Consider the following 72,089-nt stretch of genomic DNA (forward strand, 5'->3'; position numbering starts at 1 on the left):
AAAGTGTAAGTAGCTGCCTTTACCCAGTCTCATCGCTCGTATCTTTTTGTCCTGCTACCAGGTAACAAAAGAACCACCACATCTTAACTAAACTTAGAAAGAGGAGGGGCATATTGCATCCGCAATTGGCGCTCTTTTTGAGACCCCCGTACATCATAAGGAACGTTGCAGCGAAAGCGGTTAAGGGGAAACTAGATTGAGAGGACCAACTCTACACCAGCAACCGAGCACTATTGTCGGGGCAGCGGTGACTATGCGATAGCGATCGCTTCTGGCTACCAGTGATCGTTCACTGTTTCTTCCTTCTGTGACGAATTCATCGGCTGTTCACTCCGGATTGCGGCCAACTTCAGCGAATGCGTTCCCTTTTTACGCGCTTCATGAGTGCGCGCAACTTCTCTTCGATTGCCTGTAGGTCGGCACGAGTTCTCAGGCGCAGTCATCAATGAAGCTAGTCACAGTTTTGTTAGGGGTTTGTGTTTTGTAGTAAAGGAGGTATTCAGCCTTTTGACGTTTGTACTGTTTAGCGAAGTCACGCCTCCGTCTCGCCTTGCAAATCTGCCAAGAGGTCAACGAACCCTCACGGTTTTCCAACCAGTGCCGAGCTGTCCCTTCCAGGATAAAGAAAGGCTAAGCTGTGCTCCACGAGCATAGATTAGACCAATGCTTCATACAGCTTTTATGCATATTGCGGCCTCTGCAATTAGCACTTTGTTTCTGTTGTTATGGCCAGGAAGAAGTAACTCAGTGAAGCATCCTTCCTCTTTCGGGACATTTCACTTGCTGACGGCGAGAGGCAACATGCGGCTTCATGCCGACCGGCGCCCAGAAGACGTGAGTGCGCTATTGGCGTAAACAAAACAGCGCGAAAGTTCTGCATACGGCATGGTTGCTCTGAGCACGGATGTTTTCAAGAACTTGACGCTAGAACAGATGATTGTGTTACTTTGTGCATTATGCCCAGGACTTAAAAACTGATTGGCGGAATACATAGAGGAGCTGCGAAGGAGACAACAGCTTGTAATGCCGTACATTTTGAAGGTCAGGACGCTTATAATGGCAAATCCTTTCAATGTTTTCAACATTCGTTTTTATGCAGGCAGGAGCTGAATGATCAAGTTTGGGAAGCAAGCAATTTTCGCTTCCACATTTGCATGCCTCAAATGAAATGTCGTTTGCCAGGTAGGTGGTGCTGAATAAAACCGTCCTCCCGGGTAGTAGAATTGACGTAAAAAATGTTTTTCAATTTTTCCTAAGCAACTTTAGATGCTTCTTACAATCGGCGTGCGTAGAATTGTTCGAATACCGTAAGACCGGTGTGGTGTTTTTCAGGTTGGTTTAGAGGAGGTGTGTGACATGTCCACACGTTTAGGTAACGTTATACAGTGCATTAGAAGTGACGAGCTTGCGGCCATCTTGGAAGAGATATGCTTTATGTAAATACGATAGGTAATGTTGGCCAAAGGTACAACATAGAGCAGCAGGCAACCAGAAGATATCATATTTAATTTCAAAGCCGTGCCGCAGTACCGACACAACAAAAAAATTGGCAGAGTTCGGAGCTCTGTCTGAATAAGGGTCGCAATACCTTGAGGTGATGCTGATTCAAACTATTTGTATTGTAATTCCCCACACAGTTGGGCTTGTTTTAAACTTCAACTAAATTACTTCAAATACGCCACAGAATGTATTGTTGTACGGTGTTCAAAAAATTTAGGAAAGCCAGAAGTTTACCAACACTGTTGAATGCAAAAGTAGGATCACAAACGCGGCAGAAATTTGCTCAAATGAAGGGGTATTACAAACGTGTGGTTTTTTTTCATATTAATTAGCTGAGATTCGTGTAGATAAGAACTTTAATTTACTCAATCCCTGAGTGCTTACTAAATAAAACTAAACATAATAGCAATTGCTACTAAACATTTCTAGTTGTCAAGAACTTGTGCACGATATATGCACGTGAAAAGCCTCCGGCACAGTAGGGCTCAAAATACAGCAAGCGAAGTATATTGAAAAGCAGCAATTTTCGTTATTGGCGCCAGATCACACCTAAAACTCCTTGTGAGGTATTTTCCTAATCGGTAGCCCTTTGACGCAGGAATGCGATGATTCCCTTGGAAAGCGAATGCGGCTCTGCTGACTTCAGAACAAAAATATTACTTCGTAAGGTCGCCAAGCTTTCAAACAGAACAAATTAAAGTTGAGCTCTTTCGGCTGTCAGTGAATTGCCAAGATCATGACGCATTTCCGGCCTAGTGCGGATGAACAAAAAAATTGTGCAGAAGGAGGAGCTCAAACAGGCTTTAAATTGTTTGTTCATGAAGAAACGTTTATTTTTCAAATATCTTTTCCAGAAATATTGTACCATGCTTCCAGTGTTCTTTATCGCAGTTGCCCTCGCAGTCGCGAGGACTTACGCTGATGGCACTTCCCCTGATTCCTATGAATATGAAGATGCTCCGGTGGTAAGAACTTTATTTTTTACCTCTCGTAACCACCAGCAAAATATTCAATAAGCGAGGTCTCGGTGAATTTATTTATTTTTTGATGCTCAAATATACATGTTCTATAGAGCATATTCGCCTTCTTACTGGATGCTCGAGATACTTAATATATTGTTACGCACAAATACTCTTAATTCTTAATAAAAATTCCTTCCAAAGCGCAATTTTTCAGAGCAATAGGGGAAGACATTCCGGTAAATAACAACGTGGTACCAATATAACCTACATGTAAATGTGAAACGAAATTAATCAAAAGTTGTGGCTGAATGAGTAAAAAGAATTTTTCCTTCTCGTTAGGAGGACTCAATAAGTGGAGGAAGAAAAGTATTGATGTGAAGCACCGAAAATGTAGCAAAGATGAATTATCAGTGTCTACAATTGAGACAGGTCCAAAGCGCAAAAAAGCATCGTCTCAAACTAAGCGCTAGCGACCATTTGACTTCCTTATGTCCTCTATTCGACAACAGTCTTAATCTTTACCTTAGGGTTGAGGCGTCATCTCGGGGCTGCATGTAGATAAGCAAGGGTAGCTGTAACTGTAATTCGCCATGGCGAAGAAGTTCTGGGTCGCTCAGTGCCGTTGAAATTCTGGTACGATTTGAAGTCTAAGGTCCGCGTTTTCAGATTTTATAAAGACGTAGAACTACACAATGAATCGGTGCGCCTTATTCTGCGAGAAAATGCTGGTGCTTCAAAGTATTCCCGAGTGAGTTACTGCAGAATTTCCTTCATGCGTCCGAGCGCAGTTACGAGTATGCAACATTCCATCTCACGAAAAGAACATTTTTGGACGTTTATGCACCACGTACTATTTGAAGGAGAGAGGCAAACGAGGACTTGTCGAGCAGCACGTCCTTCTTGAAAGTGTCATTCACTAAAACCATTGACGAACAAAGACACTAAATTGCGAGAAATGCAGAGAAGCACTGACACTGAACAAGGAAATTTCGGTGTCAGTTGCAGAAAAACATTGTGGCCTCATCAGAACCGAATGTCACTCGCAAATGCTGTTCCACATAATTATGCCATCGCGGAGCCATTTTCACAAGATGAAGTGTTGTTTAAGCTGTCGACCAGCGCCAAGTGGTTACGGACGTAATAAGCTCGAGTTGTCAGATTTGGACACATGCGACTTCGGGCTTATTCCCGAGCTAGTTTTCAAGCAGGCGGTGGTGGGTAGCACGAGCATTCTTGTGTAGAATGTTTGCAGAAGAAATAAAGACGAGATTTTGAAATCTCATTCATACTAACAAAGTGAAAGTTACAAACGCTAGACAAAATACAGGCCTGAAAGAGTTTTGTCCGTACTGCAATATCTTTGCTGAGAAAAAAATGCTCTCAGTCTCCCTATTTATTTCAAATCTATACTCAATGCTTCTCGACCCAAGAACATTTAAGAGGTATTTATTTACTGCAGGCCCATACGTTTACCGACTTCTGGCAATCAGAACTCGGAAAGGTAAATTTCAGCAAATACGGATTGTCGCACTAAGACAGCCAACCTAGACATGGGATGCTACGCGCTACTACATCTCCCTTTTTTTAAGGGAACATTCGTGAATGTTTTACGTGTAGTTAGTTCTTTCATGATGGGACGAAGAGTTCCGACTATTTTCTGTTACATATATCATTTAAACAAAAATTTTGGTAACCTTTTCCATACGTCAGTGCGCACTGACGAAGAAAAATGAGCTTCGGAAACCAGATGTTTCGGTTCCTGTTGATTACCGATGTAAATCAATTGCGGGAAACTCGACGAACGGCGTTTTCAAGCGGTTGCTATTTTTATTTAGTGAGCACGTGTTCTGGGCAGTTGAAAAGGGAAAGTTTTAAAATGTGTGCGGTTTGCATATCAATGCATATTTGTAGCTGCATGATTTCCTATTTAGCGACAGAGGCAGCCTGTTCATTATTTCACAGTGCATGTCTGATTCAATCCTCCGGGGGGACCCTCGCTGCCTCCGCCTATCCTTTGTGACGTAACGGCGGTAACCGTCGTGCCTTCAAAGTCTTGAGGGTGCTGACCCAAGCCGCCTAGAGGGGAAAACATTAGGACAGGAGCGCAAGAGGTATTCCGGAGATGGCGAGCGGAGGGACCAAAACGAGCTTCGGAGGGTGCTTTCCAGGGGGCTGTTCAAGTAAGGATCAGGGGTCCGCTGAGTTCGACAGAATGTAAAAAGCACATTACAAGACGGTCTAACTTGACGTTCTTCTTCGCATTCTTACAAAGTACTAAATATGCCTTGTATTTTTTTGAACAAGAAAACTTTCCGAGAACTGAGGAATTGAATGTTCTAGCGAACGTTACACAGGGATACAGCTTCAGAAGATGTGGAACACACACTAATACTTCAACTAAATTTTTGATGATGAAAAATGCCCGAAACCATGCAATAATCAGTTTCGCTGCAACATAATTTTAAATCCATCAGCAGTTCCCTCGAAATGCAGTTAACTTTATCCCAAAACATATGGTGCCACAAAGAGTTTCCTTTATGCATAATGTTAGAGAACGGCTGAAGAGAAATATTGGCACTATGAAGGACTGACACGGAGTATTGTTGGGGGCCCTGGGCACGTCACCTTTGGTTAAACCTTTTAGGAGAGCCTAAAAAAAACGAAACATGCCCCTTTCGAGAACGATTTTTTTTTCAAATGATCATTGAATCACAAGGTGATACATCTGACGCCTGGCCCTCAGACATTTTAAATGGCACACAACTGCGTGACTGCTGGTGATTGGCCTGATATATGTTTGGCGGACACAACGAAGTAATTTTCCACCCTCCTTGCAAGCAAGGCTACTTCGGTCTACTCAATAATCTGAAAGCTGAAACCTTGTGTTGCGAAGTGCAGGCCAATGACGGGGCAAACAGCTGTTTAATTTATCCCATACCGATTTTATCAAAGGGTCGCCGTGAAGAAAACGCCTGTTGCAGCCACGTGCTCGGGGGATAACTTACTATAAATTCAAAGTGTGTAGTTAATCAGAACATATGCACAATTGGTTTTTCTAGGACGTCTGTTATGACGAGAGCTCCATGGACTTCAATACTGTGGGAAAAAAAAGTTTAGAGACTGCACGTGTCTGTCAGGCAAAAGGCAGTTCATCGTGCAGGGCATCGGTCTGTGTGCGTTTGTTTGATTGGTTGGTTGATGCGGTTTGGTTCTTCGCCCGAGGCAATGTCATGATCACTATACGCCTGGAGAACGAATGCCATCGTGTGCGGGCTACTAGAGAGCGGTCATCATCAATACCCGTGCCGTCAATATTTATCGGTCCAACCAAAATAATACGTTTTGTTACATTTATAAGATGTTTTAGAGATTCATTATAAAATAACCCGTTTTTAGGATAAATAGTATATTAGGTATATGCTAAGAGATTGAGAAACTTTTGCCGCTGTGGAACAGTGTCTGTTTCTTCTACGTTCGCACCGACATCTCTACTAACGCGCTCCGAACACTAGCGTGTCTTGATTTCTCCGCGCCTCGGTGCGGCACTTCATGTTAGCACCGCCGTGTATTATAGTTCCAAAATGGTGCTAAAGTAGAGGACCCTTCGAGAGAATTCGGCCAGTCTGCATTCGTATCTAAAAAAGAATTAAAAAGGAACAAAAATTCTGCAGAAATTCAGAGAATTCTCTACGAATGCGTAGCATTCTTATGCCACTTGTCTTGGGTGTTTTTTCCAGCGAGATTTTTGGTTTTTCTAAATCCTTTCGGACCAATTATGTCCATTTACGTTGTTATAACGATTGCATTTTGAACATTCGCGAAATCTGCATTATTGTGGAAATGCAGGACGTCATACGGTTCGCCAGTTTTCGCAGTTATTTCTTATTTTTTTATCTTTACTTTTTCAAGATTTCTTTTGATTAATTATACCCATTTACGCTATTATAACGATCACACGTGGAAGTTTCGCGAAACCTGCATTATTGTGGAAATGCCATGCGTTATACGTTTTGCTATTTTCCATAATGTTTCATTAGTTTTAAATTTAATGACCCCTATCACCCCGGCGGATAACGCGGCAACCAGGGCGGCGATCAAGGCATCTGACTCACCCTCACGTAGACTTCGACCAAGACACTGCTTACCGACCAGCGCGACAACACCATCACCCACACCCATTTGTTCAGAGAGCATGGCGACTAGGAGTCCACAGCCGCGAAGGAAGCTCGCCGCAGCAAGTGTGAACAAGATGACGATGTGGTCGTTCTAGATACCCTACATCCTGATAAATGTCGTTCCCAGCTTCTGTACCTGGACATCCTGAACTGTGTGGGCGAACTCGGGGTGCGCCACGAGATGTTCACGCGTGTTCCAGCTCCACGAGAACTTTTCTTCCCTTTGACTGTTATACTGTCATCGCCGTGATCTCTGTCCCTGAACGCCGTATGCTGCGCCGGACCGCCCGTCTAGTCTAAACTACATGAATGTACTGTGGGTGTGAAGAGTCTACTACCTGCTTCCCCCTGCTCGACCATCGCATCTTGGCGGTGGCGGGAGTGTGTTGATGATAATAAAGTGGCGGCTCGCACGGGCACGGGGGCACGGGCATGGCTCGCTCCTCGCGCTCGTGGCAGAAGCTCGTGTTCTGCCCCAGGAATCGGGCGATCGGCTGCTTGGTTCCTTTCTCCGTCGCTTTCCGCGACATACTGATCTCAGTGCGAAGCTTCTGCGACGGTATTTCGGACACTAGCTGATTCTACCACGTGTTGGCCAACTTACGTACGAAGTGATCACCGATGGTGATTCCGGCACTTCACGACGATGCACGCGATCCGAAATCGTCCCCGTTGTTCGCCTGAAACCTTACTGCGCAAGATGACGGACATATTTTAGGTTCGGAGTACCTTAGGACCTCACAATGTCCGTCTGCGTCCGTGCGCATAGCATGTACCATTGCACAAAAAAGAAACACACAGGCACCGGCAGGATTGGAACCTGTGTCTGCTATATGAGACATAGTTAGTGTCAGTCGTCTTACCCACTGGTCTACGACCATGAGTTTTTTTCTTTATAGCATGGACATGTTCGCAAACTTCAGAAGGCAATACACCTAACACACCGCATCAACACTAACAGAGAGCAAAGGGCAAGGACATCAGTCGAACAAAGATCAAAACTCATGCAAACAAATGCACGCATCCAAAAGAGGCAGCCACTCTGGTGGATCACTATGCGCAGCATAAACGCTGTGCACCAACGCCGCATGTTCCCGGAAAATGCTCTTGGTCGGCCTAGGGGGCTCTACATGCCGATCAGTTATGCGGCACTTCCACAAGCTAAAAAATCCTAGTACCCGAAAGTCAAACGGCTTGCTGCCACGCCTGCAACGGTGCCGAGTACTATAGGACCTCCCAATATCCCTCCGCGTCTATACGTGCGCAAACCACCATCGAGAAAAAATTTGTGCGGAAACTACTTAAAACTGTACAATAACACTCCAAAATACTCGAAAACAGGCACAAACGTAACCTAGAAACGAGAAAACCCGCAAAACCACCGGTGTAGTCAGGTTGTGATCAAGTTGTAAAACGCAGTGACTGTATCGAACTACGCTAGATGGTGCTACGACTAAACACGAGTTTGCCCCGCGGTGCACCACGTATATAAGCGGGTTACGGAATTCACATACCGTCTTCCCGCCATAGAAGGATACGATCGTAAGAAGCGTCACGCTGCTGCTCAACGACTACGATAATAACGAGCTTCCCCGAAAACAACTACCACGGTTCAAATCGAATGACGGTCGAGGCGCAAATCGGATGTAACTCGGGCCGCAATGTGGATGTCATTTCGACTCCCCGTACTCCGCACCCTCACCATCATCTACGGAGCGGAGATGCTGCCACTTCTTTTGCAAAGGAAATTTTGACATCCAGTCGACTGCAGCCATACGGCTACAAAGGAAGGCTATACAGCTTCATCAGAAACTTTGCAGTTGAAGAAAAATTCGTCCTGGTCTTCAACTTCGAAGTTTTTGAGGAAAATGTATAGCCTTCCTTTGTAGCCGTATGGCTGCATTAAGGCTGATGTCAAACTTTCCTTTGCAGAAACTTACTCCACCTTGGGGATGCCCCTAAATCTGGTCGAGGAAGGGTATTTTTTGTTGTTGTTGATTTGTGGTTGCTGTTTGTTCGGACTGTCGTTTTCTTTTATTATCGGGTCGATGCTCTCTAACGGGAGGGGGGGGGATGTCACGAACCATGCATTGGGTTTTTATATGCGAAGTATCTCATGGTCGGGCTATGTCCCTCTCTTGTCATTGTCGTTGTTGCGCCGTCCACACCCCCACTGCGCATGCTCGGCTTGCTGAATGCCCGGACCCTTCCATGGCTCCTGGACTGACGGTGTTGCCGATGTCTTCCTGGGCGGGCACGAGACGAGCACCATTCACGCGCCTTCGACGTTTCATCGTCGTCGGCAGCGGCGTGTGTCTGCGAGTCTCGGCGGGCCGTGATTACAAGCAGCCAAACAACCATCTGGCGAACGTGCATCGCCCGCATCTTCAGCAACTTTAGGATTCATCCACTACAACAGCCCTTGACTTTACGTTTCACAGACAATAGGGCGGTCATATTCAAAGCGAAACGCCAACCACAGCTCGACGTCCCCTCCGTTGAATATGATAATGCTAATGCTTAAATAAAGACAAACAGTTCATACCAGGCACAACATCTCTCTCTCTTTCTCTTTATTGCCTGTCCACTTTGACACCCCCCCTCCAATAAATTGACACCTTCTTCCCGTACGGGAACCCTGAGTTTTACGCGAAACAGCCATGGGGCCAACGCAATTTTCCATTTCGTAGTTCCGGTAAGTGAAAAGTGTGGTAGTTACCATAGAAACCAATCGGTAAATATAATGGTAGCTACGTACCTCAACCTCACGGAAACGACGAAGTGAAAACTAATGGGCACTTGAATCGACCCCATGCGTGCTTCGCATACTACTCAGGGTTCCCCAACGGGAAGATGGTGTAATTTTTGTTTTTAGTGCCTTCCGCACCCGGCTCTGTTATCTGCGTCCCGAGCGAAGCACGTGTTCCAATCTTTATTTTTGTGCCGCATGGGTTATCTCATTCAGATAAGGAGAGTGCTTCGCCCTAACGACACTAGCCTTGAATAATCTTCTTTGATCTACAATGTTCTGTATGTAAATCGACTGTTCGAGAATAACTCGCGCCAAAAGACAAAAAGCCTGCAAAGTAGACGCGGTGGTATTCGATTCGCCGACACCAGTCTGCCCACGTCACATGGTTGACTGCTGTTTCGCTGTCTGTGTATTCATTGGGTTGTAAGGTGACCACAAGTTCGCCGTACTAAACTTTTTTTTCCTTCAAGACAGCTGCGTCGTCTTTGGCTACGTAAAAATATGGGTTGTCTTGACACTCCCAAATTATGTCAGTGAGTACACCTAGTTGCAAAAAAAAACTTTCTAATTGACTCGTACTAGTATGTAAAGAGGGAATTCATTCCATTGGAGGTACGGAAAGAATTAGTCGGGAACAACCTTAGAGCAAATCCCTTTATATTAGTCGGCTGTCGATGAAATTCCTGGAGAAATTTCCTGCCCTTTAGTTTGTAGTGCTGCGTGATTTCGTGTCACGGAGGTATGCTCCAGTTTTAAATTGGCAAGCACATTGCCCTAAGAGCAGGAGTATGCAGAAGTCCACATGGTTTCGACATTTTGTTTGGGAGTCGGCTTTGAAGTAGGCGGACAGCCACCAGTGCCATAAACCACTCGTGGAAATTTGGCAGTCCTTTTGCAAGTTGTAACAACACTGGAGGCATTTGTGTGACTTAGTGTTAGAGCTATAGCGAACATTCCGGTCTTTTGCCTTGGTGTGCGTTATGGAGGAATGTGGTACGCGGCGCTGTCTCTGTGCGAAGAACTTCTTTCTGGGCTAGTTGGTGAATAGATGCCATAATTTGTAGCGCAACAAAAGCACACGGACGAAGAACAGAGCAGACGAGACAAGCGCTTGTCTCGTCTACTTTGCTATTCGTCCGTGGGCTTTTGTTGCGCTTCGAATCAAGGGCTCTTTCTCTGCGTGTGCTCGGTTTTGCTACTCGCAACCGCCACCCTGGTGGCTTTCTTATTCTGGTTTGTGCATTGCTGCACACGGCTGGGGTGTTCCCACCATGTTTGGCGCTTTGGATGTCCCCATCTTTGTGTTCATGGTGCTCAGAATGCATGTTCCATGGGTATGGATGAATCCGCATCTGCTTCCGCCATTTGCAGCAGCAGATACGGATGGGTGGCAATAGTCCCGTCACAGGTGCCGTGGAGGTGGGGGGCGCTACTTGGTGTGCGCCATGTAGTCCGCGAAAATCACGACGTTCGGCGCATTGGCCACCTTTGCTGGCTGGTGGCGTGTGTTTCCTGTGGCATTAATAGTTGAGTGCCTCTGTGTTCTGCTTTCTGGAGCGTCCTCTCCGTGGCATTGACTGGCGCTGTGGCCGTCGTTGTCGTGGGCGCGCCTAGGTCCCTGTCGGATATCAGGCGTCGTGGGGCCGTGTATGATCGAATGTAGTGTGTCACGTTCTACAGCTAGTTTTTTCTCTTTGCCGTGGTGCCATAATTTGCAAACGGCATCAATGGAGCGGGTTTGTTCCTTTTCAGTCAGAATGAAATCAATCATCACACTATTTTCATTTGGCGAGTAGCAATAAAAACTTCCTTCACCAGATTTGGCAATTTTATGTTCTCTAACACTTTCACTAAAAGGAGAGTGCGGTGTGGCTACAATTTCAAAACAATACTTGGGTAGGCGGTAACGGATGTCATTTTAAGGCGTGAAAAATTGTTAAATATTTAGTAAAGTAACCTTCAAAGATGTGTATATAACTGGGACGTTCAGAGATAATTTTTCACTAGACTATAAAAACTGACCATTTGCAACCACGCCCAACAACTTCAAAAAAGCTTGAAGTGCTATAGGAAGAGGTGTTATGTAAGAAAACAACGCGTGTGGTTTAAATTCCGATGCACAATATTCCCCCAAAATGCCCTCAAGCCCATATCAAATGTAGTCGAAAAATCTAGCTTCAGTTAATAGTTGTCATTTATGTATTACGGCATCTCAATACAATACTTTAACCTTTGCCTGTGTGTATCCAGTTTGTGGCACTGTCCGGTCAAAAAATATATATGTATCATAAGTGCGGAATTGATTAAAAGAGGTAAAATGGACAGAAATGAGCCTACGAAATATAAACCACTCTACGTATGCTGTATTTGGAGTGCACTTTTAGTCATAAATTTTTCCCCTAACCAGTTTTTATTGCATTATAATATGTAAGTACAACAACCCACGCCAGAGATATTCTCGTATTTTCGTTTTGGGTCCATCCGTGCTGTGAAATTTCAGAAGGGAATATAGCCAGAATAATCGGGGTAGAACCAGAACTTCTTTTCCTCTAAAGTCGCTCATTCATCACATCACTGGAAAATTTCAGCTATTTAACTGCTTTAAATTTGATTTTGCTTTTCCATTTAATATTTTGTATCGGAGTTGGACGTTTTATTTGGAAAGGTTTGTATTTTCTACGCAAACTAGTTCTCAGCCATACAAGCGAAATTAAGTTGGTTGAGCCATACAAACGAAATGAAGTTGGTTGTGGTGGTAGTGATGTTTATTGATGGGTGAACCTAGCCTTGCGTGGTATGCCGGCAATTGCTCACCCAATCAGCACCTTTTACCGCCATGCGCGGAAATTCACCATGATTCGCTGAGGCTTGTGACCCTTAAAAATTGAAGGATCAAACGAAAGATGTCGCTCCTCGTGTTCCAATGGCCTTCCGGGAAAATTAAATCGTTCAAAGAGGCGTGCGGAGTGGCTTTCCTTCGCAGTTCTTTAAACAAAGCTAACCGCTCCTCTGCATGCTCTTTGCAGTTCATAATAAAATGACCGATGTCGCCTGTAGCACCACACGTTCCGTACAGAGGTGAAGAGATAACGTGCAGCTTATGAAGCCACGCCAGTGTCCACGCTTAGTTGATCCGGATGCGGAACAGTAAGGTTGCCTCTGTCCTCTTCATTCTTTTGACAATACAAGGTCGATGTTGTGGTCGCCAAAAAGAGATGAAATGATTTTGTATTATTGTTTTTAAAATGCACCGTTCATCTGGGGCGAGTTTCAGAATACGAGTGCACGATGTCGCTTCACGAGCAAACTGGTCCGCAGCTTCGCTTCCAAGCACTCCTACGTGGGAATGGACCCACTGGAAGCGAACGCTAAATCCGTTTTTCTTTATCTGCTGAAGAAGACGCAGGGAGCGTTGGAAAGTTTTATATGCGGGAAATCCGAGCTGTAAGAGTTGTAGGGCCGACTTGGAATCCGTCAGAATTACCGCATGCTGCACCTGAAGCGATTTGATCTTTTTCAAGGCCGCCTCGATCGCTAAGCACTCTGCCGTTATTGATGACGGCAACTGGTCAATGCGAGCCGCCGAGGAAACGTTCATGCCGGGAATCACAAAGGCCGCTGCGCTGGTATCTGTTTCTGTCGACAGATTAGTCCGTAAACACATGAACACAATCTCTGTACGACCGGTCCAAGTGCTCAAGTGCTAGCATTCTCGCTTCCGCCGCTGGTGTATATCTCTTCAAGCAGATGACCGGGATGGTGAGCTGACCCTCCAAACTCTCAAAAGACCACGGTGACTCCAAGCGATGTTGGTTCTTCTGACATTGCGGGTAGAGAACGCAAGCTGCAAGAGAAACCGCTGAGACGCCATCAAGCGAAGAGGTGGAAAATGGGACTTTTCAAGGACTTTTTTGTTTGCCGCCGCCTGGGGAACATTTAGGTATAGCTTAACGCCCTGTCGGTTCAGCGCTTCCAGGCGAGCAGACTGGGACTCCGAGGAAGACAAAACAGGTAGTTAGTAAAAAACCCGATTCAAGATGAGCGCCGAGTGAAACTTAAGCATAGATGATGGGTGACTCCCTCAGTTAGATACAGCAATTCGTCGAAGCACATTTATGCGGGCAACCATGGACGTGACTAGAGAATCCACGGCCTTCCTCCAGAATAATTTATAGTCGATGATGACGCCGAGAAACTTCACACGAGTAGCTTGCCGGATTGACAAGCCACCTAAATATAACTTGAGGCGCGTCGCTTTCCGTTTCTTTCCAGAAAACAAATGAAAGCAAGACTTTTCCGCGGAGACCGTACGAATCACTCCTTGAGTGATAGTAGCCAACCGCTTGTGTTGATAACCTGAGATCGCGATGCATATGTCGTCGGCACAAATTGATATGTGCACTGACTTGTAGCCTTTTTTTACGGCTCGAGGGAGGCCGCCATAGCCACATTGAAAAGTGTAGGAGACAGAACACTTCCCTGTGGCACACCTCGCGATACATTTCTAGTTCTACTTAAAACGTCCCGTAACCGCACCTGCATGGAGCGATCAGTGATGAAAGCGTGCACGAAGCGGAGAAGATTTCCTGTCACGCCCATTTGTGACAGCTTTGTGACGATGCCGCTTTGTACGACATTGTCGTAGGCTTTGGACACGACAAAAAATAGCGCCAGTGTTGACAGTTCATAAGATCGCTGGTGTTCCACATGGCTAACAAGATTGAGGACGCTGTCTTGGGCGCAAAACCGTTGCCTGAAGCCAGTCATGCATGCCAGAAGCTTTCTCTTACTTTCAAGCCACCACATCAGCCTAGCATTCACGTGCTTTTTCGCACGTTTAGCGACACATGGCGTGAGTGAAACGGGCCGATAAGAGGCGATGTCTGCCTGGTCTCTGCTGGGCTTTTGAAGCGGTGCTACCCATGCAAGCTTCCACAAAGTGGGAATATTTCCTGTATCCCATACCTCGTTAAAGTGCAGCAGCAAGTCTTTCTTGTGCCCTAAAAACAAATTGACAAGCATTTGATCGCTTATCATATCAGGACCAGCTGCGCATCGTCGGCCAAACTCTGGCTGGCGGTCAGTAGCTTCTGGAAGGTGAAGGGAACATCCATGGCAGACGAACACAGAGAAGGTAATGGGGAGGCCGGGCTCTTTTAATCCAAAAAAACCTGTCCGCAAAATCCTCAGCCAACAGTCATGTTATTTCGTAGGGCTAGAGCAATTAACGGCTTGTGCGACCACTGGTTTCCGGAAAGGCCATTGACAACACTCGAAATGCGTGTTGCCGCGGGAAAGACGCTTAGAGATCCTCAAAAAGGTGCCCATTGCGATCTCCATAACTTCTTTGTGTACCACCTAATGGCTGCCTTAAGTGAAGCGTCTTTTTGACTCGTGTTAGCTGACGTTCAACCCTCCGCCATGTGGCAAACAAGTTCCTGAGCTTGAGATCTGGTGCTGGGAAGTGGGCAGGTAGCTTGAGCGTAGTAGTTGCTGCTGCCTTTCCAGCGAGCATGGACTGGAGGATATCGCCACCCGAAGTGCTCACTTTGTCTCTATAGCAGTTCCAGTTGACGACACTGCCGATCTTGCGCTCGTTTGGTTGAAACCCGGCCGCCCCAATAAAAATGGGGAAATGATCGCTGCCCATTCTGTCTTGAGCAGTGTTCCAGGTGATATGTATATCACTAATATGTAGTGATAAATCTATAGCTTTGGTAGAAGAGGGAGGCCGGAAGAAGGTGAGTTATCCATCGTTTGCAATGCACAACTCCGGTCGGTGTACCGCTTCAACGAGGTGCTTCCCACGAATATCTATTTTCTTGTCACCCCACAAGGAATGATGCGCATTAAAGTCCCACAGATGATCCGCGGAGCTAGACAATGGGTACACAATTTTCCAAGAAATACCGAAAATTCTCGTTCTAATCATATCGGATTGCTCTTTTGGTCTGTGGTAATTTTGCAATTATAATATTGATTATTTTAAAAGGCAATTTTCCTGGTCGGAAGTGCTGCTTTTGGTACGCGCATGCTTTTTAAGCCACTTTTGACGCTAGTGTATTTGTTAAGATCTCTGACATGGAGCACTTGCAGAACTGTAATTACTGCTGCCTGAACACAATTAAGCCTTTTCGGCTACAGCTCCACGATTAATAAATAACACTACTTTTAATAATACATTCAACTTCAGGCACCAGTAAGTGCCCATACTTAGGTGCCAGTGCTTGGGTTCCAGCGACCATTACATGTTCCCACAGAAACCCTTCTTCAGTACATGTTGCTACCTCAAGAAAATTGCTTATGATCGCAAGCGGTGTCTATAGAGCTAAAAAAAGTCTAGTGAAAGGAATTTCGGCGGTCTTTGCAAATTAGGTGTTTGTTGCATCCAATAATCGCAATTCAAAGGCCGAAGTACTAACTTCCTTTTTCGTATGGGTGCTTGTGATTATGCATTAAATTTCTGCAAGTCGATAACAAAAACGTGTAAGATTACAGAAATCACAAAACAAGAAATGAAGATTTGCAGTAGACCTACAGATGATTTCTCAAGAGCATAAAGAAGCTTTGTAAAAGAATAATAATTCAAAAAACAAAAACTGCAAACAAAAACTCAAAACTTTTTGTAAACCAAAGCAGAAGGATGTCCAAAAAACAAACAATGAAATACGGATCACAAATGTTTACATGAATACTATCTAAACGTAAACAAAGGTGATGTGCAAAATATGATAACTTAAGTACAAAGAACCGAAATCATATGTTTTCTTGGAAACAGAAACAAAACAGGAGTGGTAAAAACCCAAAAATAATAAAAACGAAAACTAGGTATTGCAGACACTTTCGTACAGTAGAGCTGCCAAAGAGCTTTCATACTGTTATACCTAAAAGGTGTCCCAGATATCATGCACCAAGGTTCTGATAGAGCAAAGGCCTTACTCCAAGAAAACCCAGTGCGCAATGTTTCCAGTACAGTGAAGTAGCCGGCAGTTCCTTTTGTTTTTAATAAGACGTAATTTTAATTAATTGTAATTATTTACTCTACAAGTGCTCTCCTTATCATTAAAGTGTCAATGAGGCACTTGGAGGTACTTCCGAGAGGCATCTAACTGCGGTATTTTCAGCGACAAACTAATTGCGTACTCATTTATTCTCACTGATAAAAATCCCCGTGAAATATCAAACATACCGGGTGATGGCGCTCCAGCCCCCATCATAAAGCAGCGTTGTCAAATAAGTAATTGAAAGCAACTGGTTCGCGTGTCACCCGCCCGAAGCGACAGCACATCAACTTGATATTCGCATGAAAGGAGCAGCAGCAGTAGTAATTTCACGGGGCGCGTGATGCCAATAAGGCACAAACTCGGTCCCAAATTCTTGTGTCTTTCATTTCTTTGTATCATTCTGGCTCTATCAGAGGTAGTTTGTTTGAGGGCGTCGCTTTCTGATTCTTGGGGGAGCACCGTCACGTGGTATTTTTCTTTTTCGCGAGGTTTCTCTATCAGTCAGAATAAATGAGTACAAAATAAGTGCTTCGCTGAAATTACCGCAGTTTCATGCCTCTCGTGGGTAGCTACAAGTTCCTCATAACACCTGATGAAAAGGAGAGCAGATCTCCAGCAAATATTTACAATTAAAAATTAGGTCTTATTAACCAAAAAAAAGGGACTGCCCGCTACTCCACTCTACTGGAAACATGCACTTCGTTTTCTTTGAGTAACGCCTTTGCTATCCTTTAAATTCTTGGTGCATGATTGCTTGGACACCCTGTATATTTTTCGATGTTTCTGGTGTTCCTCAGTAGGAAGAATGTGTCTGTTTACGAGTTAAAAATACGTTTCGTAGTAACCTCGGAACAATGAATCGGAACGTTCACGTTTTGAATTGCCCCCAGCACCAACAAAAAAGGAAAGAAGGTGCAATGAACAAAACCATTACAATAAGGATCTTGTATACACATGAAGGGTATGTCCTGGTTTTGGGAGATTACGGTAAGATACCAATTGATGAGATGACAAATACTGCGCGACTGCAATTCGACGCTGTGGTCATGTTGTCGTGTGAAAGTTGCAGGAATGAAATAAACAATCTCCTATCAAAATATTTTGCCATCTGATCAAAACGTAAAATTTTTATGTACAGGCATCAGTTGCTATTGGCCAGTTCTGCTACAACAACCCTAAATGCAAGAATGGCTGCTGCTTGTATAATAGTAGTGAGTCGGCGTACAGGTGCAGTGGCTGGAGTAAAAAAGGTCAAGACTGCTCTCTGTGGAACAGCGATGACATAAAAAATTCCTCTATTGATGTCTATAAGGATTCCTGTCCTTGCGAGGAAAATCGTAAGTCATTTGGTTCAATTTTTAGCTTAAGCTTTGGTTCAATTTTAGCTTAATTGTATGCTCGACCTTTAAAATAGTCTACAGGATAACAATATACAGTACGTAATTGCAAACTCTTCGGTGTATTTATGTTTCTGCACGTGCCCTAAACATGAAACACTGCTGACATTCATTACAGACTTCTGTACTTATTCTTTGCAATTTGGTATCTTTGCTTTCTTTTCTCCATTTTTGGCGCAAAGTACTTCGACAACCTGACTGGTAGCAGACGCCCAGCTAACATAATCGGTGTTCTGCGTGGCTGGAGGGTCTGCGTTTATTAACATGCCCTCACCTTCCTGTGTCTCGTAGTGCACACTGCGGTATTTTTTGTTGTTGTGCTTCCAATTTGTTAAAATAACGGCGTAATATTGCACTCAATTTCTACAGTGGAAGCAAGTGATTCAGGTTTTATATGAAGTCCATCCCATTTTTTTAAACTCTTTTGTTCGGCGACCGTATTATGTACGGAAAAACAACAATGACGATGACGACGGTGTTTTCGCAGACTTGGGCACTCACGGATTCCGCCTTAACATTCCCACGTAAAGAAATACTTTAGAGCAGTTTTAAGCAACTTCAGGATCTTTATGACGTTGATTGTCGTGATGGTGTTACGGTTATTAAAAAGTTATGTGTTGTAGTTCTTTCTGCTTGTTTTGTTATATTCAGGTTTCATCCCATACATGCATGTCCCACGTGGCGGCTAGAATTAAATCCGAACGCGAAATTTGAAAAGTTCGGCCATGCTTTTAGCGTGTATAAGGTCTCTCAATAAATGTTTCCTGGCACCCCTAGTGTGAACGCCCTCCATAAGAAGTGTCGGTGTGTGAACTTTGACAGTGCAGCGTGGAGAAAGTGCAAGTGAGAGGAAGATGCTAACGTCCGTGGATTACTCATTGACATTCGTGACTTTCTGCGCCGAGGATGTGTACAAATGAATAGTTAAAAATGGCACTTATGAAACCTATTTGCTTTCACTAATTTACCGTCTAACAAGCTATTTTCAATGACGGTGTCTAAGCCGTAGTAGTGACCATTTCTGCAGGATTTATTAAGTTCGGAAGGGCAATGTATGTACATGTTCCCGACGAATAAGCTGTACGAGAATCAACTCACATTTGAAGTTATCTATTATGAAATTATTGCTTATATTAAATTTTTTGTTTTCTTGGCGGAGTTATTGTTGTAACAAATATTGTAAGGCACCCCAGCTAACGCGCATGAGGATATTGGTTGCGTTGTCGAAAAGCCATATATAAAAAATAGGCTAGTTTTGGACGGAAGAAAATATTACTCCACTTATAGTTAATACGCATTCTAAGCACTACTTTGTGGCGAAAGAGGGCGAAAAGAGCCCAACTATGTGTTTTAGTGCTCAAATAAGTGAACACAAGAAAGGCGAGAGGACAAGCCTTTGTTCTGCCACCGGCAATGTATTCTTAGTCCTAAAACATGTCATGAAGTATTTACCTATTCGCCTTGCGACAAGTTCATCGCAAACAACTTGGAAAAGATTTAAAATAAAAATATGCATGTGTACCAAGTGGTTGCCACACCATCAAACTGGCAGGTATTCCCTAAATGAATTCAGATTAACCATCACTGACGTGTTCCCCGACATTGTTTAAATCAATTGCGGGTTCTATTTTTTGTAGCTTGAATGCAAAAGTTTAAATTAATCCCCACAAAGAGTTTTTGAACCATTCGCTCAGAACAGCCCGTTTTATTAAAAGATTGGAAATTGTAGGTTTGTGACTCAGCATGAACCCACCATTGCGCAAATATTAAGCTAACAAAGATTACCCCTTAGATACGCAAAACCTGTACAAAGGGATTAAATCTCACATGATAGAGGTTATAGTGAATGCGAGGAATACTTTTTACATTGCTAAATATCCTTAGTTTGTTTTCCGCTGCTATTAGTGCCTGTTTATTATACAGCTGATTATTTGAACTAGTGAAATATAAACAATAAATAGCATTTTGGGCAACAAAGAAAACAGAGAAAATGTTTACCTCAAACGTAAGACAAAATCTCGATTGATGCTGGACTCTGCGAAAACAAAACACATCAGCACTAGGTCAGTGATCACAGCCATCACGGACCGAATATAATTTCAGCATTTCTGAAGAAAAGAAATCAGCACTGATGACGCCCTGCCTTCCAATTGCCTGCCTCTTCACCTGGCGCAACGTTACTGACCCTGACTGTTACACCGGTCTTTTTCTCAATAACACATCGGTTTTGATGACCACAATTTAGGCTACGTCATCTGCAGCCATATGAAGGATAAGAACGGTGCAAGGCCACATTCGCACCACCCATCACCATTTTATTGGCGCCATATTGTCTGCCTCTCGTAACGTGAGCGCCGACTACAACGCCTGTCTTATAACACGGAAGGCCTGTTGTTATTCTAGATACCACTGTATAGCATTGCTTGAACTACTTCGCGTGATTTTGAAAGACGCACGGCTGTATGCTTGCTATACACTATGTACTGTTGCACCCGATTTCTCTTCATGTGCGAGGTAACTTTGTTCGGAGTAGTTTAGAATGTGGCCTCAGAATGGAGTGAGGACAACATCCGTGATTTTGTGCCGGGAGAAAAACGGGCAGAGTTCACATAAGTTAGCGAGATATTGAGCGACCTCTCGCGTAGTCGCTCAAACACACGGCGTGTTTCTGCTGTTTATTGCATAGATATCACTATAAAAATAATGAAACACATATTTAAGTTCACCGGATACCTTTTGCATGAATCAGGCAGAAATGACTAGGCCTCTCTTTACACGAAAGAAAAATATTGAAACTAATAAAACACTTTTTTGTTACCCTTTTACCATTGACCGACTCCATTGCAAGCTGGTGGTTTTCTCTGGGCAATTAAAAGTGCGAGAAAAGCATTTTTAGACAGATATGCTCCACTACAGCGCAGCGGCGTGGTATTGGCTCGCTCAGCAGATTACGCTACCAGCACAACGCGCACACTGTTGTCAGGATTTTTAAAGCCACTTACGGTGGATAACGTGAAAAATCAATTTTGATGGTACCCACCCGTAAGGTATCTTCTGCCTTGTTTTGTTTTGTTTTGTTCATCGAATGCTAATGATATCGTGTGCTGGTGTACAGGAAAGGAATGGGACTGGTAGAAGTATAGAACTCTACCTCACAATGAAATGGGGGTGGTTTCTCAGTCCAGGATCCTAAGTGACAATTTGAAGATCTCTCACCTGGGTACTTACAGCTGTTCGACATCGTTGTAAATGCTAGTCGTGAGGTACACCAATAGCTCGGGAAAGGGAAGAACAGAGGGAAGAGGTGGGAGGGCTGGGTTGTGCGCGCACCCGATGACGATGTGGGATAGGGTTCCTGGTTGAGAAGAAATTTACATTCCGCTGGGCATTGGAGGGGGGGGGGTAGAAACGATGTAGCAAGTGGGGGTGTGAAAAGTGTTTGTATGAATGGAGAAGAACCTTTTCGTGTTGGAGTGGATTAGGGTGGGGAGTCGGTAGAGGTTGTTTATGGGCGTGGCAATGCTCCGTGATGTCTTGTAAGGGGACCGGGATTCGAAGTAGTCGGCAGCAACTAGCCGTATACCGTCGCATGGCCAGGTCTTTTCGTACACCTGGGACATTGTGTGAATGTTCGTGATATGTAGTGCATTTTGACACAGCGAAACATCTGCATGCATTCTTTCTTATTTGAAAGTACTAAACAAGATTTTTGTACTGTCCCGTCATCTTTTCAGATGATAATCCGTTCCACATTTGAAGTTATTGTGGAACCAGTTGTGGTAATAGGTGAGAATTTGGACGGGAAAAATATTGGTTTTGTTTTCCAGGCCTCTTCTCTAATAGATCTCATCTTGCCTCCTCCTAGAATATATGTCACTTTTAAGGTCGTCAAGAGTTTGTTTTTGCCACCTAGGTGGAGGAAAACCTGGTCGTGATGCTTTAGTTTACGCAAAGACTTAAAGTTAGAGCGAGGCTTCTCTTTGAGATTTACCTCCTCTTTTTCTTCATCAGAGGCTCTGACTGTACGAACAATTGCGTACATACATTTATGTGGCCCGTGTGCATGGTGCGTCAGTAATCTTCCGTTGTAGGGAAAATTTTTTAATTTATTGATTATTGTAAGGAGTACTTTTTCCCGGGCCACAGAAAAAGGAAATGACCCTAAGACGGCCCTAACGGTGAAAAAAAACATTAAGATGACATTTGTTTATATGCCAATCTACGTATTTCCCAGAACCTTGACGTGCTAGGCGACGTGGGCAGGAGAGATGTGGGAGTGGCTAACGGGTGATTCAGGCTACATTTTATAAGACTACAATAAATGAGTCATACGTTGGCGCCAGAACGTCCTGTTAAAAATTTAACGGGTACCTCGGTCTAAGCATGGCACCGATACGCATGCAGAAACGAAGGCACAACAGTTCAAAAAGATAGAGGCGTCTGTCATACGTGCCACCCCTCAAATAGAGACCACGGTAATCAGCTGCATCAAAAGAGTCGCATCGGCTACACGCCCCTTTTTGGGCCCACGCTGATCAGATGAGACCGAAATACAATAATGTTCATGCGAAAAACTTCACTTTCGTAGAGGATACCGGTTCCGACGGGAGGGCTGAAAACGCATGACTTGAGAAGGCTCCCCAGGTTCAAAATCATGTTTAGTGACAGCTAAGCTGTTTAGAAAAGCATAATGTTTCGTTTCCGCAGGTTAAAATACCATAAAATTGCCGGGCGTGCACGTGAGTGCGGGCCTTTCGGCAACCGCCAGATAGTTATCAAAACCGAGAAAATGCCAAGCGCTCGTGTGTGCTTGCCTTGCGACCACCACCCAGCTGTTTCTGCGCACGTTTGGCAAACTAAGCAAACCCACTTAAGAAGGTTGGCCAAGATTTGCAAAAAAAAATCTCCAGCATACATCGTAGTCGTGGCAACACTTGCTCGGAACGAGAAAGACATGTCATAGCGTAGGCCTTCCAATGTGACGTCCAACAACTATCACTTCCAAAAAATGAAACAAGCTCACACTTATATCAGCAGTGATGGATTAAAGGTCATTGCGGCCGGGAAGAATATGCAAATTGGCTGAAATCGAGGTCCTAAACCTTCGTGATGATCGTGATGTGCGTACAGCATCGGTACCCTCAAGTATTAGGCGTTAGTGGGAGTGTCCTTGATGTTTGACTTGCAATTGCCAGTTATAGACGAAGCGCAGAAATAAAAATGCCACTAAAATTGCGGTCCTAATTGGAATCAGCGTCAATAGTCCGCACAAACAGAAAATGAAGGAAGCTCAAACTAACGCATAAGACTGAAAGGTAACGTAGCTCTACGCAACCTTGACGACATCACGACGGTTTAAGTCTACGATTGCAGCCGACATGCTTCTTCTTCGCCGGCATCACGACCATTAATTAATCTTAGTTGCTATGACGGTGACTAAGATGCAAAGCGAAGAAGCACAACGAACGAACAAACGGAACACGCGCACTTGTTGTATATTCAAGCAATGATTCCAGCTAGTGCGGCTACTGGAGGGGCTTGTGGAATGTATTAGGAAATAACTTGCACAAAGGGGTAATAAAGGGCTTGTTGGTAGAGTTATAGTCAAAAAGGTACATTTTAGTATCAAGAAAGAGCAATCTTCTGCGCTGTTTTTTGACACTATAGGACAACGGGATCTTGTGTTCTGGTAGTGGTGGATCTGACTATCTCCGTCGTCATGGGATGGCTCTTTCTGTTCCTGTCTCTTTTAGGACACTCCAGTTCCGATATTTGCAGCACTTACTTTGTATCTTACCAGGTAATCAACGCGTAACGCCAGCAGTTTTCTTGAAGAATTAGTATGGGGCAATCCTAGGGCACTTATATAGCATCGTCGTAGGACGATACTCAGCTTAGCGCTGCACGTAGTCTGGAAGACTAAAAATGGCGCTTTATGGGTACGGCTTCAACAATGCTTACGTGTCGGTTTTTGTATATTGAATCTTCGATGTGAAAGGCGTTGAGGACGTGCATGAGTTGAGAAAGTTTTGTTTCTAAAAGGGTGACGGTAGGAAGACCCGATCCGTTTTTAGGGAAAGTGCAACCAAGGTTGGTGACGTGAGAGATGTTTGAAACTGTTGTTCAGGCTATTGTGAGGCCCTAGTTTCGGTGTTTTAGGTCAAACAGTAACGCGGGTGTTTTTCCGGAGCGTACCAAATACACCTGGCACGAAGATGAAGGTGTGCGGCGCCAATGGCATTTTGCAATGAATATTCTTGCTTATCTATACACCTTTTGGGGTCCTAGGTCCTAACAGAAATGCCCACGTTTTCCACTGTTACGAAACCGGTGGAATACGCTGGATAGAACCAAAACAATTTCTCCCGCCTCCTCTCGCGGAAAACCCTGTGTGGATGCGACGCGTAGGGGGTTCCGTTGTTGTTTCCGTTAGGTTGATTATCACATCGCGTGAAACGTGCCGTGAATCCCCTGCCACGGCTATGACGCAACGTGGCGCGGCTATGACGCAACACAATCCAAAACAATCCACTTTAATCCAATCCAATCCAATCCAAACCATGCCAAGCCAAGCCAATCCAATCGAATTTAATCCAATGCCCCTCGCGAGAGAGTGTTCGCTATCGGAGAGGAAAGGGGGTGAGCGGCGGAGAGCGCAGCTCGCGCGGCGAGGAGAATGGGGGAGGGGTGTGGACGGGCAACAACAACGCCGTATGGAGGGACAGGGCGAGTTAATGTGATGCAGTCGCATCTAAAACACTTCGAACGGTGAGCGTGCTTAGAGCAATGCGCGGATGTTGCTGGAGAACACTGAACAACACAAGGAACAGAACCGTGGAGACTGGTCTCGTGCGAGCACACGCGTGATAGCACGCATCCTCACTGGAGTCGAGCCTCTTGGCGCCGCTGCTGTGCTGGACACAGGGTAATGACCCGAGTGGCAAGGTACACGCTCTATTTCAGCGTCGCGGTGGATCTGTGTATTGCCACGCATTGATCGACAGAGATGGTCTATGAGTTTTTGGATGCGCGCGACTCATGTAGTGCAGAGAAATTCTAAATTCAATTGTGCTCTGGGCGGAAAGACTGCAAGAAATGCTGTCTGCGTGTGAAGATGTTCTTGCTTGATTTTATTGTAAGGGTCTGCCGTAATGAACGTTTGTTGTATTCCTGCTGTGAGCAATCGAGTCACTTTGGAAAATTTCTCCCAGTGTCACTGAATAAACATTGTTAAAGCTGATGTGAAAGAGCAGTGATACAAAATTTCAAAGCTTTCATAGCAATGTAAAAGTATTTCTTTGTATATGGAGATATCGCCCAGCAAGTGTCAACAGTAACCGTTCAGTATACCATATGTTTAACTCCATTTATTTCTTTACCCGCACGAGAAACCTCAGAACGGATACTTCTTCGCAATTGGGATCTTCATGACGCCATCTGCTGTTCCTCGCCCAAACAGCCAACGTCAGGGTCCTCGTGACGTGGCCCCCGCCATGTCTGCGGTGGGCGCGCGATGCCCCGGCGTGTGTACACATCGCTGTTTTGGGATTGACGTCAGCTGCTTGGGTGCTGCCTGGGTGATGGTGAAGAGCAAAATTGACCTGGACCGCGCGATTAGATCGGCAGTACTGCGGCAAGAGCGGTGACGTCACGAATGCCTTCCTGTCATGGCGGCCGCGTCAGGGTTCTTTTCGCAAAAACAGGAACTGACGTAAATAAACGAGGCTGTAACTAATTATTTACGCTGCCATCGACCATCTGATGTGCCATTTTATGATTAGTGTGATGTTAGGCACACATAACAACGACAAAAAGGTAACATGAAAATTTCATGATCATACATCCTTATAGCCAAGCTGCTAGCGTTCTCAAATCGCAAGGCTAAGCTTCATACAGCTTCTCAAACCCTGCAGATTGATTCCCGCTCACGCCAATTAAATTTTGCCGTGCTGCACTGCCCGCGCCATTTACGTGAAGATTTTGTTACTTTCGAACTTTCCACAATACAACGACCATGCACCTCAAGGGCTTGTTGCATTTTGCGGTACAAGCCTTTTTTCAGGGCGTACTTTTTCATTTTCTGTCGCAACAATCAAGCAGCTACGTACTTTTTAGTACAAAACAATGCAAATAGCACCGACGTATTGATGTCTGAAACATGCCTAACGTTTTATTTTTCCTCAACTGTTGACAAGGGTTGACATTGCCACCACATTTATTACCTTACTAATCGTTTGCCTATTAAACGTCTCGTTCGAACATTCCTTAAGCGTGCTGCCTGTGTGGTTGGTGCTTGCATTCCTCCTCGCTAAGCTCTCTGTCCACTTCGTTGCGCCCGCGTTAACACGACTCCTCCTATGAAAACCTCGAACCAGAACAACTTGACTGTTAAAATTGTGCACAGTCAAACCCCGTTAAGGGCCCTACCACATGGTGCGTACTTCCGGCGTTTTCACGCTCCGACCTCGTCCAGCGTCGACGCACGTCAGCGCGCATCGCCAGAAATGCAAGGTGAAGCGAGCTGACACGCCTGTGACGCCGATGTCTATGCTCGCCAGGTATCGGCGTCGACGTAGCGCAAGACGGCATCGGAAAGCGGGCGGCAGCGTCCGAGTTTCCTGTCATTCTCGGGGTTTGGGGTCATTCATTTCAGCAGAAAACAATCAATTTCATTTTCAGTTGCGGTAATCGGTTGTCTTGAGGCAAATTCCAAACTATTTTTGTTCTAAAGCACTCATTCCTTCATGGCTTGTTTGGCTTTCATTGGGGATATGCGATAGTTTTGTGTGAGTTAAATGAGGTAGGTCTGGCTACATCGCTTGCAGTGTTAGCATTATGTCTTGCAAAAACACTGTGCTAATTTGAAATTACCGAGACGAAGGACGGCGGAACACACGATGCAGACTTACGAAAGCGGAACTATCAACTGGCCTTTATTTTCCGACCCTATCGGAAAACACTGGAAATATAAACATAGAAACAGAAACGTTCAGAACCCCGCACAAAACCCTATCTGTGTTATGTTATTGATAGTTGTTATCGTCACTTTTTTGCGTGGTCTCACTCACAGCTGGCCACGTGCGCTCCTCCTCCAGCTGGTCCTCGAGATAGAGCAATATGCAGAAAAAGCCAAGCAAGCAATTTTTAAGAACTTCACGAAGGAGGAGCGCAAGGACGGCAAAGCTCTGACAAAAGAGAAGACCCATGCAGCTTCATTCTGCGAAAGCGCGGGACACGAGAAGCTAGCAAGAAAAGTGAGAGAGTGTAAAGGTGTTTGCTTCAACGTCTTCTTCTCTGTGAAGACCCACAATGAGGGCAAGCCCCTAAGGACCATCGTCGAGGACAAGGGGACATGGCGGCGAAGGGTAGCGCTGTTTCTGGAGCAACACCTCGCTGCACTCAAGGTGGATGACCCGTTCCTTTTAAGCAACTCTCAGGAGCTAGTGACGTTTCTGCATCAGGCGCTGCCCTTGCACTGTTTTTCAATTGACGTGAAGGAGCTGTTTTACAGTGTACCCCAAAAAGGCGTCATCGAAGCCGTGGGGAAATGTACTGACACCTACGTAAATGTCCGCTTCCAAAACCAGTGCGGGATGGCTGCCAGTGACTTTCAAGGGCTGCTTCCACTCTACCTGAATGCTTTGAGGGTGCGCTTCGAAGAAAGTGTCTTCGCGCAGAAGGACGGCGTATGTCTAGGAGCGTGCATTGCTCCAGTACTCTGCGATATATACCTGGCAAAGGGCGACCGAATGTTGCAGCTCGTTTTGAAGCAGATGGGCGTCATGCGCTGCTTCCGATACGTGGACCACTTCCTCGTAAACTTCCCGTGGGGAGATCTGAAAGAAGACACAGTAGCGAAGGTTTTGGAAGCCTTTAGCAATGCCCATACAGGCGTTGAATTCATGCACGAGCTACCAGAAGACGGGCGCTTCCAGTTTTTGGACGTCAGCCTCACATTGCAAGGTGACCACACGTTTTGGAAGTACCTGACCAGAAGCCAGAAAAAATTGCTCCCACACGACTCTGGGCATTCAAAAGTGGTCAAACGAGGAATAGCCACAGCGTGCATAACGCAGGCTTTGGCAAAATCCTGCAACCACGCCGTAAAAAAAAGCCGGCTCAAAGAAAGCGGCTTTCCAGAACCACTTCATTTAGGAGTGGCAGAGAATTATCTGTAAAAAGTTAAACGCGGCGTTGGGCGTCAGCAAGGGAAGGATTACAGAAAACCACTGGCAGTCGTTCCGTACATCCACAACATCTCCCACGGGCTGAAAAAGGTTGCCGAAAGGTACGACGTTATAGTTGTTTTTTCCGCCCCACATAAGCTGAAGGGACAGTTCAAGCGGGTGAACGAGGAGGACGCTGAACGCCCATGCTGCGGGGTGAAACACAGAAACCCCTTTGTGGGGGGCGAGTGAGAAGTCGTCTACAAAATTCCGTTGGACTGTGGGAGGTCCTATATAGGACAAACCGGAAGGTGCCTGAATGAGCTGCTGCTGGAGCATAAGAAGGCGTACGCCAAGATACAAACGCCCGGGCATTTGGCCGATCACTGCAAAAAACGCAAATGCGAAGCCCTGTTCAATGAAACAACAGTATTGGCACGCTCCCACAGCAGGATGACCAGGGAGGTTATAGAAGCCTGTAGTATGGCATCGGAGAGTCAAGGCGCATGCGTCAGCCAGCCATCGGTGATTCTAAAAAACAAGGAAATTCACCTTCTGCGGAAAGATGTTCCCCGCGTGACAGTGAGGCAGAGAGAGGGGATGACGAGCGCACGTGGCCAGCTGTGAGTGAGACCGCGCAAAAAAGAAGTGATGATAACAATTATCAAGAACTAAACACAGAGAGGGTTTTGTGCAGGGTTCTGAACGTTTCGTTTCTATGTTTATAGTCCCAGTGTTTCCCGATAGGGTCGGAAAATAAAGGAAAGTTGATAGTTCCGCTTTCGTAAGTCTGCATCGTGTGTTCCGCCGTCCTTCGTCTTTGTAATTTCAATTTCTTGCAGTGTTTTTGCAAGAAATAGTGTACCAACTACACCAGAAGCAAGCTCTCATTAGCAGTATGTGGCTGGTCTGCGAGATCGTTGCGTGACGAGCAAGCGTTATCAACTACAGAATTCTAGGGGCGCATTCCATTCTAATCGTGGCTACCGTGGCTTGCGCAGGGGAGAACGGAGATGTGCCAGAGCTTTTCTTGACTCAAATGAGGAAGCTGTGGTTACATCGCTTGTAGCACTAGCATTATTGACCTGGGCAACAAGATCGGTGCTTAAGAAACAAGAGGTGCTAAGGAAACAATCCTCTGAAATACGACCAAAACAAAGCCCACCCGACAATATTTGTGGGCACCCACGATTAGTATACCGAATTCTCCGATGCCAGCTCGTCTCATGGCGTTGTCGAGCGGTTGTGTGTCGGACTTCTGTTTTGAAAATCCGCGGATCTAACCTTGGCAAAGCCTCGGTGTTTCCTTTTTTTTTTGCGGTGAGGGTTTGATCAGTGTTTTTACAAGGTGCAGAAAGGGTTCCAGAGTACCCTATTTTGAAACTACAAATGAAGTTCAACGGTAACCTAGTATCACGGCAGCGCTGAAATTTGTTTTGCTTACACTTGAAATTTATTAACGTGACGTCGGTACATAAAATGGAGGTTAAATCAAGTAGCAAGTAAAGCAGTTGTGCGAAGTGCGTCTTCGTTTATCATCCTATGTTATTTTGCTGAGATGTCACCATGCTGACGCATGATATATTTCGCAGCATTTCAATATTTGCCGGGCAACAATTAGCAAACAATAAATACACCAATTGATTTTTTTGGCTAAATCAACGGTCTTGATAATTGCAGTTTAAGAATCGACAATAACTTCTAATAAGCAACTTTAAAAGGATGGCATACGTGTGCAGCAACGCCCGCCGACGCAGCGACTGGCGAGCGATTTCACCTGTCTCATGTGGTTTCTCTCCCTCTCCTGCGGGTCCGCGCGTTGACGGCGAACAACGCCGAATCCCGTGTGACGCGTGATTTTGCGTCCATGGGGTTAGGGCTTAATATAGCGATGGCGTAGAGGTAGAACACCCGCCTCGCGTGCAGAAGGACCATGGTTCGAATCCCGGTGCCGGACAATTCCTACCGGATTAAAAAAAATCCGCGTATTGATGGAATTGCACAAAAGGGGCTTGGGGTGCGGCCTGTACCCCGCGACCATTGCCGGTAATGCACTCCCTCACCAGAGCAGGATTGGCCACCCTGGTGTAGTAACGGCCCCAACCTCCCATTAATACACCAATTAACCCTCGGCCCTGAGTCCCCAGCGGCTGCGAAGCAACTGACCACGGCGGTGGTCAGACCTGTGACGCAGCAGAGGGTGCTAAGAATCCCTGGATCCGGACAGGCCGCCAATGGAATCTGAACCTGGCAACGTTTAACGTGCGAACCTTATCTAGCGAAGCAAGTCTCGAGGTGTTGTTCGAGGAATTAGAGGGCATCAAATGGGATGTAATACGGCTTACCGAGGTTAGGAGGGCAGGCGAAGCCTTTACGGTGCTGAAAAATGGACACGTCCTATGTTACCGTGGTCTAGAGGACAGAAGAGAACTGGGAGTGGGATTTCTAGTCAATAAAAGCATAGCTGGCAACATAGACGAATACTATAGCATTAACGAAAGGGCACCAGGTCTTGTAATTAGGCTCAATAAGAGGTACAAGGTCAAGGTGGTGCAGGGCTACGCGCCCACATCCAGCCACGACGACCAAGTAGTGGAACGCTTCTATGAAGATGTGGAATCGGCAATGGCTAAAGTAAAGACGCAGTATACCGTAGTCATGGGGGACTTCAATGCTAAAGTAGGCAAGGTTCAGGCTGGAGACAAGGCAGTTGGGAACTATGGTCTGGGATGTGGACATAGCAGGGGGGACCTACTAGTTGAGTTTGCAGAACGGAATAACCTACGCATAATGAATACCTTTTTCTGTAAACGGGAGAGTCGGAAGTGGACCTGGAGGAGCCCGAACGGGGAGCACAAAAATGAAACAGACTTCATATTATGCGATAACCCTGGCGTCGTGCAGGATGTGGAAGTGCTCGGAAGGGCAAGGTGTAGTGACCACCGCATGGTAAGATCTCGAATTAGGCTAGATTTGAGGAGGGACCGCAACAAGCTAGTACGAAAGAAGCCGATAAATGAGCTAACAGTAAGACGTAAAGTAGAAGAATTCAGGATCGCGCTGCAGAACCGATATTACGCCCTTAACGAGGAAGCCGAGCTTACGACACAGGAAGCCAGCGACAACCTTACACGCATTCTCACGGAGTGTGCAGTAGACGTCGGGGGCACGATGGCTAGACAGGAAACTCGTAACTCTCTCAGGAGACGAAAAATCTAGTCAGGAAACGGCAAACCAGGAGAATCTCCACCCCAGCTAACAGAATAGAACTGGCAGAGCTTTCGAAGTTAATCAATAGGCGTAAGACAGCTGACATACGGAAGTGTAATATGGAGAGGATGGAATACGCTGTAAAGAACGGAGGTAGCCTGAAAGCAGTGAAGAGACGTCTTGGCGTGGGGAAAAATCAGATGTATTCACTTAAGGATAAGCAAGGCAATGTCATCACAAATAGGGATAAAATAGTCACAGTGGCCGAGGAGTTCTATAGGGATCTGTACAGCAGCCGGGACATAAAGAATAATGCCGAACGAGACAGTAGTTCAGAGGAGATAGACATCCCACCAGTAACGACCGAAGAAGTAAGGAAGGCTTTGAAAGAAATGAAAGGGGGCAAAGCACCTGGTGAGGATCAGATAACAGCAGACCTCTTGAAGAATGGCGGAGAAATTGTACTTGAAAAACTAGCAAACCTGTATACGCAATGCCTAATGACCGCAATGGTACCGGAATCTTGGAAGAACGCGAACATCATCCGAATCCATAAGAAAGGCGGCATGAAGGACTTGAAAAATTACAGGCCGATCAGCTTACTGTCAGCTCCCACAGACGCACACACACACGCGCGCACAAACACACACGTACAGACACACACGCAGACACACACACGCACACGCAGACAAACATGTACACACACGCGCACATGCACAGACGAAAGCACACACACACTCGTACACGCACGCACACGCAAGCATGCCCTAACGCACACACATACAGTCAAACACATGCACGCACCCCACGAACAAACACACCACACAAACACACGCACGGTCATGCGCACGCACGCAACATACACACACAAACAGACACACGTAGAGACACACACGCACACACACGCACACACCACACGCACACATATACACGCGCATCTGCACGCACCGCACGCACGCACCCACACAGTTACACGCACACACACACGCACACGCATACGCATGCACGCAGACACACACACATGCCCACGCACACAGACGTACGCACGCACGCACGCCCAAACACAATACCACACCCAGATACCTACGCAGATGCACACACAGACACACTTATGCACGCACGCCCTTACGCTCGCACGCAAGTACACAAACAAGCACACGCACACAATTACGCACACACGACTATACGCGCACTCACGCCCAAACGCACACACGCACACATACAAACACGCACACACACAGACACACACCCACGAACGCAAACACAGCCACAAAATACATGCACCCATACACGTATACACACACGCACACACCGGCACACACATTCACGCGCGCCCGCACGCGCGCCCACGCACACACACACGCATACACGCACAAATAACCCGCGCGCTCACACGCACACACACATACAAACACACGCACACGCAGGCACACACACACCCGTACACACACGCACAGACTCACGCTCACACACACATGGGCACACGCACATGCACACACTCACTCATACACACACATGCAAACACACACACGCATGCACGCACGTACACGCACACGGACACGCACGCGCGCACAAATGCACGCACTCACGCCCAGGCACACACATGCACGCAAGCACGCCCACACACAAAACCACACACACACCCACGTACACGAACGCCCCTATGCGTGCACGCAAGTACACACACACGCACACGCACACACATAACCCCCCACACATACGCACACACATACACATACATACCCCCACGCGCACACACGGACACACATCCACGCGTGCACACACACATGCACACGCATGCAAAAATACACGCACACAGACACATGCACCCACACACGCATGCGCACACGCACACACCGGCATATACTGGCACGCACGCCCGCACGCCCACACACACACAAACACGCACACACAAATACACGCGCACAACAACACACACCCGCGCACGCGCACCCACATACAGACACAGACGCACACACGCACGCGCGCACACACACGCATAGGCTCACACGCTCAGACACACATGGACACATGCACAGTCACACACACACACACACGGACACGCACGCACATGCACACGCTCACGCACCCCCCCCCGCACACACACACACACAAATACACAAACGCGCACACGCCCACACATACACACACAAACAGACAAGCACCCACACACTGGCACACACACGCACACACATAGGGCGATGCGCGTGCGTACGTACGCACGCAACACACGTACACAAGCACGCACGCGCACGTGCCCAACCACACACACACAAACACGCGCCCACTAAAACATACACGCACAAACGCGCAGACGCACATACACGCACACACAGACACACACATGCACGCACGCCTGCAGCATGCACACACTCAAACAGACACACACATGCACACATACACACATGCACACACAACCACGAACGGATGTCACACATACACATCACACGAATGCGCACCAGCACACACGCACACATACGCGCACACAGACACACACACATCACACGCATGGGCACACGCACACACGCACACACACCACACACACGCACCCGCATGCGCGCACGCACAGACACACACACACACCCACACGCACACACACGCAGGCACAGACACCAACACAAACACAACCACACACGCACACGCACGTTCACCCACACACACGCACACGTACAAGCCCACGCGTGCATAAACATACACACGCAACCGCACACGCACACACGCACTCGCACACACGCACACGCACAAGCGCACCTTCACAGGCGCACGCACACGCGCACGCACACGCACGCACACACACAGGCACGCGTGCATGCAGGCACACGCACACGCACCCACCCTACAAACAGGTAAATACACACAAGCACACACACGCAACAACGCACACGCGTACGCACACGCACATCGGTATGCGCACCCGCACGCCCGCACGCGCACACACACGTTCACGCACACGCCCGCACGCCCGCACGCACGCACGCACACCCACAAACACACACACACGTACACACATGCACAGACAGACACACATATGCACGCATTCCCCGACGAACGCACGCACGCACACAGACACGCATATGCAGACACACAGGCACAAGCCTAAAAACACAAACGCACCCACACCCACGCACACACACACACACACACACACACACACGCAAACACGCACACATAAAACCACACACACAAACAGGCGCACACACACGCACACACAGACATACCAATGCACGCACGCCCCACAAACACACATACACACCACACACACGCATGCACATGAACGCACATGCACATGCCCCACAAACACACATACACACCACACACACGCATGCGCACGAAGGCAGATGCACACGCACACGCACCCACGCAAACTCACATGCTAGTACAAACACGCGCACACGCACGCCTACAAACATACACACACAAACGGACACACGCAGAGAGACACACGAGCCCGCACACGCGCACACACACACACTCAAACACGCACACACATACACGTGCATGCGCACATTCCGCACGCACAATTACACGTACACGCACACCCATGCACGCCCGCACACACACACGCACATCCATACACGCAGACACATGCCCACACACACGCACACACATGTACACAGACATACACACGCACACACAGTAACACAAATGCACGCACGCCCACACGCAAGCACGCATACACACACACAAACACACACGTACACACACATAGGCACACACGCACACACACCAACGCACACACACAAACACACGCGTGTACACGCACGCACACATACATACCCACAAACACACACGCACACAGACGCACACACACGCGCGCACAAAGACACACGCACAGACACACACGCACACAAACATGTACAAACACGCGCACATGCACAGACGAAAGCACACACGCACTCGTACACGCACCCACACGCAAGCATGCCCTAACGCACACACACACTCACACACATGCACGCACCCCCACGAACAAACACACCACACAAGCACAGGCACGGGCACGCGCACGCACGCAACATACACACACAAACAGACACAAACAGAGACACACACGCACACACGCACACACCACACGCACACATATACACGCGCATCTGCACGCACCGCACGCACGCACCCACACAGTTACACGCACACGCATACGCATGCACGCAGACACACACGCACGCTCGCACGCCCAAACACAATACCACACCCAGATACCTACGCAGATGCGCACACAGACACATATGCACGCACGCCCCTACGCTCGCAGGCAAGTACACAAACAAGCACACGCACACAAATACCCACACACGCCTAAACGCGCACTCACGCCCGAACGCACACACGCACGCATACAAACACGCACACACACAGACACACACCCACAAACGCACACACAGCCACAAAAATACATGCACCCATACACGTATACACACACGCACACACCGGCACACACATTCACGCGCGCACGCACACGCACACACGCACAAATAACCCGCGCGCTCACACGCACACACACGCGCACGCAGGCACACACACACCCGTACACACATGCACAGACTCACGCTCACACACACATGGGCACACGCACATGCACACACTCACTCATACACACACATGCAAACACCCACACGCATGCACGCACGTGCACGCACACGAACACGCACGCGCGCACAAATGCACACATTCACGCCCAGGCACACAAATGCACGCAAGCACGCCCACCCACAAAACCACACACACACACACGTACACGAACGCCCCTATGCGCGCACGCAAGTACACACACACGCACACGCACACACATACCCCCACACACATACGCACACACATACACATACATACCCCCACGCGCACACACGGACACACATCCACGCGCGCACACACACACGCACACATATGCAAAAATACACGCACGCAGACACATGCAGCCACACACGCATGCGCACACGCACACACCGACATATACTTGCACGCACGCCCGCACTCCCGCACACACACAAGCACGCCAACACAAATACACGCGCACAAAAACACACACCCGCGCACGCGCACCCACATACAGACACAGACGCACAGACGCATGCGCGCACGCACACACACAGGCTCACACGCTCAGACACACACGGACACACGCACATGCACACTCACGCACACACACACACACGGACACGCACGCACATGCACACGCTCACGCACCCACGCACACACACACACAAATACACAAACGCGCACACGCCCACATATACACACACAAACAGACAAGCACCGAAACACTGGCACACACACACGCACACACATAGGGCCATGCGCGTGCGTACATACGCACGCTACACGTACACAAGCACGCACGCGCACGCGCCCAACCATACACACACAAGCACGCGCCCACTCAAACATACACGCACAAACGGGCACACGCACATACACGCACACACAGACACACATATGCACGCACGCCTGCAGCATGCACGCACGCAAACACACACACATGCACACATACACACACGCACGCACAATCATGAACGGATGCCACACACACACATCACGCGAATGCGCACCAGCACACACGCACACATACGCGCACACAGACACACACACACACACGCATGGGCACACGCACACACACCACACACACGCAGCCGCATGCGCGCACGCAAACACACACACGCACACCCACACGCACACACACGCAGGCACAGACACCAACACACACAACCACACATGCACACGCACGTTCACCCACACACACGCACACGTACAAGCCCACGCGTGCGTAAACATTCACACGCAACCGCACACGCACACACATAAGCACACGCACGCACGCAAGCACAAATCTACATGCACACACGCACGCACCGATAGTCTTTTTAGCGGGTGCGGTTCTGAGCGGTTACTTCTTGAACAAAATTAAATTGGATTCGGTTGCGACAGTGAATTGGCACCCTAACCGACAGCTTGTTCGCGTTACCCGCAGCTCAGCTCGAAGGCTATGTTTTTGTGCGCTGTGATCGGCGACAGCTGTATAAGTAAACAAATACATCATGGTGGCCATGTTTTAACGTTGCTATCGTTGGCGACTATCCTCAAAACGTCGCAGCTCGAGCGTGAAACACCTTACCAAGTTTGTACTCGTGCGTGTACAACAAGCAAGAAAATGGTACGCATTGACCGTTAGAGAAGCAATGAGGGGCTACTGGTTAAGCGGGCAGCCAATAAATGGGGTTCAACGGCATCTGGGAGGGGGAATCCTGGCATCCGGGTTTAAACCGAAATTACAAATTAGGGGGTACGTACTAGCGGGGTTTTCTTGTAGTACGTAGCCTGTCACCAGAGAGAAGTTGCGCCTCAAACGAGCCCGAGGCGTAAGCGAGTTTACCGGATGTTTTCTTACCACGACCACACGGAACGGCGATTTTGATTATGATTACGTCGATGACTACGACGACCACGAGGACAGCAGACGCCAACAGCACCAGCCCACAAGAGGCTTCGCCCCTAGTATCTCCACTCTTCAAAATATCTATGCTTATGCCGTCGCCAGGACTAGATTTTCCTGTATTAACTACTGTGAGAGCCTTTCCTACCCTCTTTTCAGGACAATGCAAGTTCAGGGTTTACTTTGACCAATTACCCTGGTGTAAGGTCGTTGGCATACAGCCTGGTGTAGAATTGCTGTGCTGCCGTTATTATTTCGTCCAAGTTGTGCGGTATGCTACCTTGCTTGTCTCTGAGTGCTAACATCCTGTGTTTACGGATGGCTAGCTTCATCTTTTATTGCTTTCAATCTTCCCCATGTTTGCAGGGTTCCCTAAATAACTGCCATGTTGTATGCACGAATGCCGTTTGTTTCACTTCTGTTAATCTGTTTCCACACCTCGGCCAATCAATGAAGCCTACATCTGATCTGCCATACTTGAAACTTTCAGGTTTCTAAATATGGCAATTGGTTCTTTGGTTTGTTTATTAAGTTTTCCAGTTTGTTCTGCCCTTATTGCTTCTCTCACAGCTCCTCATTCCCTGTTGTATCTTATTTAGCCAGTCTACACTGACCTCGTTGTCCTCGTCTAGAAGGCAGAATTAGTTTTAAATATTTGTTTTAAACTCCTGCGCTCTGGCTCAGACACAGTTTATGGGGGTTCTTAGTTTTGACGAGTTTCCGCCTTTGTCTTTCGAGATTCAGGATAAGCTTGCACCTAACCATCCTGTGATCGCTGCTTGGAATCCTATTTGGCACATCTACGTCTTGCATAATACCCAGGTTGTCACTTCAAATGAAGTCAATTTTGCATTTTTGCACCATCGGGATTTTTTACTGTCCATTTCGTATTCTTTTGTTTGTAGAATAATGTGTTCATCAACCTTCGGGTATTTCTCTCTGCAATCCTACCAATATTATCCTCGACTGTTCTGATTGTCGATTCCGAAGTTTCCCACTAACCTTTCTCCAATTTGCTTCTCAATAATCTGCAGTAAATTGACCCATCAGAACACTGAATTGTCTTGTTGCCTTCTTCATTGTTTATTCGACTTCCCCGTAGAAGCTGTCTACGCCATCATCCTCATATATGGTTGTTGGCGCATAGGTGTGTACTATGTTTTACCTGTATGGCTTGTCTAGCTTTATCACGCCAGCCGCGACTCTCTCGCTAATGCTGAAAACCTCCTCCACGCTTCCTGCTATTTTTCTGTGTTATAGAAGTCCCACACCATCTTTTTTTCTTTTTGGGGAGTCCTCTGCAGCCTATAGTACGCCCGCTACTGAGTTCTATGAAGCCTTCTCCTGCCCTTCTAATTTCGCTTTACCTTACAGTATCCTAGTGAATGTCCGAGAGCTTCTCTAGTAGTACAGCTACGTTTTTCTCGCTAGACAGAGGGCACGCGTTGAGCATGCAAGGATCATGTTACAATGGCGGCCTGTTCGGACGCAAAGGCTCTTACTACCCTCTGCTGTATTGGTGTTGTGACCGCCGCCGGGCTCAGGTACTCTACAGCTGCTGGGGAATGCAGGCCGAGAATTGAGTTTGTCGGTCAAGAGATTTCGTGGCCAACTACTATACCAAGGTGGCCTGATCCTTCTCTTGTGAGGGAGCACTGTTTGTGTCAGTAAGCCTTTGTTATATGGTTAAACCTTTCTAGCGTAGCCTCGCAGGTATCCTGGACGATAGATACTTCCCGAGCAGGCAGCACTCCATACCTGCATGTGTACGGCACGGGGCCAGAAAAAAAGGGAGAGAAAGCGAGGACAGCTTCGCAAGGATGGCATCATCACGAGAAGCGAGCTCGGTCCACTCAAGAACGAAGGGCTCTACTATCGACGACCGATCGGTCATGTCCCGCACCGCTCGAGTTCATTGTCTGACTCCGAATTTGCTTATTTCATCCCTTTACTAGTAATTGCCCTTCCTCTTTTTCTAGACCTGTCTCTAGGTGTCCACTCTGTCAGCCTGGTAGTCCATCGTTGGTCATTTCGGCTAACTACGTTGCCAGCCCAAGACCCTTTCTTCTTCTTTATTTGAACTAAGTCATTACCTACTGCTTTGGTCTCTGGTCCAGGAAACTCGTTTCCTTTCCTGAGTGTTATTCCTAACGTTATTCGTTGCATGGCCAGTTGAGCCGAGATAAGATTGCTTTGTAGTGGTTTAATAAGGCGCCAAGTTCCCGCGCGTTCTCCTTGACTGTTCGACTCGACTGGAAAAGTTCGCCTTGACTGGAAAAGTTTTCCTTTACTGGATGGCCCTCATCGTTTCGTCCGCAGGCTTTCACATGTCTCCCAAAGAGAACCGGCGTAGGACGTGGTAGAACCCGTAGCCAAGTCTGAAGCGAACGCGCGCGCTACGAACCTACGGAAATGCTTTGCGCACGGAATGCTCTGATACCTCAGTTTCTCCCGCCATGTTGACACGCACGCCTTCCCCAGGTCACGATTACGGTAAGGTATGCCAACTGTACCCATAATTATTAGTGTAAAGAAAGTGATCGTTGAAAAAACTTCGTTATGGCTCAATTGAACATACCGCGGTTTTATAACGCGAGGGACTCATGATCGATTCCGACCACACGAAGTCTTTTTTACCACTGGAACTGTTGTACAAGCGCTAGGTTCGCCATTGCAGGGGAAAATACGAAGAAATTTCGGAGAGATCGTGAGCGCGTGCACCGCGTGACCACCTAGTCCCCGGTTCGCCCAGTGGCTATAGCTAAAGAAACTCCGGCACGGTTTCGAAGCGTCACCGCGCACGTAAAAACAACTTCAGAGCTTATTTTAAAGGTGAAAATCAACCTGCTTCAGAGCGGTCCGAGCGGCTGCCGAATTGTCTAGAAGCCGTTATGGATATGTCAAGACATGGCAAAGAATGGGCCAATCCTCCCCGACATGACTTAGACTTCCCGCCGCCGCTATGTCAAGTCGATTTTGAAGAGCTGGGAGAAGTGTACAATGGTGAGTAAGAATTTACATCCTCCTCTCGCCGCTAAGAAGACGACGACCTCTTCGATGCTTAAGGTAGGTCGACACCTTCAAAAACGCATTTTTTGAAAAAAATGACTTTTTTTAAATTTTCCAATTTCAACATCTTTGTCTATTGAAGAATATTTAGAAAAAAAATTGTGCTGTTATCTTAATCGGTTCAAAAGTTATGACCATTTTTCAACCCCGCCGAGACGCATCCGAAACCGAAACTGAAGGTTTCCGATTACGCAGTATCTGCCATGTCGTCCTAAATGTTTCTTCGTATATACGTTACATAATGCCAATTTATTTAGCTACATTCTAAGCTTTTGGACACATTTCGGGATATTGTACATTTGATTTATTTCAAAATTTTCACTAAGGGGCAATGGGTGGCACACTCGTGTTCACGTTGCGCGCATTTGCATTGCCTTGAGTTCGTGTCTGGTTGTCCGTGCTTTTTCGTATGCCGTTTTAACCTCACGGATTTAGTTCTAGCCTCGCAAGGAGACCATTATAGTACTTTATAGTCTGCAGTTACAGTTATAGTACGAGGACGGCGTGCCTGACCAGTGACTGTCACCCTAAGACGAAGGCTGCATGTGAGTCAACTGTAAGACACGAAACAGGCAAAAAAAATGTGTGCGCCTCAGCTCGGCCAAACAGAGATCGTGCCGGTTACAAGGAGGGTGCAAGCTATCAGCCTGGCGGATTTTAAGCGCATTGACTGTTTCTTATAATACGTACAATAGGTCTGAACCTTCAAAGCCATTTTTCTCAAAACTTGATTTTTTGCAACCATTAGTTACGCGAACAGTGATAACTTTGCTTCTAGAAATTATTTTCTTACGAAACTTTGTGTGCTGTTTATTTATATATAGAGCTATGCAATCAAGCAGAATGACTAAAAAATATTGGTAACTTTTTATAATATGGCCAGTTGTGTGAAACCCAAACAAGCCGGATATCAAATTTTTGAGTCTTTTTATGATTACGCAACTTAGCTTAAAGATGTGATATTCGTGGAGGTTAGTTGCACAGGTTATTGTCTTCATTATGTTCCTGCCAAGTCGTGGTTGAATCAAACCAACCATTTTGTACTTATGACTGTTCGCGCAACATGCATATTTTGGCGCATTTTAATTTATATAAATTTTTTGTTAGACATTTTTAGCAATTTTATCTATTTAAAGTTTCTAACTGTGTAAGCTTTACAAGCCAAAAATATAATTGTAACGTTTGGGCTACACCTGTAAATTTTTTTTTCGAAGGTGTCGACCTACCTTAAGACGATATTTACTAGCACCGCAACAATGAACATAAACAATGACCCTGAAACCTAACTATGTGCCGGCACTGCTGACCTGCAACAGCTTCGGTATTCATGACTTGCGCTTGACAGCAAGCTTCCCCTAACTTTTTATTTCCGATTGGCTGCACATGTTGGTCCCCGCCACTGCTAACATTTACCCCTCGGACCTTTGGGGTGGCCTAGTAGCTTGGTTGCCGCTTCCACGAGGTAAAGGTCACGGGCTTGTTTCTCGGGAACTCCCTAATCACAGTTTTTTCATGACACTTCGGGGTTTGTTGGCACAACGGACGGATTTGTGTTGGCCTAAAGAGCTCTGCTGTTAAACAATGGCGTGAAGTTTCCAATAAATTTCTGCTTACAGCAGCTGCTTTTGAAGGGTTTTTGTTCAGACAAAATGACGTCAGGTAGACCCGTGGAATATTGTTGCGACATGAAAGTTTGTTATTTTAGTTGTAAGCATACATTTATTGGTCCTTTTGTACTACGAAACTTTTTTGCAGTTACCTGTTCCTCCGAAATGGGAAAACAAACTTGTGTGGAAAAAACATCAAGCAATGCAGTGGAGCTGACGCAGAAGCCCCATATATTATACCCCAAGAATACATCTACACCGAAAACTACTCCACCTACGACCGATGATCCAAAATCTTCCACGGCCACATCCCCAGTTGAACCAAACAGTCCTGGGTCTGCCACAACGACCAATACAGCAGACGAAAAAGAAAGTGCCAAGGCAACGGCAACTTCGCCAATATCCTGCTAGTGAATAAAAAATACGGGGATTCCGTCCGAGCCCGGCGGTGAAAACCGTGTTCATAGTTTGTGTTTTTACTTCCAGCTTTTCACTCTTAGGCGCCGCAGAAATGTTAACACATGGTCAGTCAAAGGTTTAAGGTACTAATTCCTGTCGCGAAAAAGGTATCAATAAGGCAGAAGCCTTGTGTATTTCATGCGGAGTTTCCTTTGATGCCTTCATAACGTTTCTGTGAAAGTCTATCGAAAAATTCAGGACGTAAAATGTACCAAAACTTTTATATGACCCGCAGAGGTCTGCAGGCGTGAAGGAAGAATACCAGCAGTGTATGGAGGGCCAAAAATAAAACTGTTTTATAGATATTAGAGTGACCCGGTGTTGCTAAATATGTGTTACATAGATCGCCAACACTAAAAATTGTTTCAATGATTGGAATCCAAACCGCTGGTAAGACAGGTTTTCCAAGCAGTGAACAATGCTCAACAGTGTCAAATAGCCCAGATCTACTTCACGCCGCTCCCTACGATTCCCCACAGTGCACTGATACGCACACTACTAAAACTACAAAAGTGGTTGGCAAATGATCTCACCATCAGCGCAATATTTCATTTGGTCGGGATAACACAGCTGCGGTTACTTAATGCGTTCTCAATGACGCCGAAAATTCTGCCCTTGCGGACACATTTATGCCCAACATAAGTTGTCGTGAAAGTTGAAACTGAACCTTTTTCTAGTCATGTACAATTGCTGAGAAGGCGGGAAAGAGGCCGCAGTACTCGCGGCTTGAATGTGCACCCGTCCCTTGTATGTATGTCCCGCGTACCCACATGAGAACCACGATTTTAAAGTGCGTGCGACAGTTACGCGTAAGCTTCGCTATTGCACAATAGTGACACACTGAAATACTAACAACATAGTGCGTAGATCTCAGTACATGCAGCGCATTCTGGCGACGGGCCACATATGCGCACTAAAAATAAGTTACGAGAGTGCGTGATCAACATCGGTATGGCAAGACCACCATCTTTCTATTGTTTGTTGAGTGCTCAGAACGGAATACAAAAAATTACACCATCTCCCCGAAGGGAACTATGTGGGGATGCAAAGCATGGGGGTTCCGTGTAGGTTCCACACCGGAGCAGTGCCGGCGCAGGCGGTGTCTCGGAGCAGACTGAACGCCGCGCAGCGCGCGCACCTGCTTTGATACAGCTGGAGGAGAGACGCGCATGCGCAGTGGGGGTGCGGACGGCACAAGAAGGGAGGGACATATCCCCAACCATGAGATGGCTCCTGGAGTGACAGTGTCGCCGGTGTCTTCCTGGGCCGGCGCGAGACGAGCATGCTTCACCTTTAAGGGCTCCTGGAGCGACAGTGTTGCCGGTGTCTTCCTGAGCCGGCACGAGACGAGCCGAGCGACGAGGAGGAGAGCGGCGTTATCTCAACTGGCGTGGAGAGGGGGACAAGGAGTAGAGGTGCGGACGACGGACGCCGAGGGACGACGGAGGGTCGACTAAGAGATGCTTTGCATCTAAAAAATGAAAATAGCTGCGTGCTCCGTTTCCACTCAGCGCAGTGACCAAGTTAGAGAACTCTTGCGTCAGCGGGCTCCGAACGTGGTGGGAAGACCAACCAAAAGGCTCACACGCAGAACCATGGTGTTTCCATAACAAGATAGAAGACGACTTCTTGTAATTTGTTTCTATTGCGTATACGGGGCTCATCGGCAGGAATCCACGCGCTCCGTTGTTCGTATTTCAATGTATCGTGATTGCAACTGCGACCTTGGGCCCATAGAGAAGCCATAAAGACAAAATACAAGTTTGTTTTGTTCTACCAATTTCGTGTTTTATAGTGCCCTCAGAACTTTTCCGGGTGCAAAAGATGTTTTATTCATTGAGAAATCAATCAATTGAAGTAAAAGCCTTGATTTCTTCAATAAATCGCGTGTTTTCGTGGTGTTGCAGTGACATCACAGGAACCGACCACTGTGCAGCTGATTGCGAGGCCTGGTTTACAGTTCGTGATCCTAAGTCGTGCACCATACCGCGGCAAGCCGTTTTCGCTTATTGGTTTGTTTTTGACTGTTTTTTAAAGCTGGCTCGTTTTTGATCAGGGAGAAAATGATCGTTTCGTGAACGCCGCGCAGCGCGCGCACCTGCTTTGATACAGCTGGAGGAGAGACGCGCATGCGCAGTGGGGGTGCGGACGGCACAAGAAGGGAGTGACATATCCCCGAGCATGAGATGGCTCCTGGAGTGACAGTGTCGTACGTGACAGTGACAGTGTCGTACGTGGCTCCTGGAGTGACAGTGTCGTACGTCTTCCCGTAAGACACCGTTGCTTGCGTCAATCGGCCAGCGTCGTCTGAGACAACCCCAAAGCCCCGCGGTAGCGTGCAGCTAAACCAATCATAGTTCGCTTTCTTAGCCTCCACTGTTTGTCCAGCCACTCTTATTGCTTTAGAAAGAATCTGCCCTAAATTGAAACTCAAATATGTCGTTAGGCAAGCTTATGGGCTCTGCCTAAGTTGCGTTTGGTTTTGCCGGCCTCTGCCAATCGTACAGCTGGCTGGTATGATATCATATGTTCTGCTGCGTGACATGCGCTTGTGGGCCGCATGACTATCCTAATAAATAGGTTATTTGAGCGACGTTTGCGTTAAAGGTGGTGTCAGTATAATTCTAACGAGGCAATCTTTCGAATAAAGCAAACTTGTGTTTGTGTTCATGGCACACTTAATAGATATAATCAATGCAGGAGAATTTACGCCTCGAGTCGACTACCCCTGAAGTGACCTCTCTTCACCCCGCAGGGCCAGCTCCACCTATAGATGCTCGAATAGACGAGAACGCATCGTTGTAACATAGGAAACATGAACTTTAGCGGCCACGCTCTGAGCAATGCAGCGCCGCGCCTTCCGCATACGACCAGGTCCCCAACGGAGTAAACCTGTAATAAAGGCGTGGCGATAATTAGCGCAACCGCTGAGCTTGTGCTCACAAATTTTGCGAACAACGTGGAGTAGGTCTTTAAAACCTGGCAATCGAATGCGGCATGTGGTTGGGTTGACTGGAGCACGCGTGCTGTCACCTGTACAACATCTTTGCAAAATATTTGGTGGACGTTCGTAACCATCTCCACTTTAACCATTTATTGCGTGAGTTTGCATTACCCCTGCGTTTGGGGGATTAGTAGTCCTTCCCGGTACGTCATGTTGATATCAGGGGTGACAATTTAAACTAGAATTATACTGAGTGTACTCATCAGGAATGGCGGTTATTACAATGATATTATTTTGATCTTGGACAGTGGCCAGCACTAACACCTTCTGTTATACAGTGATCATACTGCAAAAACCACCAAAAGCGTGCAAGTGCCCTCGCGGTCACTGAAGAGACCCGAATGCAAAAGACTCGATATAAACACTTTGAACCCTGTTTAAGACGGCAGAGGTAGCAGCGACGATGTGCACGAGCCCTAACAAGAAGACATAAAAAACGCCATTCTAGGACTTTAAAGACTATAATGTTTGTTGGGCTCTTTACCCCAAAAATTTTGGTTTGATTGTCTGTCTCTGCGTCCTTCAATTCCGCTTGCCGGCCAAAAGTAAAAATAATTCTTTAATCTACAGTTTTCTAGGCAGAGCATTTGAAAAAAAAAACATTAGTTGTCATACTTGTCAGTATTGTCGAACAAAAAGAAAACATTACCCATATTTGAGGCAAAACTTAAGTGCAATGTGACGTCTGATTTGTCGAAAAACAAAGAATGTATGGCTGCCTAATTTTTGCCCTGGCAATAACATTGCGCCACGATATAACGTTTCCACATGAAACTACAAACGGCGCTCGCGGCTCCTCGCGTGGCAGTGTTCAAAGTTCAAAACAAACAAAAGGTTCCAGCACAAGGGGCCAGTAGAGCACAACGAAAATCTTCAATTTGCTTGAGCAAAACTTCATATATTGATTGTGGGAGTAGCAAAACAGGAGGGCAAGAGTGTGAGAAATTGGCGGGAAAAAGGAGGGATGCCTTTACGTGCAGGAGCGGCAGGTGTCTATCATATTTTGATGACATTTCCAGCCACTGAGAAGATACGCCGCCAACTTATTTTTTAAGAGGAACATACCTGTTGGCTCTCCATCCTCCGGGAGCAAAGTATCCAGTGAACGGGATGGCCATTTACTTAATTAAGGGTTAATTATTTACGCGAAGCTCGGTTCTCCTGCAGGGCGGCACCGATTTTGCGTTCGGGCGGCCCCTCTTCCCTTATATCCTACTGACCAGGGGACAGCCATCTACGTAATCTGAAAATTTCATTTTTATTTAGTACATACTTCAGTCCTCTAAGGACTAAGCAGGAGGGCAGAAATGAAAGGTACATGTATCGCATGGTAGCGGTGAATACATATCAATTACCATACTTTGGTCACATACACAAAAAATAGAAATATATAAACAAATACACACACATATATACATTTATACACACATTTGCAGGTAACAAGTAACGGCAAAATTATTTTAAACAAAAACCGTTGCACAGTGCAAAACTCATTCTAAACTAAAAAGTTGCAACAATCACACTATGTCTCTAGGTCAAGCAAAACAAAACCTTTGTACAATAGAGCTCGTACATTAAGAGATATATCATCATATCTTCTTCTCAGGTGCATTGTCTTTCCAATGCTTATCATTTTACGCTCCGGAAACACGTCACCAGAGATGACCTGGTGAATGCCCTCGAGGAGGTCACCCGCCAATAGGTCCTGGAATTCCTGATGCACCATGGATGCTTTTACTTCTCCGTGGTGGCTGCGGCTGGTTCTGTTCAGAAAATCGCCAAAAATAGAACCATTCCCGTGAACCGTGTTTTGTGTTCTGCGGCCTGCATACTCCCGCAGATCATGAACTTAATGGCGTACAGCCTCAAATCTTACAAAAAAATCGCCCGCAAACAAACGGGACAACTGAAAGGAAGGTGCACAACATAAGCGCTTATGTTGTCCACCTTTCTTTCTGTTGTCTCGTCCGTTTGCGTGGTGTTTTTTCGTAATGTATGCTTTACCAACTAGCCCACCTGTCCGTTCTGCTTCAATGTACTGCCTCAATGCCACCGTTGGGAACGCGGATTTGGCAGCCGCACTAAAATCTGACAGCCAGCCGACGTGGATGGGGCATTAGCCCATCAAGACGGGTATGCGGTTGGTGAAGATATACATTACCCAAATTGTGCCCAACTGAGTGAGCATTCGTGGCTTTACGGCCAAGTTCGAGTATATAGGTGTCCGACAGGTATGCGCCTGCGGCGGCAGCAAATCCCACCAAGGAGCGACTTTAGGGCTCTTTAGTGCGCCAGCTGCATCGGAGTGAGACCACGACGAACCCTACTCTACAGCGCAGTCTTCCGGATAAAACGGTACCCACTCAACCACTTGCTACTGTAGCATCGGCCCTGGACTTAAGCGAACGGTGCGTGCAATTTCTCTGGGAAACTTACGCGTCCCCGGGGCAGACGATCCGGCGTGCATAAGCGACCATCCCAAGCTGTCCTGGGCCTCCTCGTCTCAGCTTACGGAGGCGTCAAACAAAATTACTGGTTTAGGCGTGCCCATGACATCTCCTGGATCGCCGAGCGACGGCCAAACAATAAATCTCGAGGGTTACATGTGGCCTTCAGAGGAGATGATTGCACCTGCTGAATAGAGATCACGCCATCGTGTTGAACCGATACTCCCCTGGCCACTAGCATCACCTTTGCCAAATGCAGAGACCTCGCAAAGCAGCTTCACCGCGACCCAAGGTGAGCACCGGCCAAATAACTGCTCTTCCTGGTAACTCGAGCTGGTGGCGGGGACCCCAAAAGGAGTGAAGCACGTCCGCGGTCAGAGCGCCCAGTCAGCGGCGAATCTTTCCTGTTTCACCTCGAAGTCGCCAGTAGCTGCCCACGTACACAAAATAAAAGTGTTACTCCTCCACCCAAGCGAAACGCGCCATCCTTGTCGCCACTCTTCTGCTCCACTCTTGTAATTACTGAGGTGATGCAGATGACATTGATGAGCCCGGAATTGCTAGCTCCGCCTTTGTTCTGGCACACTGTAGCCTCAGCGACTTGATCAACCAGGTGCACAGTATGCTTCTTTTCAACCACTCTTCTCCAGTCCACCTTGATGCGTCCAAGCGGGAGTTGCCGTTGTCGTCAGCGAAACACCACGACGCTGACGACAGCAAAAAAGTAGGCGTGGAAGCAGAAGTGGCCTTTGATTATCGTGAGCTTTCAAGATTGGGGGCTAACGCGCTTTGGGCACTCTTCACATTAATGCTGGTGCGTTTTGTTTCATTGAATGTCCAAGGCTTTCGGAACTAAGGCAAATGGAAGGAGGTGACGCACCCTTCTCGGGCGCGACAAGTTGGCTTATCTTTTCCCGGAGTGTAATGTTCATATACCACATCACGACCGTTGCTTTCGCGAGCGCAATTTGTGCACGGTTTTTTTCACCCCAGCAGATTGATGCCCCAGGTAAGCGGCTAAGCGCCGTGCACCCACTGCACAGCACCAATAATCTCCTCTTTACTCTCGGTCCCATACGCGGAGGTCCTGCAGAAGCTTTCGGGCATTCTGAAGCCAGGCAAACCTACGAAGCTGGACACATTGCGCCCTATATCGCCTTAACGTCGTGCGTAGGAAAGCTTTTTGAGCGTGTGATCGTTTCCCACCTACAACCATACATAGAAGCCCAAGACATTTATCCACACACAATGTTCGGCTTCCGGCTCCACCTGTCAACTCATGACCTACTCCTTCAACTAAAGGGAGATGTCTTGGCGCAAATTTCGCCTCACTCCAGCAGGGCTATCCTCGCTTTCGATTTAAAAGGAGCATTCGGTAATGTGAGCCACGACGCCATCCTCGAAAACATAAGTGACGCTAACTGTGGAAAACGAATGTTCCAGTACACCCAGGCATTCCTCACGGATCGCACGGCGACTGTGGGCATCGGACCACTTCGAATGGCCCTTCAGACCATGCCCAACAAAGGAACGCCACAAGGAGCGGTTCTTTCTCCAAAATTATTTAACATAGCTATGATGAAGCTCCCACCACAACTTAACACCATCCCAGAGATTAAACATGCGCTCTACTCAGATGATATTACCATTTGGACTACTGGTGGGTCAGAAGGCGACATCCAGGATGCGCTCCAACAAGCCGCTGACGCAGTCCAGCAGTACGCCAGTGTCCGCGGCCTTGAATGCTCCCCGGAGACACCCGACCTCATCATTTTGAGGCACAAACCACGTGGCAAGGCCCTGGAACCCACCACAATACAAATAAAGCCCCAGGGCAGCGACATCCCCGTAGTCCCAACCATCCGCATACTGGGACTATATCCAGCAAGACGGAGGAGGAACGCTAACAGTTCAGCGCCTCAACCACACTGTCTTGCAAATCATGCGTATGGTAAGTCGAGTCACAAACCGTCACCAGGGTTTGAAAGAGGCTGACATCATCCAGTTGGTGCAAGCACTTGTTGGCAGCCGCGTGGTGTACTCTACGCCTTACCTCCCGCTGAAACCGCGGGAATTGGACCAACTTGACATACTACTGCGGAAGTCGTACAAGCAAGCGCTAGGCCTCCCTCCTCACACCGCCACTAGCAAGTTGGAAGCGCTCGGGGTGCACAGCAAGGTGCGGCAGATCATTGATGCCCACATTGACAGCCAACTAGAGCGGATCAGACAAACTTCGACCGGTCGCACGGTTCTGAGGCAGCTAGGCTACCGGATAGCGGACGCCAGCCACCCTCGTCCTGAAACTGTTCCTCAGGACATCCGCACGCTCATCAGGGTTGCTCCGCTCCCGCGAAACATGCATCCTGAGCATCACGTACAGCGCAGACAAACACGGGTACAATTCCTGCAAGGGAAGTACTCTGACCACCCGCATGTGTGCTTCACGGACGCGGCCTACTACGCGTCCCATCGAGCCACAGCAGTTAGTGTCATTGACGGCTCGGGCGATGTCATTCGCAGTGCAACCGTAAAAACCACAAACATCGTTGAAGCCGAAGAAATGGCCATCGCACTGGCGATGACGTCTCCAACCTCGAATAGCCCACTTCATATAATTACAGACTGCCAGCAGGCATGCAGAAACTACGGCAACGGTCGGATCTCAATATACGCTCTCCGACTTCTAAAAAAGTACAAGGACACCCTAAACCCAACTGTACTAATATCAACGCCAGGTCACGCAGCGCTTGACGGGAATGAGCGCGCACACGCTACAGCCCGAGCATGCACCCTCCGGGCACCGCACCAGTCGCTCCGTGACCCAGAGCCTGTCCAGCAGCAGTACCGTACACTTCTGCAACACCACCGCCTTGCCAGATGTGCCTACCCACCACCGCACCAGAAGATCACCCGAGAGGAGGCTGTAGCGTGGCGGCAACTACAGACAAACACATACCCCCACCTTACCTTCCTGCACATCATACACCCCACAATGTATCCACCAACATGCCCACACTGCAGCGAACATCCAACACTGTACCACACCACGTGGGATTGCTAAAACACACCAGCAGCCCCCATTATTCGCACCTTCACCCTCGAGCAGTGGGAGGCCGCGCTGTGCAGTTCGGATCCTGAGGACCAGCGACAGTTGGTGGACCGGGCACGCAGAACCGCAGCCGCCGCAGGGGCCCTGGACTGAGGGCTTCTCCCGCTTTCAAGCACAAACCTCTGTCGCTTCAATAAATGTTTCTCCACCACCAAGCTTTTGGGCATCAAAGCCTAAATAGTCTGAATCCGGTGGGTCCGAACGAGGTGAGCGAGGTTCTTGTTACTGAACTGAGCAGTTTGGCGTTGCGTGGCATATGAAAAATCAAGTTGTCCGCGCATACGGGCGATGCGTCGCTGTTTATGCGGAATGAGTACTGCTACGAAGTATTTATTGCGCTATTTGAGGAGTACGGTCACTTGTGTGGAGGTGGGCCCATTACAGGAAAGGTACGGCGGTGGCCTTCGGCCCATTCGGGTCTGGCTTGGCCGGTGACGTACAATGGTGGGTGGTTGTCCGAGAACTTTGTATGGCATTTGATTCCTCAGGTGAAGTGGCGGGATGCATGTGGTTGCTCCTGCTCGATACACTGAGCCGCGTCTTGCAGTTTTAGCAAAAATGTGGCTCTCTATCCCAGGAAGGTTACATAACTAACTCTTACGTCTTGGCTACACTTTTTTGGCACCCAGCGTAGCAAAACTACCTCGCTATTTTACTCGCAGCTCGTCAAACCCTTTACGAGGGGGCAAGAAATAAACAAGGTCGGGGGCGTTTGTGAGGCTGCCAATGTGTATAAGGGGTTGTAGGCTGCCTTGCTTGCAAACTATGTGTAGCGTTGAGCTGGCTCTATACGCTGTGCTCGAACTTGTAGAATGAAATGAGTACACGAGGAGGGTGCTACTGCAGTACGTTCGGCGAAGTTCCCTCTCCATAATTTTTGGCGAACGCATTGCAGGTACGTGTGGCGAAGAGTCGCCGATATTTTGTTTTTTTTTATCAAAACGACAAGAATTCTCCATGTTGCCTTCCAAAGCTAAAGTGTCACAGAACGTACGACGAAAGAATTATGTCAAAATCGGCAATGAACCATTAAGTCAATAAATAGATGAGAAGATCACGCAGTGTTCGTCGAAATGATATAACTTCAGGGGCCTTACCTGCCGATTTCTGGGATTAGGGCTGGTTGTGTACTGGCAAGATCTCATTACGTGTGACCATCTGGCAAGATTCAGCGTTGTGCGCTTGTTTCGTACGGTGTCCGCACAGCGGTTACACTAACCCATTAGTAAATGGCTTGTTTGATATTCGTGCAGCGACAAGTTTTGGACTTGTTCAAGAATCTAAGGAGAGGGTCACGCTACGTGACAGATTCAATAACGAATGGATGAAAGTGCTAGACGTTGATTGTGGTGGTATGTGTCTAGTCTTCGGAATTGGGGTTGCAAAAACTGAGACAGGGGCTTTAAAAGTACGCAGGAGTTGAAGACGAACATTTATAAATACGGGATAAGTTAATCAGTAGGATGTTGCCAGGACAAGCAGAATGCGATAATAAAATCTATCCTAATGACACAATATGATGAGTTTGCGAGGGCGAGTAAAAAGCAACAGTTCCCAGTTAATTTTAAAGACACGGCCGAGATAGATAAAACACCTCACGTGGTGCGGCGCACTAGATACGGATATGTCGGACAGTTCTGTGGCTGGGGGCTTTTCTAGATCGGCACGGGAACACCAGGTTGCATAGTCGATGCTGGCACCGTAGTCCCCACTCGACGAGCAGCTCGTAGACAAGGCTGCCACTGCAGCCTGGTTTGGATTCCGGGCATCCCCAAGAATTTCAGAAACCATGGCTACCGCATAATTACACGCAGCCTTCCTAACCATGACTCCTCCGATTCCACCCTGCTTCCTCCAGTTGTTATGGTTGTTGTTGTGCTGTTTCTCAAGGTGTGACACATACCCAGTCAAGGTATCCGCCAGAAGTGAGGGGTTTGTAAATAATTTTTTTATTTAATTACAGGGGACTGCATAACGATAATTCTACAAATTTGGGAAACATTTTGGACTAATAAAATAGGAAAAATATTTGGGAAAGTAAAATTGAGAGTAAATATTGCGAATTATACAGAAAGAGAGAGAGAGAGAGAGAATTAATATTTTTATATTTATCGAGCAGAGGGTGATGAATGGGCCTCGCCCCGTGGAAGGCACCCCTAGTCTGGGAAACCTTGACTTCGGCTCGCTGTCCATGCTCGGGTCACCAACTTAAGCTCGATATCCGGGTGCGGGCTGGCCAGGGAAGACCTCCACTGCTCGAAGGGGGGGGGGTTGGAAAGGGGGGGCAAGTCTGGAGTTCGTTGGCACTCCCATACTATAGGGTAGAGTGTGCTACGCTGGGGACAGTGAGCACAGAGGGAACGGTGTTGGGATGGGAAGATGAGATGGAGGCGAGTGAGATGTTTTATTTTTATTTTATTTTTCTCAAGGGTAACGGAAGGGACATTACATGAGGGGTGTGGATACAAATGTCTGAATCTTGCAAAGGGTGACGTGCAAAGAACAGTGAAAACAGAAGAAACGAAAAAACGTTCACGTAAACTAAGACACAAAATTGTGTGAATACATTCGGAATGGTATGTAGCAGGCAGATTTTTGCACGGTTGGGGGACATACAATCGCAGTGGCACAAATGATAAGCAACTACAAGGGAACAGCAGATACAAAGGGCCAACCACCGAAATCAGTACTGAAGTTCAACGTACAACAGATGACACAGTTTGAAGCGAAAAATGAGAAGAGAGAGAGAACATAAAAACAATAAACAGAAATGGTCACTCGAGCTCAGAAAGGGTGAATAGTAATTTTTTTAATGTTTCTGTATCTTTGGTATTAACAATGTTATCCGATAGAGCGTTCCAGTATTTAGCAGTACGAATAAAGAATGACTGTGTAAACATGTTGGTTTTAGGGCGGGGTTACAGAACTTGCTTCGAGTTGCTACTACGATCAGAAGAATGGATGCGGGGTGTTATGTAGATGCTAGGCGGGGATGCGTAGAAGAATTTGTGGAACAGAGCAAGTCTTGACATTTTTCGACGGTTGCCGAGGGGAGTAAGGGCCGCACGTTTTTTTTTTTTTTTCTGTCACACTGGTGAGCGATGAATATTCTGTGAACGCGAATCTGGCAGCACAGTTCTGAATACCTTCAATGTTTTTTACCAGGTAGTTCTGGTGTGGGTCCCACACGGCTGCCGCGTACTCAAGTTTTGGTCGGGTTAATGTGGTAAAGGCCTGTATTTTCAAGTTGGTGGGAGCAACTTCAAGGTGCGCTTTAAATAACCTAGGGATATATTAGCTGCATAGTTGATATGGGTAAAATGGACTGACCAAAACAGATCGCTTGTAATGTGTACGCCGAGGTATTTGTAGCAATTAGGGATTGTAGAAAAGAACCGCCCAGAGAGTAGTTGTAGGAAAATGGGTTAGTGCGTCTATGAAAGGAAAGTGATTTACATTTAGACGCATTGAAAGACATTTGCCATGTCTGGCACCAGTGTTGCACAGCTCTAAGGTCTCTCTGCAGGAATAATTGATCAGCTTGACTGGTGATGTTTGCATAGAGGACGTAGTCGTCAGCAAATAGTCGGATTTTGTTAGTAATGCATTGCGGAAGGTCATTGATGTATATCAGGAAGAGTAGGGGACCAAGTACTGTTCCTTGAGGAACACCGGAAAGGACGGGAGAAGTTCTAGATCAGGCTTTGTTTATCATGACAAACTGTTTTATATTACTGAGGAAGCTATTAATCCAGGATAAGACGGATGGGTCAAGGTTTAGCAATGAAAGTTTGGTCATTAGGCGGCGATGTGGAACTTTGTCACATGCTTTTTCAAATTCGAAGAAAATGGCATCGCTTTGAATATTTCGGTCGAGATTTGTATGCAATTCATGAATGAAGGCGGCAAGTTGCGTTTCGCAGGGCATGCCTTTCCGGAAACCATGTTGTGAAGGGTGGATGAAGCTGTAGTGTTCCAGGTGATTGAATTAATGGGTGAATAAAATATGCTCCATAATTTCGGATCAGACACTTGTTAGCGATATGGGTCTGTAGTTATGTGGGGATGATTGTTGCAACTCTTAAATAATGGAGTGATTTTACCAACTTTCCAATCATCCGGTATGTCGCCCGGTGAAAGTGACTGAGAGAAAAGTAATGCGAAGTCAGAACTGATTATTAGCTACGTATTTTTTAATATTTTGCTGTTATTACTGTCACTTACACTTGCAGATGAAGTTTTCATATTCTTAATTATGCTTAATATGCCGTTTGCGGAAATGACGATTGGTAACATGGGATCTGGTATAGCAATTTCAGTATTGCAAGCTAGGTTAGGTCAGCGAGCAATCGCGAAAACAGAAGAAAAGACGCAATTTAAGGTATCAGCGCATCTACGTCGCTTAAAGGTTCATTGTTGGGACCTGATATGGCTATTGGTGAGGCGTTACTTGGGTTTATCGTTTTCCAAAACTTTTTAGGGTTACTTTTGAGCATGCCTGGAAGCGATGTCAAAAAAAGTACTCGTTTAGCATTCTGATGGTAACTGAAAGGCGTCTACGGCATCAGAGTATGCCTTCCATAAACATGACTGGTTTTTAACTTTTGAGGACCTAAACAAGCGCTTTTTCCGGTTTATTAGTCTTTTATTGAATTGTTAAACCATGGGGCCAATACATTGTTTCTGATCATTATACTAGGTACGAAAGTTTCTGTTAGTTGGTTTAATTAATCGATTAACAACTTCCAATTCGTTTCAACCAAGCGGCTGTAAAATTCCCGTTCGCAGTCAGCCTAACATTATTCGAGCTGGGCGTTTATTATTTTGTAATTACCGCGGTCGTACAAATTTATCCGTTTTCAAGTATGTTTGTCTTGTGGAAAAGTAAAACTAAAAAACGCGAGGATAATTTTGTGATCGCTTATTTCTTTTAGGTAATGGACAGACTCTAGGCTGCTTGGGTTGGACATCAGAAGGAGGTGTAATATGTTAGAAGTGTGTGAAGTTTCTCTTGTAGCCTGGAAAATTACTTCGGTTAACTGGTACTTTTGCAAACAGGCTAATAATTTACTGCATTCATCAGAGTTTGGAGGAAACAAGTTGTGCGAGTTTATTGTTAGGTAGTTAAAGTCCCCGCAAATTATAAACTTCGCATGGGGATACGTTTTGTGTAGATTACCGAGGGTGTCATTAAAGTTTGTGATAAAACTTTTATCTTATTTCGGAGGACAGTAGCAAACACCTAGAATGATTAGGCCATGAGAACTTTCCCGAGCCACAAAAAGGGCTTCCAAGGAACTATTGCTATTAACTCCACCATGTCGGATTGTGCGTTTTATGGCGATTAACACGCCACCCCCTCGACTCGATAAACGGTCACACCGATGCAATGTGAAATCGGAAAGGAATGGGAGAACTTCGGTATCTTTGATGGAAGGTGAAAGCCATTTCTCAGTTAACATCACTACGTCACAATTACATGATTGAATACGGGGATATTTTGTGTTGCTTTGGCATGATGCTCCCTATGTTGGTGTAACGGATAGAAAAATCTACGTCATTTGAACAATTTGAACGATGGTTTTTGATGTGGCGAACGGATAAAGGGGCCGTAGATAATGCTGACTGGTTGCGGAATGGCTAACTATCACTTGAGTGAAAGAGCGTTTCTTTCACTTGCTTCTCACCCGTATGGTAGAGGTAGGACGTCTTCCCGATAACAACCTTTTTGTAGCGCAGCTTGAATTGCCCGCCTTGGTCTCCCGCAAAACGTAGCGGCTATGTCTGAATAGCGCGGGTTTGAAAGCAATAGTCTTGGACTACACTGTAAAGGGTATCTTTTAGCTTGAAACCATTCGACAATACATATTCTTTTGTTTTAAACTGAGAAAAATTAACAACTATTCGACGCTGTTTCCCCGGATTAATTCTCCCAATTCGAAGTGCTCTTTCGATGTCGTTTGTATGTAAAATTTAAGATGGTTACTGCAAATGTCGTTAACTAGTTTTTCGCTGCCAGCCCATTTTTTCGTCTTGCGTTTTGGGAATTCCATAACAGAGAACGTTGCAGTGACGCGACCTGTCTTCGGTATCGTTGAGCCTATCTTCCAAGTGGGAGAGGTGATTTGCTGTAACGCCTGCCGATTTGGTCATAGGTATTCGTTATAGGTGTTCGTCTGGACCCGCCGCCAAGTTGTAGCTTCCTCTCTGGAGAGGCGCCAGTGCGGTGGTGGGAGGCGATGGCGAGTTAGCCTGTAACGGGCGAGAATCTCCGTTTAGCCACTCAGTGGGGGGGGTTGATCTTGAGGGCGTAAAACGTCGGCCGCTTTCGGCAATGGCTCAGGGAAAAGAAAACATCCTGGCGGGTGGACCCCCTCTCACAAGCCCCAAATAAAATAAAAGTAATACCGGCACTTATGACAGACCCATGTCTGCCCCGCTGCATTTCAAGGAGCTGGTACATGAATCTGGTAAAACATCAACAGGGTAGTAGAAAGTGGTCGACGGAAACCACTTTATTGCAGTAACCAAACTGAGGTATTGGAGCCAGACAATACCTATGAAGGTAACTGTTTAGCTGGGGAAGCCGGCAGCGAAAAGCTGTTCGTAGCCAGTCGGACGGCCAGTCGGATTTCCCTGAGACGCCAGTCGGATTTCCATGAGAACTTGAGGCGGACTAAACATCTCTAATGGGCAAAACAAATTATTGCTGCTTTCATTGTAGATTTACCATCATACGATATCTAGCAGCAGGGATAAAATATGTTGGTCGAACGACATCTATGATGGCTCCGAGAGCCGTATTCTTGCTTGAGAGTCAGCAGCTTCAGTTGAAAAGATTCTCAAATGCCGAGGTACCCAAAGGGGGTGGATGTCAGTGAGTTAAGGTGGCCGATGCGATATAAATGTGTGTTGGAGAGGGGTATCTTTAAGGGAGCCAATAAGGACTAAGCAGACTTAAGCGGAATCTGAAATTATAACTGAGGAAACAATTTATGAATCCCCTCTGTGTAGAGCCAAGAAAATTTCAAGAATTGAGCGTGGAATACAGGGATAATTGTACCAGTAGATGTGAAAACGAGCAGTTGAACTAGGGGGGGGGGGGAATGTACGCATTCGTGACTTTTTGTCGCTCTGAGAGTCATCTGTAAAATAACAGCTACTGGCTACATAGAGGTTAATGAACTTCAAGAATACCATAAAATAGTCGGGTATGTAAGTGTTGGGCATTTTGGGGGAAGGTGTTGCTGAGGGTTATAGAGACGGAAATACTCCTACAAAGGAGAGGAGTCACTCCTTTTTATTTATACACCTACTGGAGAAATAATGCTTTGTACAAAAGTACTTTGCCGGCGGGATGACCCGGGCCACTGGTGCGCAAAAAACGCACCAAGCTAAACATTCAAGACAGACTGCAGCCTGGATCAGAAAGAGTTCCACTGTGTATACGAAACCCATTTATTTTAGAGGAAGAACTTGCGATTCAAGCTACAGTACTGCATTAGGCGCATACTTAGGTAACCCCAGAGGCAGCGAAGCTCCTGTCGCCCTAGAAGAACCAAAAGACAAAGCTTTTACGTCGTGGACCCCAAAAAGAAAAAACACAAAAACTTTAAAATAGTCTAAAGGCACATTTTACATAACATAAGAATGGCGTCTATGCGCCTCTCCCTCTTTCTGCGGCTGAGACGCCTTAACACGGAGAAGCGCGTGCCTTTTTAGCAGATATGAGTCATATGCATGCTCCAGTCTAGAATACTGGTATAAATGATCCCGAGATATCTTAAAGAGTCAACTTCAGGGACAATGCACTGTCGATAACAGCGAGATATATTCACATGGGTGCTTACAGGAAAAACTAATACCGAACATTTACTGCCATTTACCGAAAGATGAATATCATCCCTGGCATTTGTAGAAATATCAATACTCTGTAATTAGGACGAAACTGTAGTTATATGAGAGGCTGAAACTAAAAAACGCAGTGTCGGGGCATAGACATATGAATAGACACAGAGAACCACGGTAATTGAGATTATCAGGACGTTAAAAACCTGAAAAGAACAGCCCCTTGCGATATACGTCTAGTCTCTCGACACTGAGAGGAAGAAATATTACCTTCTACACAAACGAACTGTGTGTATAAGAAATTCATAAAAGCACGCTGTGATGTATCTTGGAAAATTTAACCTTTGTGAGCTGAAGAACAAAACTGCATATTGTACGCTGTAAAAAGCTTTTGAAAAATTCAGGGTTACTAATGCGGCAGTCAGCCTATACTGACCGGCAATTTTAATTTGGCTTTCAAGGTCTATATGAGCATTCCAAAAAGAACAACCACGCCTAAAACCGATTTCGCTCGAGCTGAAGATATCATCTCTACACACAAATTGCATAGTGCGCTGTTGCGAGATCCGTGCAAATATTTTAACAGCATTCGCACTTAAGGCTTAAAGGCTTGTAGTTTGAAATCACGAGTACCGGCATAGCGTTCGTAAGTATAGGATGCATTTTTTCAAGGCGCCACACATCGGGGATTGATGCATTACGGACAGAGTAATTGACCACTTCAATGTACTGTAAGATGGGTTTATTTCCGAAGGCAATGCGGCAGGACGCTCAGCGAAGGCAGTCCGAAGCAAGCGGGGCAGACGGCTGCCTCTCGCGCGCTCTTCTCGCGGTCCACGCTGATGATGATCCCTTTCCGGTTCACTGGGTCTTCATCCTCCTTGTCGCTCTATTACCAGGGCCAATCTCCTTCAAAGGGTAGGACATACTTGTATCACTTCCTCACTACAATCATCCCTCCGCGGCGAAGGGAGCCACCCTGGCGACTTAGGGGCAGGCTACAACAAGATTGTAATAACGCTTGAGGTGTTGCACGTGTACTGTCTCGCGACCTCGGCGATGGAGGTCTGAGGAGGGGGTTAGCGGCTCGGCAGATCCTTCCGCTGTTGCCCCGCCATGTCCTCAAATGGTTGGCATGTCGGGGTAGAGTCAATGGCCATAAACTCTGCCGTATTCGTGCCAGCGGTGAACGAGAAAGTGCGTCCGCATCGTTGGGTTTTCGATCAGACCGATATATCACGCGGATGCCATATTCGTGGAGGCGGAGAGCCAAGCGGGCAAGGCGACCAGAGGGATCCTTCAGTAATGTCAGCCAGCAAAGGGCGTAATGGTCTGTCACGACATCGAAGGCACGGCCGTAAAGGTAGTGCCGGAATTTGGCAATACCCCACACGATGGCCAAACACTCTTTCTCCGTGATGGAGTAATTGGATTCGGCTTTTGTAAGCGTGCGGCTCGCATAGGCAGCAATGTACTCGTCAAATCCTGGCTTCCTTTGGGCAAGTACAGCTCCCAACCCGACGCCACTGGCGTTAGTATGGATCTCGGTGGGCGCATGAGGATCGAAGTGGCGCAGTATAGGGGGCAGGTGAGCAACCGACGTAACGTCAAAAAGGCTTGATCGCATGCAGGAGACCAGGTGGACAAGTCATGGCTTCCGCCGAGGAGCTTGGTCGGAGGTGCAATAACGGATGCAAAATTTGGAGCGAATCGCCGGCAATAGGAACAAATGCCAATGAAAGTGCGCAGGGCTTTTAAAGTGGTTGGTTTCGGGAAGTCGGCCACAGCTTGTAGCTTAGCAGGGTCAGGGAGAACACCGCCCTTTGAAACCCCATGACCTATAATTGTCAGCTTTCCGGCGGCGAAATGGCACTTCTTTAAGTTTAGCTGGAGACCAGCATCCGTTAGGCATTGCAAAATGTGCTCTAGACGAGTACGATGGGTGTCGAAATCGGGGAAAAATATGACGATATCGTCCAAGTAACATAAACAAGTTTTCCACTTGAGGCCGCGCAAAATGTCGTCCATCCTGCGCTCAATAGTGGCGGGCGCATTACACAACCCGAACGGTATTACGTTAAATTCGTATAATCCGTCGGGGGTCACAAAGGCCGTTTTTTCACGGTCATTCTCTGCCATCGGCACCTGCCAATAACCGGAGCGCAGGTCCAGGGATAAAGGAACTCAGATCCTTGCAGATAGTCTAAGGAATCGTCGATCCGGGGCAGAGGGTAAACGTCTTTCCGAGTGATCTTGTTAAGTCGGCGGTAAACCAAACAAAACCGGATAGATCCATCCTTCTTCGTAAGAAGTACGACTGGAGAAGCCCAAGGGCTATTAGATGGTCTAGATTAGATGGTTAGACGCCACGCTGGAGCATCTCATCAACGTGGCTTAAGATGATGGAACGTCCTTTGGCCGAAACGCAATACGGTCGCTGGTGCAAAGGACGATGAGAGCCAGTGTCAATTTGATGAGAGACAGTTGATGTGCGACCCAAAGAAGTCTTCTGACAGTCAAAGGTGAATTGAAAACGTTGAAGAAGGGTCAGAAGCTGGTCGCGCTGAACAGGATCGAGACTGTCGTCTACGGCGGTGACGAAGGCAGGAGAGTCAAGGGGTAGAGGTCGGCTCATTGAATTGATTGACAGGAGGTGACACATCCGGGAAGTTGACGAGGTGACTATCAACAGCTTCCACACGCACAAGGGACTCACCACGAAGACCAGTTAATGGGGAAGGAGATGCATTGCATACAGCCATAGTGCCTGCCACATTCTCGATAGTAAGGACGGCATAGGGGAGAGAGGTACCTTTGGGCTGGGAAAAATATTAGAGGGCGTGAACACGACGGTTGCCTCGGATATTGTGTCACAGGTCACTGGTATCAGAACAGCAGAAGCTGGCGGAATTGTGCAATCTTCGGCGACGCATAGCTTAGAAGAAAGTGGAATGCTGTCCTTCTAGGCGTCAAACAGAGGAAGTAAAGCAAGCTCGGCCCGGGCACAGTCAATATAGGCGCTATGACGGGACAAGAAGGCCCACCCTAAGATGATGCGATGGGTACCAGAGGGCAGGACGAGGAACTCGATAATGTAGGCTCATTTTGTACTACAATCCGGGTGGTGCAAACTGCGAGGGGCTCGACGTGGTGCGCTTTTGCAGTGCGGAGATGGAAACCGTAAATTGGCCTCCTCACGTTTCCTAATTTATGGCAAATCTCTTCGTCTATAACTGATACCGCAACTCCTGTGTCAACCAAGGCGCAAGTGGGGATTCCTTCCACGTCCACTTCAATCGTGTTCGCAGGGGACAGACAAGGACTTCGGTATTTCGACTGCACCGCAGTTCTTGCCTCCGGAACTGCGGCGATTAGTTTTCCTCCAGGGCGTTTGGCCGACGCCGCATCGGCGAGATGGAACGACGTCGAGGAGAGACGGACCGACGGGCACCAGAAGAGAGTTCGTCACGAGAAGGCGGAGAATAGGGTGGTGTTGCGACGCTGATTCCCCGAAAACCTGCCGTTGACCCTCCGTCATCGACTTGCCACGAACCGGCGTATTCACAGTGGCGAACTTTGCGCCTACTTGAACTATGCGCCTTTCAGCGACCTCGTGGCTTCTGAAAGCGCCAACCGGCCAGCGGCGGTGCTAACAAAAGCAATGCTGGGAGCCCTGCACAACAAGCCTCGGCGGCGTGCCCGCGCCTCATTGTCATGCCCTCTTGTGGCGTGTTGTCTTCAATAAGCCACTCGAAGAATATTTCCACCGAGGGATGCAAAGCGTCTTCGTGGTAGTGCAACATCGCCAGGACAAAGGAGGGCTCTGACCACGGCGAATTGCCACGGCGGGAGCAACCTGGCGCTCACCTGCCCAGGAGAGGAGGGGTCTCGTGCGTGTGCGCGTGTGTTTTGCGTGGTGGCGCTCCTATCAGTGCCATGACCTCCGTGATTGGTGCCTCCTGACGTCAGCCGGAGAAAAAGGGTGAAGGGGAAGGGACCCAACGTGCCTATTTAATCTCGCGCGCGCAGGAGCGCACTGCCCGCTCTCATACCAAGATATAAATACTTGTATATAAAGCTTTCTTCTTCGTCAACTTACCCGTCATGACTGCCCCGGCACTTCACCCACCTCGGCCCACATCGACCACGCTACCATGGTTCGCAACAGTGGAGTGAGCGGTGAAATTCCCAACAGTGGAGTCAGCCCTGGCTTCCCTACAGTGGATGGCAGCTCGGCGGGATCGGCCAGCGTCAGCACCTTGGTGGGGTGAGTGCCTGAAGTTTTACCTCTCGTTTTGCCAGACCTTGCTAGCGCAGCGTTGTGCGTTCTAGGTTTTGACTTTGCTTTCTATTTTGTTGTAGCGAGTAGGCGAGGGTAAACATTCGGTGTGCAGTATCACGATGGACAAGTTCAGAGTGCGGGACCTCCTCGAAATTTGCGAGGAGTTGGGTATTTCTGTTGGCCCCACGAAACGAAAAAGACGAAAACAACAGATCCTCAAGCTACTGGAGGCAGAGGAAGTGAGCGTCGAGGAAGCCGACGAGGCTCATGAGGATATTCTAGAAAGAATAGAACGGGCATTAGCCGAAAAGCTAAGGGAGCTAGAGCGCAAGCAAAGTAAGCACGAGCACTACCTGAGGATGGAGAGTCTGTGCGTGTGGCGCGGAGCAGCCACTGAACGAGAACAGCGTATTCAGTGTGAACGCGAATTGGCAGTTCTTAATGCAGAAATAGAGCAGCTGACAGACACGATCAACATGAAGGCAGTGCTTGCTAGATCCGGTGACGGGGTCTTTGACAATGACAGTGCGAGTTTGGTGACGGAACCTTCGCATGAAAGCGTGCGATATGCAGTTTTCGTTCCACTTCCAGACAGACCCGCTGAACTAGTTGAAGAAGGCAGCCAGCCGTGTTCTAGCGAATCCGTTTGCAGTTCCTTGATGAGCTCTAAGGCGTGGTTACTCTGCGAGTTTGCGCTTTTCGAAGAGCTGCCCATGCAACAGGCAGTAGGCGCAGTAACTGAACCCGTAGCCGCTCAGGAGAGTGGTGAGCCGACCGTCTCGGCAGGTCGCGAAGCGCGAGCTGAACCGGTAGCCGCGCAGGGTAGTAGCGAGCTGATTGGGTCGGCAGATCGCGATTCCCCAGCTGTATGCGTCGCCGCTCGAGATAGAAGTGGTATGATCGCGTTGGGAGATCGTGAAGAGCGACTTGAGCCCGTGGTTCCTCAGACTAGACGCGAGCCGATTGGGTCGGCAGATCGCGATGCCCCAGCTGTATGCGTTCCCACTCGAGATAGAAGTGGTCTGATCGCGTTGGGAGATCGTGAAGAGCGGCTTGAGCCCGTAGTCGCTCAGACTAGTAGCGAGCTGATTGGGTCGGCAGATCGCGATGCCCCAGCTGTATGCGTTCCCGCTCGAGATAGAAGCGGTCTGATCGCGTTGGGAGATCGTGAAGAGTGGCTTGAGCCCGTAGTCGCTCAGACTAGAAGCGAGTCGGCCGCGTCGGCAGATCGCGAAGCGCGAGCTAACTTTGTAGCCGCGCAGAGAAGTAGCGAGTCGGCCGCGTCGACAGATCGCGAAGCGCGCGCTAACTGCGTAGCCGCGCCAGAAAGTAGCGAGTCGGCCGCGTCGACAGATCGCAAAGCGCGACCTAAGTCCGTAGGCGCGCAGAGAAGTAACGAGCCCACTGCGTCGGCGGATCGCCGAGCGCGAGCCGAACCAGTAGCCGCGCAGGTGGGCCCGGGCAGCCAGAACATGCCACACACGTTTGACTGCAAGTCGCCTGGGATCGGGGCATTGCCGCTCGAATGCGCCGCGATACCCAAAAGAAGAAAAAGGCGGCGGCCGAAAAACAGTCAGCGTAAAAAGGCAAAGAAAGTAGGCGAGCCTTTTCACTTTGCAGCGTTCAAGGCTAAGATGGCCAGAAGCAGCAGAGCTAAGCGGAAACTCAGACGTCCGAGGGAAACAAAGAGGCCGCTCCCTAGCCGTGACAAAGGCCGAGGGGCACTATGCCAGAAAGGGCAGAAGGGGGTGACTGGGTTCCGCGGGAATTCTCGGAGAGCTGGGGGGAGGACGTTTCGGGGAGAGTGCGTCCCCCGCCGACGCGTTCGTCATGGTCGGGCGTCCCATTCTTCTCTGGGTTCCCTTCACTTCTGTACTCTCCGCACGCGTTGCGCCTATTTTCCCCCTCAGTGTCAAAGACCTCCCCCGTACACTGTGAGGTGTACTTTGCAAAAGATGAGCACAGGCGGTCGGCCTAAGTGGCAGCACCGTTTCGGCAGGCCACACCCGGAAATGTTTGTTTTGACGAGGGCCTAGGATGTTTTCAAGGATTCAGACGAATCCGCGTGCGCGTGCATAAACTGCGTACTTTACTGATTCTGTATTGCCAGTCAAGTGTTTATTGAGTTTTCGTAAGACAGAGGAAGTTAAGCGTCTGTTTTTTTTTGGTTGGCAGTGTGTCAATCGTCGTGCTTTAAAGCCGTGTAGTTAGAATTTTGCTTGGCGTTGTAGAAGTTGTTATTGTTTGTGATCGAACTCACAAGAAGAAAGCGTGACTTTTGTGTTTTGTTCGAGAAGTGGTTCATGTGCGTGATCTAACACCGCGTAGTTAGACCTTTTGTTAAACGTTAGAGGAGAAGTTATTGTTCGCCATCGAACACGGCGTGAGGTAAGCGTAACTTTTGTGTTTTTCAATTGAAGAAGTGGTTCATGTGCGTGATCTAACACCACGTAGTTAGAACTTTTGCTCGGTTTTGGAAAAGTAGTTATTGTTCGAGGTCGAACACAGCGTGAGGTAAGCGTAAGTTTTGTGTCGATCCTTGGAGAAGGGGTTAGTGTTTTCGATTTAACGCCACGTAAGGTAGGCGGAATCTTCGTGTCAGTGTTCATTTCGTCTCACCCTGATGGAGTGTACGAAATTGTTGTATATAAACACCGGAAGTAGTTGCGTTTAGTACTACGTGTTTATGGTCAGTTTTGAATATTGAGGCATTTGTATGTGCCAGTTTGGTTCTCTTGCGTAATGGTGAGCCCAACGCAATTTTATGGTTTAGTATAAAGAAGGAAGCTACAGATTATTGTTGATTGACGTAGCCGAGCTCTGTGAGCTAGTTATCTGTAGGTTATCTTTCAGATAAGTGTTCATGTACCTGTGGGTTTTCATGTTATTACAAGTTTCATTTTCGTGAGTGTAGCGAAATGTTATGTTCTTCAAAGAGTCATGTAAAGTCATACTTTGTTTTGCTGTACCGTCGTATCGGTCTCGTAGTTTTGACTTTTGTGCTGTAGACGGTGGCGAAAGGCATGCGTTGCCTCGGTTGCCTCGAATTACGGCAGTTGTAGCCGAGTAATTCTGACAAATGGTCATGGGCAAAAAGGGGAATGCCTTTTGAGCCCTGTTGGCTTCTTCGCTCGTTTGCGTCAAGTCTGCGCCCATTCAAGTTTGCGCCCATTCATGATTCTTTGGTACTGTTGTAGTTGTTTTAACAACACCCAAAATTGAGGTCTGATTCTGAACTTGTGCCACGAGATGAGCGCTTCGAATCGTTTCAAGGGGTGTAATGTTTTAGCAGTCAGGTTGGTTTTGTTTTGTTATCATGGTCTGGCATTTCGAGTGGTGTTCAGAGGGCGCTTTCCGCATCAAGTGTGGTTCGACAATGGTTGTCCTGCCGAGTTAGTCATTTCTGCAGGAGCCTTGTGTTCGTGCCTTCTGTGGGTTCACGGAGGAGACCAGAAGAAAGCAGCAGTTCGGAGAACTGCGCCTCAAGCCCGGGATGGACCTGCTGACCATCCGCATCAATTCAGCCGAGCCGCGATGAGCCGCTCGTCATCCTGATGCATTGTCTGGCGGCGGGGGTGCTGTTGCGACGCTGATTCCCCGAAAACCTGCCGTTGACCCTCCGTCATCGACTTGCCACGAACCGGCGTATTCACAGTGGCGAACTTTGCGCCTACTTGAACTATGCGCCTTTCAGCGACCTCGTGGCTTCTCAAAGCGCCAACCGGCCAGCGGTGGTGCTAACAAAAGCAATGCTGGGAGCCCTGCACAACAAGCCTCGGCGGCGTGCCCGCGCCTCATTGTCATGCCCTCTTGTGGCGTGTTGTCTTCAATAAGCCACTCGAAGAATATTTCCACCGAGGGATGCAAAGCGTCTTCGTGGTAGTGCAACATCGCCAGGACAAAGGAGGGCTCTGACCACGGCGAATTGCCACGGCGGGAGCAACCTGGCGCTCACCTGCCCAGGAGATGAGGGGTCTCGTGCGTGTGCGCGTGTGTTTTGCGTGGTGGCGCTCCTATCAGTGCCATGACCTCCGTGATTGGTGCCTCCTGACGTCAGCCGGAGAAAAAGGGTGAAGGGGAAGGGACCCAACGTGCCTATTTAATCTCGCGCGCGCAGGAGCGCACTCCCCGCTCTCATACCAAGATGTAAATACTTGTATATAAAGTTTTCTTCTTCGTCAACTTACCCGTCATGACTGCCCCGGCACTTCACCCACCTCGGCCCACAACGACCACGCTACCATGGTTCGCAACAGTGGAGTGAGCGGTGAAATTCCCAACAGTGGAGTCAGCCCTGGCTTCCCTACAGTGGCTCAGCATAGGCGTCGTTGTAATGGTGGTAAGGAACATACGCGTTATCAGCGTAGGCTGGCCGCCAGTAAGCGTCTCCTGGCGGCGGAATCTCACGGCGGCAATAACGTGCGACGTGGCCAGGAATTCGACAAGAGAAACATATTTGCCGGTTATCAGGCGTTCGCCAGGGGTTTGTGTGGAGCGGCGGTGGGCGAATCTGAGTAAGATGTTGCGGTGGCTATGGGCGGCGTCGAGGCACATAAGCGTGAGCCGGGATGCCGCAACTTCAGCGTAGCAAAGTGGCGCCGCAACAGGCAATGGCTCGGGAGCAGCTGGAATGGAGTCAGCGACTTGTTCCCGAATGATTTGTTGGAGTGGCGACGACTGGCAGGATCTTGTGTCCGCGACGACTGCTGAGATAAACAAGGTAAGAGGGAGATCTGCCGGGCGACCTCCTCACGAATCAGCTCTTTGATGCTGCGCAGCAGGGACGAGTTTCCGTCGACTTCCAGCGCACAGAGTGGGTCGTCACGCTGCGACATTCGGCGACGAGTAAAGCTGCGCTGCCTGCGCAACTCGTCGTAACTTTGGCACAGGCGGACGACTTCGCTTACGTTTTGGCGGTTTTTCGCAAGCAGCATCTGGAACGCGTCCTCGTCGATGCCTTTAAGTATGTGCTTGACGGTGTCTTGCTCAGGCATCGACGGATTCACGCGTCGGCAGAGATCTTTCACATCCTCAATGTAACAGGGAAAGGTCTCACTGGCCTGTTGAGCCCGCTCTCTTAATCACTTCTCCGCGAGAAGCTTACGCACAGCAGCGCGGCCGAATACACCAGTAATGTTCGTCGTAAATGCGGTCCACGTTGACCTATCAGCTGGATGGTTCAGAAACCAATGTTCAGCCACGCCCCTCAAGGAGAAACCCGCGTTACTGAGCTTAGTGACCTCGTCCCACCAATTCTAAGCGCTTACTAGCTCAAAAGAATAAAGACAGCCCTCGACGTCCTGGTCGTCTGCGCCACTAAACTGCGGCGGGTCACGCTGGCGGAGCGCTCCGGAGCAGATGACCGCCAGCGGCGAAGGTGGCGCGGTGTTCTGGACATCATCAGGCATGGTTGACCCAGTGGGAGATGGCAGGGTACGACTGCGGAGTTCCAGCCTCGAGGGTAGACGGTGTGAGCTGAGGCCGAGAACCCGCACACTACACCAAACTGTAAGATGGGTTTATTTCCGAAGGCAATGCAGCAGGCCGCTCAGCGAAGGCAGTCCGAAGCAAGCGTGGCAGACGGCTGGGTCTCACGCGCTCTTCTCGCGGTCCACGCTGATGGTGATCCCTGTCCGGTTCACTGGTTCTTCATCTTCCTTTTCACTACATTAACATGGCCAATCTCCTTGAAAGGGTAGGAGATACTTGTATCTCTTCCGCGCTACAATACATAAGAGCTACAGCATACCAATAGTAACGTCATCCCGGGACGGCACCGCCTCAGTCAATTTCGCCATCGCGTCAGCGAGCTCTGACAATGTTACCACTTTAAAGTCATCCACCACGTGAGGTGCAGGAAACGCCGTCGTAAAAGCACAGAAAAAACAATCTCGGAGCCCGCTAGGGGCCGACTGTAGGGGCTTAGAAAATTCATCTGGAGATAGCACCGAAGAATCTCTATTATCTATCGAAGAAACTGCATGTGTTGAAAAAAGTGAAAACCGGAAAAACGGCTGTTTATTGCTAGGCTTCGAAAAGCAGGAACAATGCTTGGAGTGATATTGCTGTTTCGCATTAAAAACCGTTATTTATGAATATAGCAAAAACGTATTTGAAATTACCCCAGTTAAGTGGAGAAAGGTAACGGCAAAGTTTCTTTCAGGCTGCCCTTCCGCGTCTGCAGCTGTGTTAACATTCCTCGTTCAACCAGGGAACAGGCGATCCAGACCTCCTTGACAGGAATTTAAATAACGATGACTGAGCCAAAGTGGTAAGCGTGGCGCAAAGTCTTGTAGCCCGTTAAGTTGGGGTTCCGGTGCTTAGGTAAGATATGGCCTCCTGCTGACAGGTTCAGCATCTATTTATGAAAGTGTGAATACATCGATCAAGTGAGCGGATGGGGCACACCCTTTCAAAAGCTATTGGCATACGGTTACTACTAGACCCGCCTCTTCCACTAATGACGAAGAGGAGACGGAAACACCTCTGGAAAAGATAGTTCAAGAGGAATTGTATTAAACCCTTAAATTACGTTGAAGAATCCGAATTTGTGCATAGTATATTGTTATCTGTACTCCAATTTATTAAGCGATGACCGCAGGAATCATTGCGGAATCGCCAAGTCACATAATTGAAATTAAACTGTCTAGCAAAAATATTAGGAGGCAGAGAGAACGCAATTGGCGGGTCAAGTGGTTCGGAATCAATCACCCCACCAGGAAGGTAAACATTGGCCCACGACAACGGGACGCAACCATGTAGTTTTAACTCCAACACTAAAATTTCACAGTCTGGAAGCGGAAGGAATGACACTTTCGCGTTATGGGCAAACTTTCTAGATATCAAAATTAGGAGACCACTACCTGAGCAAGGTCGGTCTAGTGTGAAGGTGCGACAAATACGAAACCATAGATTTGGTTGCTACGCAGCCAGGTTTCCTACCATAAAATTACTTCTGGAAAAAATTGGGAGCACAGACAAAGTAAATCAACAAAGCCGGCTGAAACGGAGTGACAGTTCTAGTGGAGAACTTTAAGAGCGCCTATGACTCGGAGAGACCCGCTGGAGCAAATGAAGCTTCTAATATCTGATCTTTGGACTAGGAAGCAGATGTGCCTTTCTTAGATTTTGTTTTTGGTTGCGTGTCCAAGGACGCAGTGCTCGCCGATCGTGAGATTTTACTAGGCTCAGGAAGTGAACCTGTAGGCCAAGTTTGGAGCTCCATATCCATATATGAATAGGGGCAACGGAGGCGAATTCTCTTTATCGACCATATCGCTAACAGCAGACAAGGTACCAGCCTTAGAGCAAGTCAGAGGCTCAGACCCATGCGTGGGAGAAGTGCAAGTAAGCGGGGACTTTTAATTGTCGGAGGCAATATTCACGGCTGACAGTAGCGGCCTGTCAGGGACGGATGACACTTCATCACTCACTTGTGGTGAGGTGCTCGATGGAGCGAAGCGGGCTGCAAATACTACGCCAGCTGAGTCACAACCGTACGAGACACACACGCGGGTATGCTAGCGTATGGCTGAGTGGTTACTGACAACACCCATTTATGAACAGCCACTGCAAAAACGGCAGCAAAAACGATCTCGCCTTGTTGTTTTTGTTCCCTCACTTTTTTATTGGTCTATTCTCCACGTTTCGTTATGGCGACATCTTCACACATACCCACAGAGTGTTATTATTTATGTTCTGTCATCTCCTCGTGTTAAAATGTCTTTTCATCGAAACCTTGTCTGATGCACACGACACCGCTCCATTCGACGTTTTCACATGATGGTGATAGTAATAGGCATCTGCCAATATCCCCATTTTTTTCTGTGTAATATCTTTAACACCCTCGCGGCCATCACGGATTGTTGGAAGAGGCTGGTCAGATAGGCGTAGTAACACGTTTTCAGCGGTTATCCAGTGCCCGAGATTTTGCTGCAGAAGTCGGCAAAAACGGTACTTTCCAAGTGCACAAACAGTCGCTTGTGGTCAGTTGTATTATGCGTATAATGGTAGTTTACACTTGTGCCTCCGCCTATACTTCCATGGTATGCGTTATATACACTTTGTGGAACAAGGGTGGGGCAAGCCGCTTGTTCTGACTGTCGTCTGTCCTCAATGACCTGGCAGTATTCGTGCCAGCTTCATGTGGAATGAGCACCGCGTTTCGTTTCGTGTATTATATGCAATCTTATCCCGGCTAGGCCTTTTCATGCGAATAGCAGTCCTTTGTTTTGGGGTCTTCCTTTCTTGGTCGTTCTTGTTGGTGCGTACTTCTCTTGTGCCGGCCTAGGAAGACACCGGCAACACTGTTGCTCCAGCAGCCCATGGTCGGGGCTATGTCGCTCCCTTTTTTACAGTGTTTGTGCAGTAACATCGTAGGCCCAACCAGTTTTGCTGTCGTTGCATAACTCGTTTCGACATCGAGTTGAGGTTCATTTGTAGCCTCAATACTTGTGCTGTGGCGCTTTGCTCATCTGTGGTGGTTGTTGGCCTTAATTGACTCGTTCATTGCGCACTCGTGTTCTTAACGTCTCATAGAGATTGTTTTAACCAGAGTCACCAGACGACTCCTCAGGTACCCCTAATGCAGTGTCGTTGCTCTGATTACTCGTCGCCTTTGCTGTTGATAAAACAAATATTTCATCCTTGATGTTGAAATCGTCTCAGC

This window comes from Haemaphysalis longicornis, unplaced genomic scaffold, assembly GCF_048455015.1.
Source record: "Haemaphysalis longicornis isolate Haplotype H1 unplaced genomic scaffold, Haemaphysalis longicornis Haplotype H1 scaffold_19, whole genome shotgun sequence".
Taxonomy (NCBI): Eukaryota; Metazoa; Arthropoda; class Arachnida; order Ixodida; family Ixodidae; genus Haemaphysalis; species Haemaphysalis longicornis.